Below are 72089 nucleotides of genomic sequence, written 5' to 3'. Positions count from 1 at the left end.
ATCACAATGGCAATTTGCCCTGTGGGTTTATAGGACTGGGTAGAAACAATCACAGCACTTCGTACACCGATTCAGACTCATTCACACACAGATATACAAATGTTGCCGGTGAAATTGATCAGTGTAATCTAGTTTTGTTGCTCCCAGAAATTTATGCAAATAAGATGCACATTTTGAGCGAGAAAAACAATAGGCGCGGACAAGTTGTTTATGACCTTGCGCACTGGGAGGGGCTTTTTGGCGCAACACAGTGTATGAGGAAATGTATATTGGCTAGTATCAATAGTAATTACTGGGTGTAATTTTTCCTATGTGGTTTAATTTAAAAAAATAATTACAGCATAGACATAGAGCAGTGGTTAGGGAGTGTGAGGGAGCACGATGTGACGTCAGCGCGTCACACCGTGGCCAGGACCACAGCACAGGGCGGCCAGGAGCACAGCGCAGGGCGGACAGGAGGGAGCTCGGCGTGACGTCAGCACGTCACAGCGCGAGCCAGCCGGTGCTGTACAGGGCTGTGTCTCGGCAGCGCGACCATCCATTACCCCCAGGAATTAAATTTTTATCCCATTTGGGGTAATTTACCCACTGACATTACTGAGCTGAGGATGTGACCATCTGTCTCCTAAAAGTCATGTCCCCCCCTTGCCCCCTCATCCATATTTCTTACATTCATTATGGGGTTTTGGGGAGAAAGTGTTAATTAACCCATTCATTGCCAAATTGGCGAAAATAATTAAAAAAAAAAAAAATATATATATATATATATATATATATATATATATATATATATATATATATATATATATATATATACCAGATATTTATCCAGATCCAAACAGAAATCCAGAATAGAGGGCACTCAAGACAGCCCAAGAGACATCTGCTCAGCATGCCAGGAATAAGCATACTGACACCCTCTCACAGGCCCCCTTATATAGTGCACATACTTAATTAATTACCTTAATTACCGGAAATGTGTCACCTATCATTATATTAACACAACAATAAATTTTTCACTTAAAATATGCACTTAAAATATACACTGTGTGACACAACTACACGGTATATTGGCCCTTTATATATATACTACATGTAATCATCCATACATATTAACTATTTAGGTAATTACCGGAGTATCATACTGACAGCGTTCCCGGAAGCGTCTCCCTTGCGCTCCACCGGCCTCAGTATGCGTCTCACCACTCTCAGTGGCGGCTTTGCCGGAAGCGCGTCATATCACGCCCATCCGGTCACCGGACGTGTGTCATATGCGTCTCATAGCGGGATTGTTTGCGTTCCACCTCTACTATAACCCGGAAAAGTATATATTTAAGAAATACCTCTAAATAGAATGCCCTTTATAAGTAACATACGGACCATACCCGGAATTGTCATCACGGTGTATATCAAAACTACACAAAGGAGCCCATAAGCCATCACCACACCACAATAAAATACTTAACAAACAACTATAATGAAATGCTAACCATGCCAGATCCGGCACCCAAGTAAAAATCACCTGCTGGCCAAAAGTGCATGTCAGCAAATCCATATAGTAAGATATTAAAAACTAATAAATAGTCAAAAAATCACTATTAAATGATATAGAATAATATACTATTACATTGTACTTCTCGCTAAAGATCAGTCATTGGAGTCACACTCAAAATTAAAGTGGAAAAACACACTACAGGCTGATCCAACTTTGATGTAATGTCCTTAAAACATGTCAAAATGAGGCTCAGTAGTGTGTGTGGCCTCCACGTGCCTGTATGACCTCTCTACAATGTCTGGGCATGCTCCTGATGAGGTGGTGGATGGTCTCCTGAGGGATCTCCTCCCAGACCTGGACTAAAGCATCCGACAACTCCTGGACAGTCTGTGGTGCAACGTGGCGTTGGTGGAATGAGCGAGACATGATGTCCCAGATGTGCTCAATTGGATTCAAGTCTGGGGAACGGGCGTGCCAGTCCATAGCATCAATGCCTTCGTCTTGCAGGAACTGCTGACACACTTCAGCCACATGAGGTCTAACATTGTCTTGTATTAGGAGGAACCCAGGGCCAACCGCACCAGCATATGGTCTCACAAGAGGTCTGAGGATCTCATCTCGGTACCTAATGGCAGTCAGGCTACCTCTGGCATGCACATGGAGGGCTGTGCGGCCGCCCAAAGAAATGCCACCCCACACCATACTGACCCACTGCCAAACCGGTCATGCTGGAGAATGTTGCAGGCAGCAGAACGTTCTCCTTGGCGTCTCCAGACTCTGTCACGTCTGTCACATGTGCTCAGTGAGAACCTGCTTTCATCTGTGAAGAGCACAGGGCGCCAGTGGCGAATTTGCCAATCTTGGTGTTCTCTGGCAAATGCCAAACGTCCTGCACGGTGTTGGGCTGTAAGCACAACCCCCACCTGTGGACGTCGGGCCCTCATACCACCCTCATGGAGTCTGTTTCTGATCGTTTGAGTAGACACATGCACATTTCTGGCTTGCTGGAGGTAATTTTGCAGGGCTCTGGCAGTGCTCCTCCTTGCACAAAGGCGGAGGTAGCAGTCTTGCTGCTGGGTTGTTGCCCTCCTACGGCCTCCTCCACGTCTCCTGATGTACTGGCCTGTCTCCTGGTAGCGCCTCCATGCTCTGGACACTACGCCGACAGACACAGCAAGCCTTCTCGCCACAGCTCGCGTTGATGTGCCATCCTGGATGAGCTGCACTACCTGAGCCACTTGTGTGGGTTGTAGACTCCGTCTCATGCTACCACTAGAGTGAAAGCACCGCCAGCTTTCAAAAGTGACCAAAACATCAGCCAGAAAGCATAGGAGCTGAGAAGTGGTCTGTGGTCACCACCTTCAGAACAACTCCTTTATTGGGGGTGTCTTGCTAATTGTCTATAATTCCCACCTGTTGTCTACTTGCACAACAGCATGTGAAATTGATTGTCAATCAGTGTTGCTTCCTAAGTGGACAGTTTGATTTCACAGAAGTGTGATTGACTTGGAGTTATATTGTGTTGTTTAAGTGTTCCCTTTATTTTTTGAGCAGTGTGTATATATATATATATATATATATATATATATATATATATATATATATATATATATATATACACACACACACATAGTATCTCAGAAAAGCCATAGAAACAGTGATAACCAGTATATGTGCAAAATAATATATGATTTCCTTCCTGTCAAATCAAGGGGGTAATGTCGGCGTATCTAAATATATTTTGGGGTAAAAGGTAAAAAAGTTCCCTGACATAGGGTAACATTGCTACGGCTGGTTTCTACTCTTACCCCTCCTGTAGTGTGTAACGTCTACTGAAAGGTCCATACTTCATTTACCGTACACTAGTAAGCAATGTGCCCTTAGCTGCCATAATACTTGCAATCCCTTATGACGGGTAGCAGTTGATTTACCGACGAATACAATACCGACAGTCATAATCCCGACAGCTATTGACCGACAGTCAAAATACTGACACGGTCAAAATACAGACATTCATTATGCTGACATGTACAAAATGCTGACATAGTCAGAATACCGACATTTGAAATTCTGACATGTCGAAATGTCGACATGCATTTTGAAGGAATCTTTGCACAAAAACCGACTTGTTCATACTTTACCATCCCAGTGGACTGGAGGGGGAATATAATAGTGTGCCGAGCCACCGTACCCGAAGTGCGCTCGCCATGCGAGAGGAAGCGGTTCACTTAGATGGTGACCATGTCAACCTATGTCGAGAGTGACACACAAAAAAGAAAAGAAAAACTCATGTCGGTATTTTGACATTGTCGACATTTCAAATGTTGGTATTCTGACTATGTCGGCATTTTGAACATGTCGGTACAATGAATGTTGATATTTTCACTGTAGGTCAATGGCCGTGGGCATCGGTTTTGTGTCCGTCGTTAAATCATACTGAACCCACTTATGTCACTTACGCTCTCAGAATGATACTTAAGACAGTTTTGAGTTGATAACCAGGCCACCCAGAGAATTCGGAATAGGATCACTGACCATAACTATTTTGTATGCACTAAGAGTACCTATACTAGCACTCTCCCACTCATTACACATTTTATGTTAGTAGTGCATACACCAGAGGAAAGAGGTTTGGTGTTTGGGAGGTTATACAGAATGAGCAATGAGCCAATCAATACAGCAAGCTTTGAAATTGTAGATTTCTCCATGACTAACAGTAAGAAACGTGAAACATTTTACAAATGCAAAGGCCAAAACGGGGCATGGACCTCAGCCTCTACAATTCCACCTTCATTTAGGTGCTATTAAGCATTTTAGTGTGCATCATCAGTGATCAGAGCAAGCCTAGAGCATAGGTCGTATAGGCAAATGCCTGGGGCACCATTGCTTGAGGGGAGGAGGGGGAGGAGATGCAGCAGGCATGGATGCCAGCCCCCACATCTCCCACCACACAATGATCTGCAGCATTACACACAAGTGCTTTTTTAGACATTGTCACAACACTGTATAAAGCATACTTGCCTACCTGACCCTCTCCATGAGGGAGAAAATGCTCTGTTCCTGGACTTTCCTGGTAATGTATGATTGCCATCACCTGTGGTGAGCTAGGTAATTGATAAGAAAGGTGTTTCACCACAGGTGATGGCAATAATACATTACCATGAAAGTCCAGGAACAGAGCATTTTCTCCCTCATGGAGAGGGTCGGGTAGGCAAGTATGGTATAAAGCTCTGAAGGTAGTGCTGCTGCTGGGAGAGGCTAGGTCTGATGGTGACTCCTCCGCATCAGCAACAGATGGGGGGGTTTATCAATTTGTGGCATATTCCTGTGAACTGGGGGCATCAATTTGTGGGAAAATTATATGAACTGAATTGTTCATCAATTTGTGGCATAATCATGTGATCTGAGGGCATCAGTGCTTGGCATAATCATGTGATCTGAGGGCATCAGTGCTTGGCATAATCATGTGATCTGAGGGCATCAGTGCTTGGCATAATCATGTGATCTGAGGGCATCAGTGCTTAACAGAATCACGTGAACCAAAACAACTGATATGTGGCATAATCTGCAATTTAAGGGGCACCAGGTAAATTCTTGCCTAGGGCACCAGCTGAACTGGTGATAGGTAAGGACTGTGCCAGTGACTCTGCCAGTGATAGGGAAGGACTGTGCTACTGTTCTTCTGGATAAAAGAAAACATAACAAAGCTTTGGTAAAACTAAAAGACCTGATGCAATGTTGGCTGAAAATTGTGTGTGTGCTACTGCAGGGCGTGCACAGAATAATTTGCGCATTCACCTGCATCTAGGGGGTAATTCAGACTTGATAGCAGATGTGCTAAATTTAGCACATCTATGATCACAGACATGCGGGGGACGCCCAGCACAGGGCTAGTCTGCCCAGCATGTCTGGCTCTGCCTCCCTCCCCCCACGACCCCCTTCTCCTGCACAGGTACAAAGGCATTGTACGGCAGCGATGCTTTTGTGCGTGAAGAGTAGCTCCCTACCAGCGCAGCTCCTGCACGCTCCGGGTCGCATCAGCTGCGTGTGACGTCACGCAGCTGCCGCGGCCTGCCCCCACACGGTCCAAGCTTGCCGGACCGCGCCCACAAAACGTCCGCCCAATGCCACTGGCCCGCCCCCTCCCGCCCAGCAATCGATTCTGCCTGTCAATCAGGTGAAAACACACAGCAGCGATCAGGTCTGAATTAGCCCCATCGCGCCAGGGTGCGGTCTGTTTTGTTCATTCATAATGAACAAAACATGACATGAGAATGTCAAAATGGTTGTACTATCGACATGCAGCATGTTGAGATTATGTTGACGCTGGTAAAATGGCGACATGATTAGTACAGTGCATCTGGAAAGTAATCACAGTGCTTAACTTTTTCCACATTTTGTTATGTTACAGCCTTATTCCAAACTGGAATAAATTAATTTTTTCTCTAAAAATTCTACACACAATACCCCTCTAGCTCCATCCATGTCCTCCACGGCCGGCGGTGTTGTCCTGATGACTTCCAGTGGATCAGCAGCGACTTCCAGTGGTGAGTATTACTAATCCCAACCCAGTCCAAGTGGAATGCTGACATTTCACATGTCGACATCCAGCAGGTGCCGACATGTTCAACGTCATCATTTCAATAATATCAACATCATGGCTGCCGACATTGTGGTATCGACATTATGACTACATCTCTACCTGATTGCACTGTGTCTGCTCCTTATGATGCCCACGCCTGGTATGTACCTAGTCATCATCAATGTGCACTTGCACCTACCCTATACTAGGACATAGGTTCTCAAACTCGGTCCTGAGAACCCCACACAGTGCATGTTTTGCTGGTCTCCTCACAGAATCGCAAGTGAAATAATTAGCTTCTCCTGTAGACCTTTTAAAATGTGTCAGTGAGTAATTAATACACCTGTGCACCTGCTGGGTTATCTGCAAAACATGCACTGTGTGGGGTCCTGAGGACTGAGTTTGAGAACCTGTGTACTAGGACAAACAGGAGTATTTCCACTTATGTCCTGATATACAGCAATTCTGTTAACAGTCAAAATGTCAACAGGATTATGTTGACAGGAGAATGTCGACACCGTTGAATGCTATTCAAAGCATCCTAACCATGTCAGCATTATAACTTTACACATGATGCTTTACTTTAAAGTTATAATGCTGGCATGGTTAAAATACTTTAAACAACATTACAACCGCGTTGGGTCGATATAACGTGATCGTATATATCACAAACACACACACAAATAAATATATATATATATATATATATATATATATATATACACACAGAGTAAAAACCACAGCACTCACCGCACCAGAAGCGGGGCACAGCTATGCACTTACCACTCACAGGGTGGGGTGCATGTAACACTGCACTCTCTACCACAGAAGCGGGGTACACAGCTGTACTTACCACTCACAGGGCGGGGTGCATGTAGCCCATGACCACATCGCTCTAATAAATACAAACAGAGAACCCAGCACTCACCAAAGTAAACTCACTTATCCTCAACAATTCAATAAATAAATGATGGGGGTTTAGTTGGTGGATTGGCCAATGCACGGAAGCCTGTATACCGATTCAAGGTACCCCACCTTCATACAGGTCCTACACTATCACAGAGTCTTAAAACCTGACTACCACACTGCTGCATCATCTGCCTGCTAGATGTAATGTGTACCTGCCACAGACTATATGGCTTTTAAAGGCACACTAGTCACCTATTGCACTGGCTCAAAGATGATTGCTAAAAAACAGCTGAGACAGGTTCAGGATAATGAAGTCCACACAGGGGTGCATGAGAAAGCTAGTGGCCACGGTTAATAAGAGCTAACCATAGATTAACCCCTTCATATACACACAGAGTAAAAACCACAGCACTCACCGCACCAGAAGCGGGGCACAGCTATGCACTTACCACTCACAGGGTGGGGTGCATGTAACACTGCACTCTCTACCACAGAAGCGGGGTACACAGCTGTACTTACCACTCACAGGGCGGGGTGCATGTAGCCCATGACCACATCGCTCTAATAAATACAAACAGAGAACCCAGCACTCACCAAAGTAAACTCACTTATCCTCAACAATTCAATAAATAAATGATGGGGGTTTAGTTGGTGGATTGGCCAATGCACGGAAGCCTGTATACCGATTCAAGGTACCCCACCTTCATACAGGTCCTACACTATCACAGAGTCTTAAAACCTGACTACCACACTGCTGCATCATCTGCCTGCTAGATGTAATGTGTACCTGCCACAGACTATATGGCTTTTAAAGGCACACTAGTCACCTATTGCACTGGCTCAAAGATGATTGCTAAAAAACAGCTGAGACAGGTTCAGGATAATGAAGTCCACACAGGGGTGCATGAGAAAGCTAGTGGCCACGGTTAATAAGAGCTAACCATAGATTAACCCCTTCATATACACACAGAGTAAAAACCACAGCACTCACCGCACCAGAAGCGGGGCACAGCTATGCACTTACCACTCACAGGGTGGGGTGCATGTAACACTGCACTCTCTACCACAGAAGCGGGGTACACAGCTGTACTTACCACTCACAGGGCGGGGTGCATGTAGCCCATGACCACATCGCTCTAATAAATACAAACAGAGAACCCAGCACTCACCAAAGTAAACTCACTTATCCTCAACAATTCAATAAATAAATGATGGGGGTTTAGTTGGTGGATTGGCCAATGCACGGAAGCCTGTATACCGATTCAAGGTACCCCACCTTCATACAGGTCCTACACTATCACAGAGTCTTAAAACCTGACTACCACACTGCTGCATCATCTGCCTGCTAGATGTAATGTGTACCTGCCACAGACTATATGGCTTTTAAAGGCACACTAGTCACCTATTGCACTGGCTCAAAGATGATTGCTAAAAAACAGCTGAGACAGGTTCAGGATAATGAAGTCCACACAGGGGTGCATGAGAAAGCTAGTGGCCACGGTTAATAAGAGCTAACCATAGATTAACCCCTTCATATACACACAGAGTAAAAACCACAGCACTCACCGCACCAGAAGCGGGGCACAGCTATGCACTTACCACTCACAGGGTGGGGTGCATGTAACACTGCACTCTCTACCACAGAAGCGGGGTACACAGCTGTACTTACCACTCACAGGGCGGGGTGCATGTAGCCCATGACCACATCGCTCTAATAAATACAAACAGAGAACCCAGCACTCACCAAAGTAAACTCACTTATCCTCAACAATTCAATAAATAAATGATGGGGGTTTAGTTGGTGGATTGGCCAATGCACGGAAGCCTGTATACCGATTCAAGGTACCCCACCTTCATACAGGTCCTACACTATCACAGAGTCTTAAAACCTGACTACCACACTGCTGCATCATCTGCCTGCTAGATGTAATGTGTACCTGCCACAGACTATATGGCTTTTAAAGGCACACTAGTCACCTATTGCACTGGCTCAAAGATGATTGCTAAAAAACAGCTGAGACAGGTTCAGGATAATGAAGTCCACACAGGGGTGCATGAGAAAGCTAGTGGCCACGGTTAATAAGAGCTAACCATAGATTAACCCCTTCATATACACACAGAGTAAAAACCACAGCACTCACCGCACCAGAAGCGGGGCACAGCTATGCACTTACCACTCACAGGGTGGGGTGCATGTAACACTGCACTCTCTACCACAGAAGCGGGGTACACAGCTGTACTTACCACTCACAGGGCGGGGTGCATGTAGCCCATGACCACATCGCTCTAATAAATACAAACAGAGAACCCAGCACTCACCAAAGTAAACTCACTTATCCTCAACAATTCAATAAATAAATGATGGGGGTTTAGTTGGTGGATTGGCCAATGCACGGAAGCCTGTATACCGATTCAAGGTACCCCACCTTCATACAGGTCCTACACTATCACAGAGTCTTAAAACCTGACTACCACACTGCTGCATCATCTGCCTGCTAGATGTAATGTGTACCTGCCACAGACTATATGGCTTTTAAAGGCACACTAGTCACCTATTGCACTGGCTCAAAGATGATTGCTAAAAAACAGCTGAGACAGGTTCAGGATAATGAAGTCCACACAGGACTATATATACTGTACTCAAAACATTAATTTCTCTGTACACACTTATAAAGGCATATAGATTTAAGGATCAATGACCATGTATTGTGCAAATGCTAATCCTTATTATACAGAGAGAAATGTGTTAGTTTTGGCTGCACTACTACAGTACAATTTATTTGGGGTAATTCAGTGTGTTCGCTGTTGGATTCAATTCTAATATTTTCTGTAGACAGAAAGTGGTAACATTTCCTCTGTGCACATCAAGCCTTTATATCGGAAAGGTTTAATAAAGAGTGTTTGGGCTCACTGAGTATGGCAATAATAACAATGTACTTCTGCAACAAATTGCCCATTTCCTTCTCTCTGTGAGTGCGTTGTGAGAAGTGAGCGTTTTATTTTCCCCTGCATCACAGTACACATCAGGGGGTTGGTCTATGACCTGTCTAATGCTACAGTATGATTGTCTATACATCACATACATCAGTGCCCAGCGCTGAATGCTACCACTGCAGGCTCTGTACCTATTCTGGGTAGTGGCTCATTACTTTCAACCTTTGATGGAGTCACCAGAATTAAATCCTCGCCGGCATCAGATACAGAGGGCAGCACTAAAACTGCCCAGCCTCAGTCAGTGCCAGTGTGGGTACTTGCGCGCCCCCCCCCCCCCACCACCAACACCACCACCAGGAATTGTCACTAGCTTAAGTTATTGAAGGAGATTTAGGGCGGTATTCAAATGATATATCACACCCAATCTCCTTTCTAAAGTGATCCCCGTTATCGCGCATATTGAGCCCATAATAATCAGGTCGATCTGCGTAAAGGGTTAGGGCACCCTTGTTACCCCAGGGGTAGCGAGCTGAAATGATAATACCACGCCCATCAGCAGAAAAAGAACGGGTGTGAAAGAGGGTGAAAAGAATTGAATACCGCCCTTAGTATTAAATGAGAAAGATGCCTGTTTGTGTATGTAACTATGCATCGTCACACATTTGTTACCTGTGTGCTTTCTGTATTTCAGGTGCAGTTATTTATTTGCAGCCTTATATTTAGCATATAGATGCGACAATCATCGTAATCAACAACTGTAAAACTGCACCCGTCTTTGTGGCCGCGGAATTTACACTTTCTAAAGAACACGTCAAAGACGCATGTAACACAAAGTAAGACACACCTTAAAGGGGCATACAGTACAGTACTTACAGTAGCTTGCCCTGCAGATCTTTACTATACTTCACACTAGCAGTGTACATCCTGTATCGGGAGTTTTCCTTTTATACTGAAAATCCATAGATGGAGCTATTTTCTCTTTTGTTACGTGCTGCATGACTAATTTTGTGTTATAATGGGGAAGACTTATCAAAGTTTGGAGAGAGATGAAGTAAATACAGATAAAGTGCCATCCAGTGGCAGCTTTTACCCATGGGCTGCAGGGCTGCAGCCCCCAGTAAAAACGGTATCCGGTCTACAGGTCGAGAGTGAATATCTCGACACCATATGAAATATGGTCGACACAAGTTATTTGGATTTTTTTATTTCTTAAACTTTTTTGTGCCATCCACGTGGACTATGATTGGGAACTGTAACTTTGCATGTTGAGCGAAGAGAATCATGCGAGGGGACACGGTGCACTAATTAGTGCTTTTTGTGCTGAAACCTACAAATTGACACCCAAAAAAACATCAAAAATTTGTGTTGACCTTTTCTTGTGACGACCATATCCACGTTGACCTTTTTTCATGTCAACCTTGTGCATGTCAACCATTTGGTGTCGACCCAGACACTGACAACCTTTTCACTGTTGACCTATTATACCATAACCGTAAAATGATCCACCTTAGTGAGCCAGTTGCAGTCCGTGACTGCACTGGCTTCCCTGTGACTGGCAGTGACTTCCCATTGTAAGTGCTGCCTCCCAGTCACAGACACCTCAGGCAGTCCCATTGGGAGATGTTTTCTATCTCTGGGACTGCCAGTACGGGCTGTGATTAGCAGAGAGCGTCCTTCCTCTGATAAGCCACTCCCTGACTTTCAGGAATCCCTACCCGGCTTCTATGTGCTGCAGCCAATGCATTTCATAGAAGTAAATGTTTTGCGCATGCGCAGTCCCCACTGCCAGTTTAGCAATTGCACCTGCCAGATCCATTGCACAGGTGCCAGGAACCAGGCTGGCCAGGGCTCTACTCTCCTCTCCTGCCGCTAGTACCAACCAATCAGCTTCTGACTTTATCTTTTCAAACACAGTGTCACGAACCGGTCTCTCACCTCTGCGGGTTCTGGGGTTCGTCCATTGCCAGTGCGGTTGCTCGCGGTGCTGTGCGCCCGTGTGGGGACGCGGCGTGATCAGTGGCACAGGTAATGCAGATTCTGGGAACTGAGAGTGCGGGGACCAAATGGCCTAAGGCATGGGTCTTCATCCTGTGGCCCTCCAGCTGCTGTGAAACTACACATCCCAGCATGCCCTGCCACAGTTTTGCTATTAAGGTATGCTAAAACTGAGGCAGGGCATGCTGGGATGTGTAGTTCCACAGCAGCTGGAGGGTCGCAGGTTGAAGACCCATGGCCTAAGGCACTGCGGTGTGTCTGCTGTATAGGAGGTGGCCATGTTGGAGACCAAATAGGTAATACAGAGCACTTGTGAAAACACCTGTGGGCAGGTGTAAGCCAATCCCGTGCTTGTGCTGCCTTTAAGTAGGCTGGGATTATGTTACTCTGGGCCAGTGCTTTGTTGTATCAACGCTGTGCTCTAGCTCTGAGCTCTCTCCGTGCATTCCTGTGTGATTCCCGTGGTCCAGATATCGCCTCCGTTCCCAGAGGTCCGTCTGCAGCCTTCACTGCTAAAGATCCACCGGCTCTCCGCTGTGCTGTCAGTTAATTGCACACCTACTGGAAATAGTTGGATTCCCAGAGTCCTGCATGAGGTTACCTTGTCTGCCTGCCTTCAACCATACAAAGTTTGGAGGATTCCACTACCCTCAGCTGTTCATTTGTTCTACTCTGCATTTAACCCGTTCATCACCTTGTCATCTGCTACAGTTTTCACAGTGATCTCCGGAACCCGCAAGTAACCCAATTCAGTACTTTTATTTTCTATGTTACCATAACAAGGATAATTCTTCACAGCCTCTCAGTTAACTCTCAAAACTTCATTGCAAATCCTTTCAGTTATTTCTTCATGTCTGCATTACCCAGTTAAACACATTCTGCAGTTCAGCATCAAAGCCTGTTTATATTTGGACAATTCAACATTTATTCATCCGCTTGTTTTATATACAGTTCCATGAACATTTCTTTTATTTGTCTTTGAGATTTATCCTGCATATTATTTCTGCCATTCCTGCAATACTTCAGTATAATATGATTAACAACCTGTCATTTAACTCTTTACTGAATTGTTATCTTTAATAAATATATGAAACGGAACTTTCTTCGTCCTCCCTGCTTTCTTCATACCCCAGCACCTACACCTGTGGTTGGTCCCGGGTTAACGGATTCACAAAAACACCCGGACCTGACACAGTCTGTAAAACGACAGATGCTGATTGGCTAGTGCTTTATCTCTCTCCATTTTATCTCTCTACAAGGTTAGTACTGGCTGTGGGGTAAAGGTTACCCTGCAGGAATGGGGGAGGTTAGGGTTAGGCTGTGGGAGGGGATGATTAGATTTAGGCTGTGTGAGAGGTGAGTTAGGGGTAGAATTTGGGGTAGGGTAATAATACTTACCGCAATCCAACATGATTCTGACCGTCGGGATCCAGCTGTCGGTATTCTGACTGTTGGGATCTCGACTGACGGGATTTTGTATCCAACCGTCTTTATCCATCTCTGGAATCACAAGGGAGTGCATGTCCTACACATACAGCTTAAAGCATGGGCTTAACTATAGTGGGTGCAAGACATGCTAATGCTTTGGAGCCCAGAGGCTTAGAGGAGGCCTGGACCCAGGTTATAAAGTTGCTTATCTATCTCCCAGATTTGCCTGCTAAGTAATTGGGTCTGATCCATTGCTCTGCATGAATTGTGTGACATTACATTCTCAGTGAGAAGTGTGAAGTGATTGTTATAATGGTAAGGGGGCACTGTAATGTGGCATAATCTGATCTGCTAATTGTAATGTGGTGGGAATTATATAATGTTACATAATAAGAACTGGGGCACTTTAATGTAGCACAATATGAAATGGAGTCACTATAGTGTGGCATAATATGAACTGGGGCACTGTAACGTGGCATAACTGGAACTGGATGGCACTCTAATGTGACACAGTATGAACAAGGGGCACTGTAATGTGGCATAATATGAACTGGTGACACTGTGTGTCATAATGTGAATTGGGTATACCGTGTGGCATAATGTGTACTGGCAGCCCTACAATGTGACATCATATAAACTAGAGAACTACAATGGTTAATAAAATAAACTAGTGTATACTATGTGACATAATATTAACTAGGGGACTTATATGGTTCAGAAAATGAACTAGGGCACTTTTATGTGGCATAAACTTAATAACTGCTGCAGAGAGAAGCATTGGGATAGGGGCCCCTTCAGTGTGCCTCTGTTGGGCCCTGGTTACGCTCCTGGCATAAAGTACGAACAATTTCTGTATATGTGCACACAGAATTACTCTGCGTAAATGCACTCACTTGTAACTGTAAATCACCCCCAATATGAGGGACTATGGAAGAGCTGGAAATGCATTGTACAATGGGTGCTTTGTGGTGACCAGCAAACCTGCTCTGTGACCCGACCTAGCCTTGCAAATTCAGTATTCAGCATCTTGTGCACAGTATCATGTACAGGGGCCAGTGCATAGGTGTGGCAGAGACATAGGTCAAGCTTCATATATTCAGAATAGAAAGGAACTGTGGTTATGAAAACTAAGGAGAGATATTGGGCCTAATTCAGACCTGTTCATGGTATTTTGGGTGGTATTCAGTATGCCGGCTGTTGGGATCCTGGCGCTCAGTATACCGGTGCCGGAATCCCAACACCCGGCATACTGACAACTATTCTCCCTCTTGGGGGTCCATGACCCCTCTTGAGGCAGAATAAATAGTGTGGCGTGCGTAGCGAGCCCGCAAGGGGCTCATTTGCACTCGCCCAGCTGTCGGTATGCCAGCGGTCGGGATCCCGGCCGCCGGCATACCATACTACACCCCAAACAATCACATCATTTACCTCTGTGTAATTTCCTGGAAGTCTACTCACAGCCAAATGTTATCTGTCGCTTCTCACACTGCATTTTTCAAACCAGAAAATTATTTTCTCACTGTTTTTCTGCTGAGCAAAACCTAATTTAAAAGCATTAACATTTAGACACAAATAAGGATGTTTTAATGAGTGAATGGGCTTAAGGAAAACAACAAGGTCGTGCTTACACACAACTCTGTACAGGTGCATGGAAGCTCAGTTGTCCATCATAAGTATTAAAATTGCATGTTCTTCACAAAATCATGCAAATGTTCAACTTTTACATATTTAGGGGTCTATTCTTGAAGCAGTGAAAAGTGTGGAGAGGTGAGCCTGTGGAGGAGTTGCCTATGGCAACCAATCAACATTGAAGTAACATTTATAATTTGCATTCTATACAATTTTACAGAGCAGTTGTTTCTCATATCACTGTTTCTTGAATAGACCCCTTAGGAAGACATCGGACTTATAGTGTGGGGCGTGTACACGCCCACATGGCAATGCCTGGCTACACCCACACAGCACTGGTCACAGCTCATCCACTTGTCACAAGAGACCCTTCACTGTCTTCAACCACAGGCCCACGTTGTCCTTAATCCGGCCCTATCAGAAGCATACTGAGGTATCCACAGTTTTGTGCATAGGCATTATGATACCAATGCAAATCTAATTCTAAAGGCCTAGCACGGCAATAACCCATTGCCATTACAGGGGCCTGTAAGCATCTGGCTTTTATAGCTTCTGAAATAGCTGTGGCATTAACCCTGCATTCAGGGCCGGTTCAGGGGCTTTTTGCGCCCTGGGCGGCAATAGGGGGCGTGACTTCATACAGGTGGGGTGGTCAGTTACGCCCCCTGTACAGTAGTAGCGCCGCTTTACTGTAATGATGTGCGGTGTGCGTTGACGTCATCGCGCATCGCACCGCAAAGGTCCTTTCCACGAAGGAAAACTAGACGCTGGAGAGGACCTTTGCTGTGCGGTGCGCGATGACGTCAACGCGCACCGCACATCATTACAGTAAAGGTCCTCTCCACGAAGGGAAACTAGATGCGTAGCGTCTAGTTTCCCTTCACAGTGAGCAGCGGGTGGCACAGCAGCAGCGGATCTTGCCATGGTGCGTAGCCCTCCGGATGGCGCCGGAGCCCTCTGGAAGGCGGCGCCCTGGGCAAAAGTCCTGCTTGCCCGTGGCAAGAGCCGCTACTGCCTGCATTAATGCCCACTGCTTATGACTTGTTGCTTTTTGTCCCACCTGTTTGTAACGTGTTGTTTTCTACCCACTTTGTCTGAACGCTGCCTTCCTCTGAGTATTCGCATATTACTGTCTGCTGGTTCTGAGTGCTTAGGCCTTGTTACTTGCTGTTTTCCATGGATTGTGTTGTGTTGGCTATTCGCTTATTATCGCCTGCTGGTCTTAAATATGTCTAGCTGACCTCTTCTGTGACAGCTTCTCTTCCTTACCATTCACATTAACTTATTTAAACTTAATCTCACGCTGCCTATCTGCTTAGAACTTGTGGCTTAACCAAAGCTAAGGAGTCTGTGATTGGCTAATGACTTTGGAATATCTCCCCAATATAGTGCACAATTCTGGAAGCCATGCTTTTGGTATAATACATGTCCATCAATTCAATGGGGTTTATGTAGCCACTGTCGTATGGACATGTTTAGCCTTTCTAAATCAGCAGAAGGTGTTTTCAGGTTTTTAATAGGAAAGTGATAGTAAGACAAAAAAAAAATAGTTTCTAGAATTACTTTACTACCATTAAGTCACTGGTATATCACAGTGGAAGATTTTGTCTTCCTTTGACTTCCTTTTGACCTTCAGCCTTGGGACAGAGTTAGAGCTTTTGAATTTCATTTTGACATGACCTTGAAGGTAAAAATAAAATATGAATGAATCATTCCTTACTAGAGATGAGCGGGTTCGGTTCCTCGGAATCCGAACCCGCCCGAACTTCAGGTTTTTTTACACGGGTCCGAGCGACTCGGATCTTCCCGCCTTGCTCGGTTAACCCGAGCGCGCCCGAACGTCATCATCCCGCTGTCGGATTCTCGCGAGACTCGGATTCTATATAAGGAGCCGCGCGTCACCGCCATTTTCACACGTGCATTGAGATTGATAGGGAGAGGACGTGGCTGGCGTCCTCTCCGTTTATAGAGAAGAGAGTGAGACTAGAGTAGAGAGAGACACAGTATATTTACTTTAGTAATTTTGGGGAGCATTAGGAGGAGTACTACTACTTGCTGAAGTGATAGTGTGACTGTATATCTGACTTGTGGGGGAGACAGTGGGGAGCAGTTAGAGTCAGAGAGCAGGAGTACATATTTTAACGTACAGTGCACACTTTTGCTGCCAGAGTGCCACACTGCCATTGTGACCACACTGACCACCAGTATATATTGTGATTGTCTGCTTAGGAGTACTACTTGCAAGTTGCTGATAGTGTGACCAGTGACCTGACCACCAGTTTAATTAATCACCACCAGTTTAATATATATATATATATATATATATATATATATAATTGTATATATATAATTGTATATAATATGTATATAATTGTATACCACCTACCCGTGTTTTTTTTTTTTTTCTTTCTTCTTGATACATACTACTATAGTAGCTTACTGTAGCAGTCTGCGGTGCTGCTGAGCTGACAGTGTCCAGCAGGTCCGTCATCAGTCATTACATAATAAATATATATACCTGTCCGGCTGCAGTACTAGTGATATTATATATATATATATATATATTAATTTCATCTCATTATCATCCAGTCTATATTAGCAGCAGACACAGTACGGTAGTCCACGGCTGTAGCTACCTCTGTGTCGGCAGTCGCTCGTCCATCCATAAGTATACTAGTATCCATCCATCTCCATTGTTTACCTGAGGTGCCTTTTAGTTGTGCCTATTAAAATATGGAGAACAAAAATGTTGAGGTTCCAAAATTAGGGAAAGATCAAGATCCACTTCCACCTCGTGCTGAAGCTGCTGCCACTAGTCAAGGCCGAGACGATGAAATGCCAGCAACGTCGTCTGCCAAGGCCGATGCCCAATGTCATAGTACAGAGCATGTAAAATCCAAAACACCAAATATCAGTAAAAAAAGGACTCCAAAATCTAAAATAAAATTGTCGGAGGAGAAGCGTAAACTTGCCAATATGCCATTTACCACACGGAGTGGCAAGGAACGGCTGAGGCCCTGGCCTATGTTCATGGCTAGTGGTTCAGCTTCACATGAGGATGGAAGCACTCAGCTTCTCGCTAGAAAAATGAAAAGACTCAAGCTGGCAAAAGCACCGCAAAGAACTGTGCGTTCTTCGAAATCCCAAATCCACAAGGAGAGTCCAATTGTGTCGGTTGCGATGCCTGACCTTCCCAATACTGGACGTGAAGAGCATGCGCCTTCCACCATTTGCACGCCCCCTGCAAGTGCTGGAAGGAGCACCCGCGGTCCAGTTCCTGATAGTCAGATTGAAGATGTCAGTGTTGAAGTACACCAGGATGAGGAGGATATGGGTGTTGCTGGCGCTGGGGAGGAAATTGACAAGGAGGATTCTGATGGTGAGGTGGTTTGTTTAAGTCAGGCACCCGGGGAGACACCTGTTGTCCGTGGGAGGAATATGGCCGTTGACATGCCTGGTGAAAATACCCAAAAAATCAGCTCTTCGGTGTGGAAGTATTTCAACAGAAATGCGGACAACATTTGTCAAGCCGTGTGTTGCCTTTGTCAAGCTGTAATAAGTAGGGGTAAGGACGTTAATCACCTCGGAACATCCTCCCTTATACGTCACCTGCAGCGCATTCATAATAAGTCAGTGACAAGTTCAAAAACTTTGGGCGACAGCGGAAGCAGTCCACTGACCAGGAAATCCCTTCCTCTTGTAACCAAGCTCACGCAAACCACCCCACCAACTCCCTCAGTGTCAATTTCCTCCTTCCCCAGGAATGCCAATAGTCCTGCAGGCCATGTCACTGGCAATTCTGACGAGTCCTCTCCTGCCTGGGATTCCTCCGATGCATCCTTGTGTGTAACGCCTACTGCTGCTGTTGTTGCTGCTGGGAGTCGATGGTCATCCCAGAGGGGAAGTCGTAAGCCCACTTTTACTACTTCCACCAAGCAATTGACTGTCCAACAGTCCTTTGCGAGGAAGATGAAATATCACAGCAGTCATCCTGTTGCAAAGCGGATAACTGAGGCCTTGACAACTATGTTGGTGTTAGACGTGCGTCCGGTATCCGCCGTTAGTTCACAGGGAACTAGACAATTTCTTGAGGTAGTGTGCCCCCGTTACCAAATACCATCTAGGTTCCACTTCTCTAGGCAGGCGATACCGAGAATGTACACGGACGTCAGAAAAAGACTCACCAGTGTCCTAAAAAATGCAGTTGTACCCAATGTCCACTTAACCACGGACATGTGGACAAGTGGAGCAGGGCAGGGTCAGGACTATATGACTGTGACAGCCCACTGGGTAGATGTATGGACTCCCGCCGCAAGAACAGCAGCGGCGGCACCAGTAGCAGCATCTCGCAAACGCCAACTCTTTCCTAGGCAGGCTACTCTTTGTATCACCGGTTTCCAGAATACGCACACAGCTGAAAACCTCTTACGGCAACTGAGGAAGATCATCGCGGAATGGCTTACCCCAATTGGACTCTCCTGTGGATTTGTGGCATCGGACAACGCCAGCAATATTGTGTGTGCATTAAATATGGGCAAATTCCAGCACGTCCCATGTTTTGCACATACCTTGAATTTGGTGGTGCAGAATTTTTTTAAAAACGACAGGGGCGTGCAAGAGATGCTCTCGGTGGCCAGAAGAATTGTGGGACACTTTCGGCGTACAGGCACCACGTACAGAAGACTGGAGCACCACCAAAAACGCCTGAACCTGCCCTGCCATCATCTGAAGCAAGAAGTGGTAACGAGGTGGAATTCAACCCTATATATGCTTCAGAGGTTGGAGGAGCAGCAAAAGGCCATTCAAGCCTATACAATTGAGCACGATATAGGAGGTGGAATGTACCTGTCTCAAGCGCAGTGGAGAATGATTTCAACGTTGTGCAAGGTTCTGCAACCTTTTGAACTTGCCACACGTGAAGTCAGTTCAGACACTGCCAGCCTGAGTCAGGTCATTCCCCTCATCAGGCTTTTGCAGAAGAAGCTGGAGGCATTGAAGGAGGAGCTAAAAGGGAGCGATTCCGCTAGGCATGTGGGACTTGTGGATGGAGCCCTTAATTCGCTTAACAAGGATTCACGGGTGGTCAATCTGTTGAAATCAGAGCACTACATTTTGGCCACCGTGCTCGATCCTAGATTTAAAACCTACCTTGGATCTCTCTTTCCGGCAGACACAAGTCTGCTGGGGTTCAAAGACCTGCTGGTGACAAAATTGTCAAGTCAAGCGGAACGCGACCTGTCAACATCTCCTTCACATTCTCCCGCAACTGGGGGTGCGAGGAAAAGGCTCAGAATTCCGAGCCCACCCGCTGGCGGTGATGCAGGGCAGTCTGGAGCGACTGCTGATGCTGACATCTGGTCCGGACTGAAGGACCTGACAACGATTACGGACATGTCGTCTACTGTCACTGCATATGATTCTCTCCCCATTGAAAGAATGGTGGAGGATTATATGAGTGACCGCATCCAAGTAGGCACGTCAGACAGTCCGTACTTATACTGGCAGGAAAAAGAGGCAATTTGGAGGCCCTTGCACAAACTGGCTTTATTCTACCTAAGTTGCCCTCCCACAAGTGTGTACTCCGAAAGAGTGTTTAGTGCCGCCGCTCACCTTGTCAGCAATCGGCGTACGAGGTTACTTCCAGAAAATGTGGAGAAGATGATGTTCATTAAAATGAATTATAATCAATTCCTCCGTGGAGACATTGACCAGCAGCAATTGCCTCCACAAAGTACACAGGGAGCTGAGATGGTGGATTCCAGTGGGGACGAATTGATAATCTGTGAGGAGCGGGATGTACACGTGATATATCGGAGGATGATGATGAGGTGGACATCTTGCCTCTGTAGAGCCAGTTTGTGCAAGGAGAGATTAATTGCTTCTTTTTCGGTGGGGGTCCAAACCAACCCGTCATTTCAGTCACAGTCGTGTGGCAGACCCTGTCACTGAAATGATGGGTTGGTTAAAGTGTGCATGTCCTGTTTATACAACATAAGGGTGGGTGGGAGGGCCCAAGGACAATTCCATCTTGCACCTCTTTTTTCTTTCATTTTTATTTGCGTCATGTGCTGTTTGGGGAGTGTTTTTTGGAAGGGCCATCCTGCGTGACACTGCAGTGCCACTCCTAGATGGGCCAGGTGTTTGTGTCGGCCACTAGGGTCGCTTAGCTTACTCACACAGCTACCTCATTGCGCCTCTTTTTTTCTTCTTTGCGTCATGTGCTGTTTGGGGAGTGTTTTTTGGAAGGGCCATCCTGCGTGACACTGCAGTGCCACTCCTAGATGGGCCAGGTGTTTGTGTCGGCCACTAGGGTCGCTTAGCTTACTCACACAGCTACCTCATTGCGCCTCTTTTTTTCTTCTTTGCGTCATGTGCTGTTTGGGGAGTGTTTTTTGGAAGGGCCATCCTGCGTGACACTGCAGTGCCACTCCTAGATGGGCCAGGTGTTTGTGTCGGCCACTAGGGTCGCTTAGCTTAGTCATCCAGCGACCTCGGTGCAAATTTTAGGACTAAAAATAATATTGTGAGGTGTGAGGTATTCAGAATAGACTGAAAATGAGTGGAAATTATGGTTTTTGAGGTTAATAATACTTTGGGGTCAAAATGACCCCCAAATTCTATGATTTAAGCTGTTTTTTAGTGTTTTTTGAAAAAAACACCCGAATCCAAAACACACCCGAATCCGACAAAAAAAATTCGGTGAGGTTTTGCCAAAACGCGGTCGAACCCAAAACACGGCCGCGGAACCGAACCCAAAACCAAAACACAAAACCCGAAAAATTTCAAGTGCACATCTCTATTCCTTACTTCTCATCCTATGTCCATATCAATGACTGTGCCTGGACGTCTGCACATGTGCTGCGGTCGCACAGCGTGTGTGCGGACTTTCACAGTGTGAACGCATCTTGGAAGCATGCAATTGCACTTTGATTAACACCTGCAGCGATGGGGGGAGGGTCCAGACAACACAGTCATGTCCTGACCGTTTTAAGGGCGGCCACATGACGTCACACACAGCCGATGCAGGAAAAATCATGGCCGCACTGTGCCTGCATACGGGTTTATTCCGCGATCGCATCGCTGACGGCAATTAGCATGTTGGGCGGCCTTGCCCTGTGCTGGGCCGCCCCCAGCATGCGATTGCATTTTAGCAAAACTGCAACTGAAGCTAAATTAGGCCCCTATTGTAAGGCATATCAGCTTCACGGTGCAGACACGTAATTTCATCAGCCTAAAGAAATCAATTCTGTATATTCACATATACACGTGTATATATGTTTGGAAGTAAATTAAGTTTTGATTGGCTCTCATCTGTGTTGTTGGGATTGTTCAAATGCCAGTTACTCAGGCTATGGAAGAACCACTGGAATTTTAAGGAAGTGATTTCCTCATTTTAATGCGTTGCAGCTTTCTTACAAACACTTATTTGCAGTTTGTTCCCACTCAGCTGCATGCATGTGTCAGGTTATTGCGTAATACTGAGTCACACAAAATCCCTAACAATATTTGCCTGTCATTGGGGATTATAGGATGGCAATTAATGGCTAGAAGTGAGCACATGTCTTACTTGAAGTAAATACATCCGGGAAGTACGGTAACCAGAGGCACAAGTTCATACTAGGGACCTGGAGGTCAGATTTTTGGAGGTGACTCCCCCCCAAAGTTCACATTCACTACCAACACCCTGTCACGGCATTAAACAGACGCACACTCTCTCCTCCAGGGGGAGTGAAGAATGGGGGAGGGGGTGTTAGAGGGGCCTAGCTGGGTCATCTGCTAAGGTCAGTGGCGCACCCAGGGGGGGTTTCCGAGCACCCAGAAACCCCCCTCCACTAAACAAAAAAAATAATTTTTTTTTTTTTTAGCTGCATGAGTATTATTAATGGCTGTCTAGCGTCCTCTGCAGCCTGCTGTCTTCCTGGTGGCACTTGTAAGTGCAATAAAAGTTTACTTTATTTTAATTATAGTACATATATATCCATGTGCATACATATATACACATGTGTATATATATACATACATACATATAAACACACACACACACATGATATATATACATGTGTATATATATGTGTACTGTATGTGTGTGTACATATATATAAATATATATGTATGCATGTTTAATATGCTATGTATATATGTATGTGTGTGTGTATGTATATATATATATATATGTATATATATATGTGTGTAGATATATGTGTATATATATATATATATATATATATATATATATATATATATATATATATATATATATATATATATATATACACAGACACACTAGTTTTACGGACCCAGCATATACTGGGTCACCTCAGTCCGCACCCCCGTGATTGGCTCCGCCCAGTTCTGGAAACCCCCCCCCATGCAAATCCTGCGTTAGCCACTGAAGGTGGACATGGTTCCCCTGTGCAGCTGCCTGTGCCCCTGTACAGCTGCGAGGAGGAGGGGATGTAAGGGTGAGGGGAGTGTGCAATCAAGAGGAAATCTCTCCCCATAGGTGCCAGTTGCTGTGGGAGGGGTCCTGCCTCCTGCACATCATATTCGCCCCACATTCACTTCCACCACCCCAGCAGCAACCAGACAGGGAGAGGGAAGACCATGGCCCATGCTGCCTGGGCTCCCTGTTTATTTCTGCTTTGCGGCGCATAAAGCAGGATCTGGAGCAGGGGCGTTTCTAGGGGCGTTTCTACAGAGGAGGGGGCTCGTGTGCACCTCCGAGTGGGCCCCCTCCTCTGAACGGCGCTGTAGACTCCGGCTTTGTGCTGGAGTCTACTGCGCATGCGCAGGTCTCCGGAAACATGGCGCCCGCCATGATCCGGAGACCAATTTGGCTACAGCGCATGCGCTGCGGCCATTTTGCCAGCGATTTCCACCACGAACGCTGCGCCCGACTCATGGACTCCGGTAAGTATTTAAATAAAGCAATGTGTGCGGAGTGGGCCCCCCTTGGACCCAGGGGCCCGTGTGCACCGCACACATTGCACCCATTATAGAAACGCCAATGATCTGGAGCAATGGAGGAGGTCAATGTGCCCACTTCAGGGCTAGCACTTGAAGGCAAATCATTTGAGGTTAAAAAAAGATAATTTGAACTATCCAGGTTACGCCCGGGTCTAACTGTCCAAGCCACTGTTTTATTGTGACCTTCCCCTCAACAGCATGAACCATAACAGTACTTTTATTTTTATTATACTGAAAATCTATAGATGGAGCATTTTTCTCACTTGTTACTTGCTGCATGACTGACTTTGTGTTATAATGAGGAAGACTTATCCAAATTTGGAAAGAGATAAAGGGAATACAGATAACGAAGCAACCAATCGGCTCCTGACTTTTTAAACACAGCTTGTAAGATGACAGTTAGAAGCTGATTGGTTAGTACTTTATCTCTCTCCACTTTATCCCTCTGCAAGCTTTGATAAATCTCCCCTAATGGGTGTAACAAGTGTTGTTCATACAAAATTCAGTGCAAATTTCATCACCAAGCCCACATCACTCGGGAACTGGGTGGGAGCAACACTTGTCCAAACCTGATGGTAATCTCCCTGATGTTCTGGGAGATCTGGGTATCTGGGTAAATATAAATACACACATTTAGTTCCATTGCGGCAGCAATTGTGGATGACTTTCCTTTAATTATGCATGAGCCCCAGAGTCTACTGTATAAAGGTATAATCTCAAAGTAAAATCCTTAATAGCTTCAGTTCTGATAGATTTCAAAAACTTCTTTATTTCTGATTGGTTTTAGTAGTTATTTTATTATAAGGCAAATTTTATATGTTGCAGAAAGACTGTATTAATCATAACGTTGTTTTGACTACTCACACCCACTCCTCCTGTGGGCAAGCAAGGAACAAAGTCATTTAGAAGTACTGTAGATATGTGGTTGCATTTGGCACCACACAACATTTTTTTGAGATGTACCACCTGGTGTTAAACTACAACTCCCAGCATGCTCTACTAGCCAACAGTTGCTTTATAGACATGCTTATGTATCGTATTTAGAAGGCGTTTCTAGTTGTTCATCCATCTTAGTTGTCTTTCTAGAGTCGTGCAACCCTTCCTTCTTCTCCTCTCCCATTCTGCAGCTTCTCTCTCCAAACCAGCCCTTAGGCTGTGTTTGTTTTCGGCTCGCCAGGCCCACACCATCATGTTTCCAAGCATGATAAGATACTGTATGATCTAGGAGAAAAAGATGAAAATAATCATTGAGGCGAGACAGAAATCCACAGCGAGTTGGAAATGTAAATTCCTCCCACACAGGAAGCAAATCTAATCTGTGTCTCCCCTAGAAATTGAAGCGATAGAGGGACACAGAAAAATACAGGAGGAAAGAAAATGAGAAGAGGGGAATGGACGGGATGGGTTCATAGAGAAGGAAAAGACTTACCGAGAACGGAAAGATGCAGGAGAAAGTAAATAAGAGGAGATCAATATTGCTGAAGCACAAGTTCTTCCTAGAGGCTGTTTAAGCTACTAAATTCACTTGATTAATTATTTTCAAAGGCCTGTAATGGCTGTTTGCTTTAAAGAGCAGGATTGGAAATTAATGTTTGTTGATGCCTTTGTGCAGGAAATGGCCATAGACATCAAGGAGACAATGGCCCTCATTCCGAGTCGTTCGCTCGGTAATTTTCATCGCATCGCAGTGAATTCCGCTTAGTACGCATGCGCAATATTTGCACTGCGACTGCGCCAAGTAATTTTACAATGAAGATAGTATTTTTACTCACGGCTTTTTCTTCGCTCCGGCGAACGTAGTGTGATTGACAGGAAATGGGTGTTACTGGGCGGAAACACGGCGTTTTCGGGGCGTGTGGATAAAAACGCTACCGTTTCCGGAAAAAACGCAGGAGTGGCCGGAGAAACGGGGGAGTGTCTGGGCGAACGCTGGGTGTGTTTATGACGTCAAACCAGGAACGACAAGCACTGAACTGATCGCAGATGCCGAGTAAGTCTGAAGCTACTCTGAAACTGCTAAGTAGTTTGTAATCGCAATATTGCGAATACATCGGTCGCAATTTTAAGAAGCTAAGATACACTCCCAGTAGGCGTAGGCTTAGCGTGAGCAACTCTGCTAAATTCGCCTTGCGAGCGATCAACTCGGAATGAGGGCCAATGCTCAAAATACTTAAGGTTAATATGAGTTACTAAGTAATGCACTACAAAATACTGAGACAACACCAGGTTATGGGGTCTATTTATCAAAGACAAAAAGACCCAAATGTGAGATATTGTTGGTGAATATAGGGTGTTGAACTACTTATCATTGCCCCCCCCTACTGGTGAAGAATATTGGTGGCTATTGTAACCATTTGCCCTCATTGGGGTGGGAGAGGGGGGGGCTTTCTACAATGCTTCCCCATGCAAAGCACATGAAAAGCCTATTCATCATGGACTGGGGCAACCGCTGTTCTATGAACGCTAACGCCATTTCTGGATGATGTTAGCTGGCGCTGCCTTCAGGGGAAAGAAAAACTTTATTATTTATTTAATTATTTATTTATATCATTTATGTTATTATAATTGTAATAATTGGCTATTGTTTATTCTTGCCTATTTTTTACTTTTTTAACTAACATTAGCTTTACATTTTATTATTTTGTAGAATCTGTAACCAAGAATCCAGATCACACATTGGTCTGTCCTCCTTGACACCTATATGTTCTCACTATGGCTCAGATGCCCATGTGACTTTTTGGTAAGTCAGCTTGAGAAATGTTTTCTATTGCGGAAAATCTCTATCTGGGGGATTTGATAATTAGGTCCCTAAGCAATAATAGCGCAACAAAAGGAACCAGAATCCTGGGACAACCCACACTGTACAATGTATGAATGATGTACATGTAGCAATATAGTACTATATAATAAATACAACAGACAGTTGTGCGCCAGGTGCAGCACACCTTATGTTTGCAGAACGGTATAATAGAGGCCCCTGAGGCTTGCTGTAAGAAATGTTAAAAAATGTTGCCTTTTGCCTACAGTACAATTCTTTCTTTTCTTTTTGGTTAATTCCCAAGCTTGTTTTCTATTGCTTCCCACAGTTATCTCCTTCCGACGCACAGCCAGTGGGCTTTGCGTAGGCGTCACAGTAGTTGCAATCTTGATAGTTGTTGTACATCTCTGATGGTGTGAGCTCTGTGCATGTGCAGATGACTCACAGCGCATGTGTAGATCTCGTTCTGTTAGATCGCACAGTGCCCCCTAAGCTACATGTTAGCCTCATTTTCGAGGTGTACCAAGGCCAGTGCCTGTGTCTTCTGACACATTTTCCCTTCCCCCGGCATCATGAAAACATAGTACATCCAGAGTAAACCGAGGTTATCTCAGTTGACTGATGTTCTAAATCTAAAACTCTCTGCACATGTTACATCTGCCCCACTTGCAGTGCAGCATGGTTTTGCCTAATTGCTAAATTTTTTGGTTTGCTAACAACTCTGAATAACTCCCTGTGTCTCTGACCCCAGACAGTCAGGATGTATGTGCAGACTTACAACATCAGCCAACTGTGTGCAGCATCAATACTGCGTCCTAATCAGGCCCATAGTGTTATATATGCAAGTGTACACTTGAGTATATATATATATATATTTATATTAGTGATGTGCACCGGACATTTTTCGGGTTTTGTGTTTTGGTTTTGGATTCGGTTCCGCGGCCGTGTTTTGGATTCGGACGCGTTTTGGCAAAACCTCCCTGAAAATTTTTTGTTGGATTCGGGTGTGTTTGGATTCGTTTTTTTTTTTACAAAAAACCCTCAAAAACAGCTTAAATCATAGAATTTGGGGGTCATTTTGATCCCATAGTATTATTAACCTCAATAACCATAATTTCCACTCATTTTCAGTCTATTCTGAACACCTCACAATATTATTTTTAGTCCTAAAATTTGCACCGAGGTCGCTGGATGGCTAAGCTAAGCGACCCAAGTGGCCGACACAAACACCTGGCCCATCTAGGAGTGGCACTGCAGTGTCAGGCAGGATGGCACTTCAAAAGAATTGTCCCCAAACAGCACATGATGCAAAGAAAATGAAAGAGGCGCACCAAGGTCGCTGTGTGACTAAGCTAAGCGACACAAGTGGCCGACACAAACACCTGGCCCATCTAGGAGTGGCACTGCAGTGTCAGGCAGGATGGCACTTCAAAAAAATTGTCCCCAAACAGCACATGATGCAAAGAAAAATGAAAGAAAAAAGAGGTGCAAGATGGAATTGTCCTTGGGCCCTCCCACCCACCCTAATGTTGTATAAACAGGACATGCACACTTTAACGAACCCATCATTTCAGCGACAGGGTCTGCCACACGACTGTGACTGAAATGACTGGTTGGTTTGGGCCCCCACCAAAAACAGAAGCTATCAATCTCTCCTTGCACAAACTGGCTCTACATAGGCAAGATGTCCACCTCATCATCATCCTCCGATTCCTCACCCCTTTCACTGTGTACATCCCCCTCCTCACAGATTATTAATTCGTCCCCACTGGAATCCACCATCTCAGGTCCCTGTGTACTTTCTGGAGGCAATTGCTGCTGGTGAATGTCTCCACGGAGGAATTGATTATAATTCATTTTGATGAACATCATCTTCTCCACATTTTCTGGAAGTAACCTCGTACGCCCGATTGCTGACAAGGTGAGCGGCTGCACTAAACACTCTTTCGGAGTACATACTGGAGGAAGGGCAACTTAGGTAGAATAAAGCCAGTTTGTGCAAGGGCCTCCAAATTGCCTCTTTTTCCTGCCAGTATACGTACGGACTGTCTGACGTGCCTACTTGGATGCGGTCACTCATATAATCCTCCACCATTCTTTCAATGGTGAGAGAATCATATGCAGTGACAGTAGACGACATGTCAGTAATCGTTGGCAGGTCCTTCAGTCCGGACCAGATGTCAGCACTCGCTCCAGACTGCCCTGCATCACCGCCAGCGGGTGAGCTCAGAATTCTTAGCCTTTTCCTCGCACCCCCAGTTGCGGGAGAATGTGAAGGAGGAGATGTTGACGGGTCACGTTCCGCTTGACTTGACAATTTTCTCACCAGCAGGTCTTTGAACCACTGCAGACTTGTGTCTGCCGGAAAGAGAGATACAACGTAGGTTTTAAATCTAGGATCGAGCACGGTGGCCAAAATGTAGTGCTCTGATTTCAACAGATTGACCACCCGTGAATCCTGGTTAAGCGAATTAAGGGCTCCATCCACAAGTCCCACATGCCTAGCGGAATCGCTCTGTTTTAGCTCCTCCTTCAATGTCTCCAGCTTCTTCTGCAAAAGCCTGATGAGGGGAATGACCTGACTCAGGCTGGCAGTGTCTGAACTGACTTCACGTGTGGCAAGTTCAAAGGGTTGCAGAACCTTGCACAACGTTGAAATCATTCTCCACTGCGCTTGAGTCAGGTGCATTCCCCCTCCTTTGCCTATATCATGGGCAGATGTATAGGCTTGAATGGCCTTTTGCTGCTCCTCCATCCTCTGAAGCATATAGAGGGTTGAATTCCACCTCGTTACCACCTCTTGCTTCAGATGATGGCAGGGCAGGTTCAGGAATGTTTGGTGGTGCTCCAGTCTTCGGTACGCGGTGGCTGAATGCCGAAAGTGGCCCGCAATTCTTCGGGCCACCGACAGCATCTCTTGCACGCCCCTGTCGTTTTTTAAATAATTCTGCACCACCAAATTCAATGTATGTGCAAAACATGGGACGTGCTGGAAATTGCCCAGATGTAATGCACGCACAATATTGCTGGCGTTGTCCGATGTCACAAATCCCCAGGAGAGTCCAATTGGGGTAAGCCATTCTGCGATGATGTTCCTCAGTTTCCTTAAGAGGTTGTCAGCTGTGTGCCTCTTCTGGAAAGCGGTGATACAAAGCGTAGCCTGCCTAGGAACGAGTTGGCGTTTGCGAGATGCTGCTACTGGTGCCGCCGCTGCTGTTCTTGCTGCGGGAGGCAATACATCTACCCAGTGGGCTGTCACAGTCATATAGTCCTGAGTCTGCCCTGCTCCACTTGTCCACATGTCCGTGGTTAAGTGGACATTGGGTACAACTGCATTTTTTTGGACACTGGTGACTCTTTTTCTGAGGTCTGTGTACATTTTTGGTATGCCTGCCTAGAGAAATGGAACCTAGATGGTATTTGGTACCGGGGACACAGTACCTCAATCAAGTCTCTAGTTGCCTCTGAATTAACGGTGGATACCGGAACCACGTTTCTCACCGCCCAGGCTGCCAAGGCCTCAGTTATCCGCTTTGCAGCAGGATGACTGCTGTGATATTTCATCTTCCTCGCAAAGGACTGATGGACAGTCAATTGCTTACTGGAAGTAGTACAAGTGGTCTTCCGACTTCCCCTCTGGGATGACGATCGACTCCCAGCAGCAACAACAGCAGCGCCAGCAGCAGTAGGCGTTACACTCAAGGATGCATCGGAGGAATCCCAGGCAGGAGAGGACTCATCATACTTTCCAGTGACATGGCCTGCAGGGCTATTGGCTTTCCTGTGTAAGGTGGAAATTGACACTGAGGGAGTTGGTGGTGTGCTTTGCAGGAGCTTGGTTACAAGAGGAAGGGATTTAGTGGTCAGTGGACTGCTTCCGCTGTCATCCAAAGTTTTTGAACTTGTCACTGACTTCTGATGAATGCGGTCCAGGTGACGTATAAGGGAGGATGTTCCTAGGTGGTTAACGTCCTTACCCCTACTTATTACAGCTTGACAAAGGCAACACACGGCTTGACACCTGTTGTCCGCATTTGTGTTGAAATAATTCCACACCGAAGAGCTGATTTTTTTTGTATTTTGACCAGGCATGTCAATGGCCATATTCGTCCCACGGACAACAGGTGTCTCCCCGGGTGCCTGACTTAAATAAACCACCTCACCATCAGAATCCTCCTTGTCAATTTCCTCCCCAGCGCCAGCAACACCCATATCCTCATCCTGGTGTACTTCAACAGTGACATCTTCAATTTGACTATCAGGAACTGGACTGCGGGTGCTCCTTCCAGCACTTGCAGGGGGCGTGCAAATGGTGGAAGGCGCAAGCTCTTCCCGTCCAGTGTTGGGAAGGTCAGGCATCGCAACCGACACAATTGGACTCTCCTTGGGGATTTGTGATTTAGAAGAACGAACAGTTCTTTGCTGTGCTTTTGCCAGCTTAAGTCTTTTCATTTTTCAAGCGAGAGGATGAGTGCTTCCATCCTCATGTGAATCTGAACCACTAGCCATGAACATAGGCCAGGGCCTCAGCCGTTCCTTGCCACTCCGTGTCGTAAATGGCATATTGGCAAGTTTACGCTTTTCATCAGACGCTTTCAATTTTGATTTTTGGGTCATTTTACTGAACTTTTGTTTTTTGGATTTTACATGCTCTCTACTATGACATTGGGCATCGGCCTTGGCAGACGACGTTGATGGCATTTCATCGTCTCGGCCATGACTAGTGGCAGCAGCTTCAGCACGAGGTGGAAGTGGATCTTGATCTTTCCCTATTTTAACCTCCACATTTTTGTTCTCCATTTTTTAATGTGTGGAATTGTATGCCAGTATCAATAGCAATGGCTGCGCACAACTGCGCACAACTGAAATGCACCACAGGTATGGATGGATAGTATACTTGACGACACAGAGGTAGGTAGAGCAGTGGCCTACTGTACCGTAATGCTATATATTATATACTGGTGGTCAGCAAACTGTGCAAAACTGATATGCACCACAGGTATGGATGGATAGTATACTTGACGACACAAAGGTAGGTACAGCAGTGGCCTACTGTACCGTACTGCTATATATATTATATACTGGTGGTCAGCAAACTGTGCAAAACTGAAATGCACCACAGGTATGGATGGATAGTATACTTGACGACACAGAGGTAGGTACAGCAGTGGCCTACTGTACCGTACTGCTATATATATTATATACTGGTGGTCAGCAAACTGTGCAAAACTGAAATGCACCACAGGTATGGATGGATAGTATACTTGACGACACAGAGGTAGGTACAGCAGTGGCCTACTGTACCGTACTGCTATATATATTATATACTGGTGGTAAGCAAACTGTGCAAAACTGAAATGCACCACAGGTATGGATGGATAGTATACTTGACGACACAGAGGTAGGTACAGCAGTGGCCTACTGTACCGTACTGCTATATATATATTATATACTGGTGGTCAGCAAACTGTGCAAAACTGAAATGCACCACAGGTATGGATGGAAAGTATACTTGATGACACAGAGGTAGGTACAGCAGTGGCCTACTGTACCGTACTGCTATATATATTATATGCTGGTGGTCAGCAAACTGTGCAAAACTGAAATGCACCACAGGTATGGATGGATAGTATACTTGACGACACAGAGGTAGGTACAGCAGTGGCCTACTGTACCGTACTGCTATATATATTATATACTGGTGGTCAGCAAACTGCAAAACTGAAACGCACCACAGGTATGGATGGATAGTATACTTGACGACACAGAGGTAGGTACAGCAGTGGCCTACTGTACCGTACTGCTATATATATTATATACTGGTGGTCAGCAAACTGTGCAAAACTGAAATGCACCACAGGTATGGATGGATAGTATACTTGACGACACAGAGGTAGGTACAGCAGTGGCCTACTGTACCGTACTGCTATATATATTATATACTGGTGGTAAGCAAACTGTGCAAAACTGAAATGCACCACAGGTATGGATGGATAGTATATTTGATGACACAGAGGTAGGTACAGCAGTGGCCTACTGTACCGTACTGCTATATATATTATATACTGGTGGTCAGCAAACTGTGCAAAACTGAAATGCACCACAGGTATGGATGGATAGTATACTTGACGACACAGAGGTAGGTACAGCAGTGGCCTACTGTACCGTACTGCTATATATATTATATACTGGTGGTCAGCAAACTGTGCAAAACTGAAATACACCACAGGTATGGATGGATAGTATACTTGACGACACAGAGGTAGATACAGCAGTGGCCTACTGTACCGTACTGCTATATATATTATATACTGGTGGTCAGCAAACTGTGCAAAACTGAAATGCACCACAGGTATGGATGGATAGTATACTTGACGACACAGAGGTAGGTACAGCAGTGGCCTACTGTACCGTACTGCTATATATAGTATATACTGGTGGTCAGCAAACTGTGCAAAACTGAAATGCACCACAGGTATGGATGGATAGTATACTTGACGACACAGAGGTAGGTACAGCAGTGGCCTACTGTACCGTACTGCTATATATATTATATACTGGTGGTCAGCAAACTGTGCAAAACTGAAATGCACCACAGGTATGGATGGATAGTATACTTGACGACACAGAGGTAGGTACAGCAGTGGCCTACTGTACCGTACTGCTATATATATTATATACTGGTGGTCAGCAAACTGTGCAAAACTGAAATGCACCACAGGTATGGATGGATAGTATACTTGACGACACAGAGGTAGGTACAGCAGTGGCCTACTGTACCGTACTGCTATATATATTATATATTGGTGGTCAGCAAACTGTGCAAAACTGAAATGCACCACAGGTATGGATGGATAGTATACTTGACGACACAGAGGTAGGTACAGCAGTGGCCTACTGTACCGTACTGCTATATATATTATATACTGGTGGTAAGCAAACTGTGCAAAACTGAAATGCACCACAGGTATGGATGGATAGTATACTTGACGACACAGAGGTAGGTACAGCAGTGGCATACTGTACCGTACTGCTATATATATTATATACTGGTGGTCAGAAAACTGTGCAAAACTGAAATGCACCACAGGTATGGATGGATAGTATACTTGACGACACAGAGGTAGGTACAGCAGTGGCCTACTGTACCGTACTGCTATATATATTATATACTGGTGGTCAGCAAACTGTGCAAAACTGAAATGCACCACAGGTATGGATGGATAGTATACTTGACGACACAGAGGTAGGTACAGCAGTGGCCTACTGTACCGTACTGCTATATATATTATATACTGGTGGTCAGAAAACTGTGCAAAACTGAAATGCACCACAGGTATGGATGGATAGTATACTTGACGACACAGAGGTAGGTACAGCAGTGGCCTACTGTACCGTACTGCTATATATATTATATACTGGTGGTCAGCAAACTGTGCAAAACTGATATGCACCACAGGTATGGATGGATAGTATACTTGACGACACAGAGGTAGGTACAGCAGTGGCCTACTGTACCGTACTGCTATATATATTATATACTGGTGGTCAGCAAACTGTGCAAAACTGAAATGCACCACAGGTATGGATGGATAGTATACTTGACGACACAGAGGTAGGTACAGCAGTGGCCTACTGTACCGTACTGCTATATATATTATATACTGGTGGTCAGAAAACTGTGCAAAACTGAAATGCACCACAGGTATGGATGGATAGTATACTTGACGACACAGAGGTAGGTACAGCAGTGGCCTACTGTACCGTACTGCTATATATATTATATACTGGTGGTCAGCAAACTGTGCAAAACTGATATGCACCACAGGTATGGATGGATAGTATACTTGACGACACAGAGGTAGGTACAGCAGTGGCCTACTGTACCGTACTGCTATATATATTATATACTGGTGGTCAGCAAACTGTGCAAAACTGAAATGCACCACAGGTATGGATGGATAGTATACTTGACGACACAGAGGTAGGTACAGCAGTGGCCTACTGTACCGTACTGCTATATATATTATATACTGGTGGTCAGCAAACTGCAAAACTGAAACGCACCACAGGTATGGATGGATAGTATACTTGACGACACAGAGGTAGGTACAGCAGTGGCCTACTGTACCGTACTGCTATATATATTATATACTGGTGGTCAGCAAACTGTGCAAAACTGAAATGCACCACAGGTATGGATAGATAGTATACTTGACGACACAGAGGTTGGTACAGCAGTGGCCTACTGTACCGTACTGCTATATATATATTATATACTGGTGGTCAGAAAACTGTGCAAAACTGAAATGCACCACAGGTATGTATGGATAGTATACTTGACGACACAGAGGTAGGTACAGCAGTGGCCTACTGTACCGTACTGCTATATATATTATATACTGGTGGTCAGCAAACTGCAAAACTGAAACGCACCACAGGTATGGATGGATAGTATACTTGACGACACAGAGGTAGGTACAGCAGTGGCCTACTGTACCGTACTGCTATATATATTATATACTGGTGGTCAGCAAACTGTGCAAAACTGAAATGCACCACAGGTATGGATGGATAGTATACTTGACGACACAGAGGTAGGTACAGCAGTGGCCTACTGTACCGTACTGCTATATATATTATATACTGGTGGTCAGCAAACTGTGCAAAACTGAAATGCACCACAGGTATGGATGGATAGTATACTTGACGACACAGAGGTAGGTACAGCAGTGGCCTTCTGTACCGTACTCCTATATATTATATACTGGTGGTCAGCAAAATTATGCACTGTACTCCTACTATATACTACAATGCAGCACAGATATGGAGTGTTTTTCAGGCAGACAACGTATACTGGTGGTCACTGGTCAGCAAAACTCTGCACTGTACTCCTCCTATATAATATACTGGTGGTCCCCAGTGCCCACAATAAAGCAGTGTGAGCACAGATATATGCAGCACACTGAGCACAGATATGGAGTGTTTTTCAGGCAGACAACGTATACTGGTGGTCACTGTCAGCAAAACTCTGCACTGTACTCCTCCTATATAATACAGCTGCTCCCCAGTCCCCACAATTAAGCAGTGTGAGCACAGATATATGCAGCACACTGAGCACAGATAAGGAGCGTTTTTTTCAGGCAGACAACGTATACTGGTGGTCACTGTCAGCAAAACTCTGCACTGTACTCCTGCTATATAATACAGCTGCTCCCCAGTCCCCACAATTAAGCAGTGTGAGCACAGATATATGCAGCACACTGAGTACAGATAAGGAGCGTTTTTTTCAGGCAAAGAACGGATAAAACTGGTGGTCACTGATCAGCAAAACTCTGCACTGTACTCCTCCTATATTATACAGCTGCTCCCCAGTCCTCCCCACAATTAAGCAATAAAGCACAATCAAGTTCAACAATAAACGGAGAGGACGCCAGCCACGTCCTCTCCCTAACATTTCCAATGCACGAGTGAAAATGGCGGCGACGCGCGGCTGCTTATATAGAATCCGAATCTCGCGAGAATCCGACAGCGGGATGATGACGTTCGGGCGCGCTCGGGTTAACCGAGCCATACGGGAGAATCCGAGTATGCCTCGGACCCGTGTAAAATGGGTGAAGTTCGGGGGGGTTCGGTTTCCGAGGAATCGAACCCGCTCATCACTAATAAATATATATATATATATATATATATATATATATATATATATATAATGAACGGAGATGAGGCGGCACTCAGGAGACTTGCATCGTATGAAAAACCATGTGCTTCATTCGACATATTTTTCGGGCCTTAGCCCGATGTCAGGAGTAAGTGTACTATGATAAAATACAGGTTAAATACCATCACCACCCTAATTGGCTAAGCGTACTCACCTGTGCTGAACCGGCCACGTGTCCTCGCCATGCGTCTCACGGAGATCCCTCCCGCGCTGGCTAATGCCATCATCAGACCGGCGCAACCACGGGCAAGCAGCGCCGCGCCATCACCATAGTAACCTGTAAACAAACATACAGATTTATCATCTGTTAGCATACAATGTGAATTAAAATTAAAAGATATACAATAACAGGTACTTTAAAAACAATGTATCCAAGGCGGATACGACATAACCAGCTCTGACCTTTCTCTATTTAAACAACACTTTTATCAAGGTGAACTAATATCATTATTATAACTTGAAGAGTCACACTGGGGGTAAATGCTAATTACAGAAATGCACTGAATCCGGCATGTTCATTCAATCCCCTAGGGGACAATGAATCTGATAGAAAAATTCATTTACATTCTAAGCGAAGTAGTTTCTGCCCTCTGTTTCCCCCTCTACGTTGAGGAGGGACATGGTCAATGATCTTGGAACGAATACTGGCCACACGCAATGGTGTGCCAGGGGCTGGTCACTGGTCCCTGTCTCCACGGCCATTCTGATGACCAGTCTATGATTCTCCATTCGCGATTCGCCTGAACTGGCATTCTGTCTTCCCCACATAGTACAGACCACATGGGCAAGACAGAATATAAACAAAAAAACGCGAAGTGCAAGTTAATGGAAATTTTATAAAATATTTTTTGCCAGTGTAGAGATGAAGGACGAAATTGCCGGTTAACGTTGATCTGCAGGTGGTGCATCCGATGCACCGATAGCACCCTGCCTTTTTTGTTAAAAAATGTTTAACGTCTGCAGGTTTGTTAAGGTCTGTTATATCACGTTTGACTAACTGGTCTCCTAAATTTCTACTTCTTGTATAGGCCGGCATGATGCGAGCACCCAATAAATTGGGGAGTTCTGAATCAGTATTTATTATGGGCCAAATTTGTTGTATCTTTTGTTTTGAGGTAACACTTGAATTAGTATAATGCGTACCCTACGGTATCCTTTTAGTTGCCGATTCAATTGACGCTTTTGGCAACAGGAGCTGGTCACGTGGGATCCTTAAGACCCTTTGTTGGGTCTTAATTAAGTTACGCTTATTATACCCACGTTGTATAAACTTGAGGACTACCTTATCCAATGCCTGTTCTATTTGGTCAGGGTCACTGGTTATGCGCCTGACTCGTAGCCTTTGAGAATAAGGTGGACCTTAGAGATGAGCGGGTTCGGTTTCTCTGAATCCGAACCCGCCCGAACTTCATGGTTTTTTTCACGGGTCCGAGCAGACTCGGATCCTCCCGCCTTGCTCGGTTAACCCAAATGCGCCCGAACGTCATCATGACGCTGTCGGATTCTCGCGAGACTCGGATTCTATATAAGGAGCCGCGCGTCGCCGCCATTTTCACACGTGCATTGAGATTGATAGGGAGAGGACGTGGCTGGCGTCCTCTCCATTTAGATTAGAAGAGAGAGAGAGAGAGAGAGAGAGAGATTGACCTGATTTACTGGAGCTTAGGAGTACTGTAGAAGTGTAGAGAGTGCAGAGTTTACTAGTGACTGACCACAGTGACCACCAGACAGTGCAGTTTTATTTAATATATCCGTTCTCTGCCTGAAAAAAACGATACACACAGTGACTCAGTCACATACCATATCTGTGTGCACTGCTCAGCCCAGTGTGCTGCATCATCTATGTATATATATCTGACTGTGCTCAGCTCACACATCTTATAATTGTGGGGGAGACTGGGGAGCACTGCAGTGCCAGTTATAGGTTATAGCAGGAGCCAGGAGTACATATTATATTAAAATTAAACAGTGCACACTTTTGCTGCAGGAGTGCCACTGCCAGTGTGACTGACCAGTGACCTGACCACACTGACCACCAGTATAGTTAGTAGTATACTATATTGTGATTGCCTGAAAAAGTTAAACACTCGTCGTGTGACTTCACTTGTGTGGTGTTTTTTTTTTTATTCTATAAAAAACTCATTCTGCTGACAGACAGTGTCCAGCAGGTCCGTCATTATATAATATATACCTGTCCGGCTGCAGTAGTGATATATATATATTTTTTATATCATTATTTATCATCCAGTCGCAGCAGACACAGTACGGTAGTTCACGGCTGTAGCTACCTCTGTGTCGGCACTCGGCAGTCCATCCATAATTGTATACCACCTACCCGTGGTTTTTTTTTCTTTCTTCTTTATACATACATACTACTACATCTCTTTATCAACCAGTCTATATTAGCAGCAGACACAGTACAGTACGGTAGTCCACGGCTGTAGCTACCTCTGTGTCGGCACTCGGCAGTCCGTCCATAATTGTATACCACCTACCCGTGGTTTTTTTTTCTTTCTTCTTTATACATACATACTACTACATCTCTTTATCAACCAGTCTATATTAGCAGCAGACACAGTACAGTACGGTAGTTCACGGCTGTAGCTACCTCTGTGTCGGCACTCGGCAGTCCGTCCATAATTGTATACCACCTACCCGAGGTTTTTTTTTCTTTCTTCTTTATACATACATACTACTACATCTCTTTATCAACCAGTCTATATTAGCAGCAGACACAGTACAGTACGGTAGTTCACGGCTGTAGCTACCTCTGTGTCGGCACTCGGCAGTCCGTCCATAATTGTATACCACCTACCCGTGGTTTTTTTTTTCTTTCTTCTTTATACTTATACATACTACTACATCTCTTTATCAACCAGTCTATATTAGCAGCAGACACAGTACAGTACGGTAGTCCATGGCTGTAGCTACCTCTGTGTCGGCACTCGGCAGTCCGTCCATAATTGTATACCACCTACCCGTGGTTTTTTTTTTTCTACTTTATACTTATACATACTACTACATCTCTTTATCAACCAGTCTATATTAGCAGCAGACACAGTACAGTACGGTAGTCCACGGCTGTAGCTACCTCTGTGTCGGCACTCGGCAGTCCGTCCATAATTGTATACCACCTACCCGTGTTTTTTTTTTTTCTTTCTTCTTTATACTTATACATACTACTACATCTCTTTATCAACCAGTCTATATTAGCAGCAGACACAGTACAGTACGGTAGTCCACGGCTGTAGCTACCTCTGTGTCGGCACTCGGCAGTCCATCCATAATTGTATACCACCTACCCGTGGTTTTTTTTTCTTTCTTCTTTATACTTATACATACTACTACATCTCTTTATCAACCAGTCTATATTAGGAGCAGACACAGTACAGTACGGTAGTCCACGGCTGTAGCTACCTCTGTGTCGGCACTCGGCAGTCCGTCCATAATTGTATACCACCTACCCGTGGTTTTTTTTTCTTTCTTCTTTATACTTATATATACTACTACATCTCTTTATCAACCAGTCTATATTAGCAGCAGACACAGTACAGTACGGTAGTCCACGGCTGTAGCTACCTCTGTGTCGGCACTCCATCCATAATTGTATACCACCTACCCGTGGTTTTTTTTTCTTTCTTCTTTATACTTATACATACTACTACATCTCTTTATCAACCAGTCTATATTAGCAGCAGACACAGTACAGTACGGTAGTCCATGGCTGTAGCTACCTCTGTGTCGGCACTCGGCAGTCCATCCATAATTGTATACCACCTACCCGTGGTTTTTTTTTCTTTCTTCTTTATACTTATACATACTACTACATCTCTTTATCAACCAGTCTATATTAGCAGCAGACACAGTACAGTACGGTAGTTCACGGCTGTAGCTACCTCTGTGTCGGCACTCGGCAGTCCGTCCATAATTGTATACTAGTATCCATCCATCTCCATTGTTTACCTGAGTGCCTTTTAGTTGTGCCTATTAAAATATGGAGAACAAAAATGTTGAGGTTCCAAAATTAGGGAAAGATCAAGATCCACTTCCACCTCGTGCTGAAGCTGCTGCCACTAGTCATGGCCGAGACGATGAAATGCCAGCAACGTCGTCTGCCAAGGCCGATGCCCAATGTCATAGTACAGAGCATGTCAAATCCAAAACACCAAATATCAGTAAAAAAAGGACTCCAAAACCTAAAATAAAATTGTCGGAGGAGAAGCGTAAACTTGCCAATATGCCATTTACCACACGGAGTGGCAAGGAACGCTGAGGCCCTGGCCTATGTTCATGGCTAGTGGTTCAGCTTCACATGAGGATGGAGGCACTCAGCCTCTCGCTAGAAAAATGAAGACTCAAGCTGGCAAAAGCAGTAGCACCGCAAAGAACTGTGCGTTCTTCGAAATCCCAAATCCACAAGGAGAGTCCAATTGTGTCGGTTGCGATGCCTGACCTTCCCAACACTGGACGTGAAGAGCATGCGCCTTCCACCATTTGCACGCCCCCTGCAAGTGCTGGAAGGAGCACCCGCAGTCAGTTCCTGATAGTCAGATTGAAGATGTCAGTGTTGAAGTACACCAGGATGAGGAGGGATATGGGTGTTGCTGGCGCTGGGGAGGAAATTGACCAGGAGGATTCTGATGGTGAGGTGGTTTGTTTAAGTCAGGCACCCGGGGAGACACCTGTTGTCCGTGGGAGGAATATGGCCGTTGACATGCCTGGTGAAAATACCAAAAAAATCAGCTCTTCGGTGTGGAGGTATTTCAACAGAAATGCGGACAACAGGTGTCAAGCCATGTGTTCCCCTTTGTCAAGCTGTAATAAGTAGGGGTAAGGACGTTAACCACCTCGGAACATCCTCCCTTATACGTTAACCTGCAGCGCATTCATAATAAGTCAGTGACAAGTTCAAAAACTTTGGGTGACAGCGGAAGCAGTCACTGACCAGTAAATCCCTTCCTCTTGTAACCAAGCTCACGCAAACCACCCCACCAACTCCCTCAGTGTCAATTTCCTCCTTCCCCAGGAATGCCAATAGTCCTGCAGGCCATGTCACTGGCAATTCTGACGAGTCCCTCTCCTGCCTGGGATTCCTCCGATGCATCCTTGCGTGTAACGCCTACTGCTGCTGGCGCTGCTGTTGTTGCTGCTGGGAGTCGATGGTCATCCCAGAGGGGAAGTCGTAAGACCACTTTTACTACTTCCACCAAGCAATTGACTGTCCAACAGTCCTTTGCGAGGAAGATGAAATATCACAGCAGTCATCCTACTGCAAAGCGGATAACTGAGGCCTTGGCATCCTGGGTGGTGAGAAACGTGGTTCCGGTATCCATCATTACTGCAGAGCCAACTAGAGACTTGTTGGAGGTACTGTGTCCCCGGTACCAAATACCATCTAGGTTCCATTTCTCTAGGCAGGCGATACCGAAAATTTACACAGACCTCAGAAAAAGAGTCACCAGTGTCCTAAAAAATGCAGCTGTACCCAATGTCCACTTAACCACGGACATGTGGACAAGTGGAGCAGGGCAGGGTCAGGACTATATGACTGTGACAGCCCACTGGGTAGATGTATGGACTCCCGCCGCAAGAACAGCAGCGGCGGCACCAGTAGCAGCATCTTGCAAACGCCAACTCTTTCCTAGGCAGGCTACGCTTTGTATCACCGCCTTCCAGAATACGCACACAGCTGAAAACCTCTTACGGCAACTGAGGAAGATCATCGCGGAATGGCTTACCCCAATTGGACTCTCCTGTGGATTTGTGGCATCGGACAACGCCAGCAATATTGTGTGTGCATTAAATATGGGCAAATTCCAGCACGTCCCATGTTTTGCACATACCTTGAATTTGGTGGTGCAGAATTATTTAAAAAACGACAGGGGCGTGCAAGAGATGCTGTCGGTGGCCAGAAGAATTGCGGGACACTTTCGGCGTACAGGCACCACGTACAGAAGACTGGAGCACCACCAAAAACTACTGAACCTGCCCTGCCATCATCTGAAGCAAGAAGTGGTAACGAGGTGGAATTCAACCCTCTATATGCTTCAGAGGTTGGAGGAGCAGCAAAAGGCCATTCAAGCCTATACAATTGAGCACGATATAGGAGGTGGAATGCACCTGTCTCAAGCGCAGTGGAGAATGATTTCAACGTTGTGCAAGGTTCTGATGCCCTTTGAACTTGCCACACGTGAAGTCAGTTCAGACACTGCCAGCCTGAGTCAGGTCATTCCCCTCATCAGGCTTTTGCAGAAGAAGCTGGAGACATTGAAGGAGGAGCTAACACGGAGCGATTCCGCTAGGCATGTGGGACTTGTGGATGGAGCCCTTAATTCGCTTAACAAGGATTCACGGGTGGTCAATCTGTTGAAATCAGAGCACTACATTTTGGCCACCATGCTCGATCCTAGATTTAAAGCCTACCTTGGATCTCTCTTTCCGGCAGACACAAGTCTGCTGGGGTTGAAAGACCTGCTGGTGAGAAAATTGTCAAGTCAAGCGGGACGCGACCTGTCAACATCTCCTCCTTCACATTCTCCCGCAACTGGGGGTGCGAGGAAAAGGCTCAGAATTCCGAGCCCACCCGCTGGCGGTGATGCAGGGCAGTCTGGAGCGACTGCTGATGCTGACATCTGGTCCGGACTGAAGGACCTGACAACGATTACGGACATGTCGTCTACTGTCACTGCATATGATTCTCTCACCATTGAAAGAATGGTGGAGGATTATATGAGTGACCGCATCCAAGTAGGCACGTCACACAGTCCATACTTATACTGGCAGGAAAAAGAGGCAATTTGGAGGCCATTGCACAAACTGGCTTTATTCTACCTAAGTTGCCCTCCCACAAGTGTGTACTCCGAAAGAGTGTTTAGTGCCGCCGCTCACCTTGTCAGCAATCGGCGTACGAGGTTACATCCAGAAAATGTGGAGAAGATGATGTTCATTAAAATGAATTATAATCAATTCCTCCGCGGAGACATTGACCAGCAGCAATTGCCTCCACAAAGTACACAGGGAGCTGAGATGGTGGATTCCAGTGGGGACGAATTGATAATCTGTGAGGAGGGGGATGTACACGGTGATATATCGGAGGATGATGATGAGGTGGACATCTTGCCTCTGTAGAGCCAGTTTGTGCAAGGAGAGATTAATTGCTTCTTTTTTGGGGGGGGGTCCAAACCAACCCGTCATATCAGTCACAGTCGTGTGGCAGACCCTGTCACTGAAATGATGGGTTGGTTAAAGTGTGCATGTCCTGTTTTGTTTATACAACATAAGGGTGGGTGGGAGGGCCCAAGGACAATTCCATCTTGCACCTCTTTTTTCTTTTATTTTTCTTTGCGTCATGTGCTGTTTGGGGAGGGTTTTTTGGAAGGGACATCCTGCGTGACACTGCAGTGCCACTCCTAAATGGGCCCGGTGTTTGTGTCGGCCACTACGGTCGCTAATCTTACTCACACAGCTACCTCATTGCGCCTCTTTTTTTCTTTGCGTCATGTGCTGTTTGGGGAGGGTTTTTTGGAAGGGACATCCTGCGTGACACTGCAGTGCCACTCCTAAATGGGCCCGGTGTTTGTGTCGGCCACTACGGTCGCTAATCTTACTCACACAGCTACCTCATTGCGCCTCTTTTTTTCTTTGCGTCATGTGCTGTTTGGGGAGGGTTTTTTGGAAGGGACATCCTGCGTGACACTGCAGTGCCACTCCTAAATGGGCCCGGTGTTTGTGTCGGCCACTAGGGTCGCTTATCTTACTCACACAGTCAGCTACCTCATTGCGCCTCTTTTTTTCTTTGCGTCATGTGCTGTTTGGGGAGGGTTTTTTGGAAGGGCCATCCTGCGTGACACTGCAGTGCCACTCCTAGATGGGCCCGGTGTTTGTGTCGGCCACTAGGGTCGCTAATCTTACTCACACAGCTACCTCATTGCGCCTCTTTTTTTCTTTGCGTCATGTGCTGTTTGGGGAGTGTTTTTTGGAAGGGACATCCTGCGTGACACTGCAGTGCCACTCCTAAATGGGCCCGGTGTTTGTGTCGGCCACTACGGTCGCTAATCTTACTCACACAGCTACCTCATTGCGCCTCTTTTTTTCTTTGCGTCATGTGCTGTTTGGGGAGGGTTTTTTGGAAGGGACATCCTGCGTGACACTGCAGTGCCACTCCTAAATGGGCCCGGTGTTTGTGTCGGCCACTAGGGTCGCTTATCTTACTCACACAGTCAGCTACCTCATTGCGCCTCTTTTTTTCTTTGCGTCATGTGCTGTTTGGGGAGTGTTTTTTGGAAGGGCCATCCTGCGTGACACTGCAGTGCCACTCCTAAATGGGCCCGGTGTTTGTGTCGGCCACTAGGGTCGCTAATCTTACTCACACAGCTACCTCATTGCGCCTCTTTTTTTCTTTGCGTCATGTGCTGTTTGGGGAGGGTTTTTTGGAAGGGACATCCTGCGTGACACTGCAGTGCCACTCCTAAATGGGCCCGGTGTTTGTGTCGGCCACTACGGTCGCTAATCTTACTCACACAGCTACCTCATTGCGCCTCTTTTTTTCTTTGCGTCATGTGCTGTTTGGGGAGGGTTTTTTGGAAGGGACATCCTGCGTGACACTGCAGTGCCACTCCTAAATGGGCCCGGTGTTTGTGTCGGCCACTACGGTCGCTAATCTTACTCACACAGCTACCTCATTGCGCCTCTTTTTTTCTTTGCGTCATGTGCTGTTTGGGGAGGGTTTTTTGGAAGGGACATCCTGCGTGACACTGCAGTGCCACTCCTAAATGGGCCCGGTGTTTGTGTCGGCCACTAGGGTCGCTTATCTTACTCACACAGTCAGCTACCTCATTGCGCCTCTTTTTTTCTTTGCGTCATGTGCTGTTTGGGGAGTGTTTTTTGGAAGGGCCATCCTGCGTGACACTGCAGTGCCACTCCTAAATGGGCCCGGTGTTTGTGTCGGCCACTAGGGTCGCTAATCTTACTCACACAGCTACCTCATTGCGCCTCTTTTTTTCTTTGCGTCATGTGCTGTTTGGGGAGGGTTTTTTGGAAGGGACATCCTGCGTGACACTGCAGTGCCACTCCTAGATGGGCCAGGTGTTTGTGTCGGCCACTAGGGTCGCTTAGCTTAGTCATCCAGCGACCTCGGTGCAAATTTTAGGACTAAAAATAATATTGTGAGGTGTGAGGTATTCAGAATAGACTGAAAATGAGTGGAAATTATGGTTTTTGAGGTTAATAATAATATGGGATCAAAATGACCCCCAAATTCTATGATTTAAGCTGTTTTTTAGGGTTTTTTGAAAAAAACACCCGAATCCAAAACACACCCGAATCCGACAAAAAAAATTCGGTGAGGTTTTGCCAAAACGCGGTCGTACCCAAAACACGGCCGCGGAACCGAACCCAAAACCAAAACACAAAACCCGAAAAATTTCAGGCGCTCAGACCTTCCCTTATTGGCAACGGATGGAAACTATCATGTTTTAATGTGCTACGATCTATGGCTTTAGTATACAAAGACGTGGTAATGCTATTATCACGAATCTGTATAGAGACATCCAAGAAGTGTATCTCAGTCTGACTGATATTATATGTTAATTTGACTGCATTTCCTGTGTCATTATGTGCATCTAAAGCCGTCCTTAAGTCTTCAGTTGTACCAGTGTGAATCAGCAGCAAATCATCAATGAAGTGTAAATATAGTTGGATATTTGAACCTAAGGGACTATCATAAATTAACCCTTGTTCAATCTGGCACATAAAGGCATTGGAGTACGATGGGGCCACATTGGACCCCATCGCACAGCCAAGCCGCTGAAGGGAAAAACAGACCATCAAAAATAAAGAAATTTCTCGTGAGAACCAGAGTTAATAGCTGTATATAAAATTCAACCGGTGGACCATCATACCAAGGATTATTGGTAATAATATTTCTCACTGCCTGAATTCCCTCCTCATGTGGAATACATGTATACAGTGAATTCACATCTGCACTACACAGTATTGTGTTTGCAGGCAAATTTGTAAGAGTTTACAATTGTTCCAGTAATTGTGTGGTATCCTTAAGGTATGATGATGTGTGTTGAATGCAAGGATTCAAAAGGGCGTCTAGGTAAATAGCTATAGGCTGATAAGGAGAGACCCTGGCAGATATTATCAGCCTACCAGGGGGAGCTTTAGCATCTTTGTGAATTATAGGCACCGTATAGAAAATAGGTGTCACTGGAAAGTCAACTGGCAACACTCTTTTTAAATCATGGGTAATCCATTGTTGATTAACCGCCTTCAACAACAGATCACCAATTTCTCTCTTAAATGTGGCTGTCGGATCTGAAGACAATTTTTCATATACCAATGGATCCTGCAATTCTCTCTGACATTCTGCTACATAATCAGTCAAATTCTGGACCACTACGGCACCTCCCTTGTCCGCCGTTCTTATTACTAAATCATTTCTAGATTGTAAGTCCTGTATAGCTGATTTTTCTGCCAGAGATAAGTTACCCTTTCGTTGAGATCGTGATGAACTTATCTCTGGCAGAAAAATCAGGTATACGGGATCCACTAGTATATGAAAAATTGCCTTCAGATCCGACAGCAACATTTAAGAGAGAAATTGAGGATCTGTTGTTGGAGGCGGTTAATCAACAATGGATTACCCATGATTTAAAAAGAGCGTTGTCAGTTGACTTTCCAGTGACACCTATTTTCTATACGGTGCCTAAAATTCACAAAGATGCTAAAGCTCGCCCTGGTAGGCCGATAATATCCGCCAGGGTCTCTCTTTATCAGCCTATAGCTATTTACCTAGATGCCCTTTTGAATCCTTGCATTCAACACACATCATCATACCTTAAGGATACCACACAATTATTGGTACAATTGTAAACTCTTACAAATTTGCCTGCAAACACAATAATGTGTAGTGCAGATGTGAATTCACTGTATACATGTATTCCACATGAGGAGGGAATTCAGGCAGTGAGAAATATTATTACCAATAATCCTTGGTATGATGGTCCACCAGTTGAATTTTACATACAGCTATTAACTCTGGTTCTCACGAGAAATTTCTTTACTTTTGATGGTCTTTTTTACCTTCAGCGGCTTGGCTGTGCGATGGGGTCCAATGTGGCCCCATCGTATGCCAATGCCTTTATGTGCCAGATTGAACAAGGGTTAGTTTATGATAGTCCCTTAGGTTCAAATATCCAACTATATTTACGCTACATTGATGATTTGTTGCTGATTTACACTGGTACAATTGAAGACTTAAGGACGGCTTTAGATGCACATAACGACACAGGAAGTGCAGTCAAATTAACATATAATATCAGTCAGACTGAGATGCACTTCTTGAATGTCTCTATACAGATTCGTGATAAAAGCATTACCACGTCTTTGTATACTAAAGCCACAGATCGTAACACATTATTAAAACATGATAGCTTCCATCCGTTGCCATTAAGGGAAGGTCCACCTTATTCTCAAATGCTACGAGTGAGGCGCATAACCAGTGACCCTGACCAAATAGAACAGGCATTGGATAAGGTAGTCCTCAAGTTTATACAACGTGGGTATAATAAGCGTAACTTAATTAAGACCCAACAAAGGGTCTTAAGGATCCCACGTGACCAGCTCCTGTTGCCAAAAGCATCAATTGAATCGGCAACTAAAAGGATACCGTGGGTTACGCATTATACTAATTCAAGTGTTACCTCAAAACAAAAGATACGACAAATTTGGCCTATAATAAATACTGATTTAGAACTCCCCAATTTATTGGGTGCTCGCATCATGCCGGCCTATACAAGAAGTAGAAATTTAGGAGACCAGTTAGTCAAACGTGATATAACAGACCTTAACAAACCTGCAGACGTTAAACATTTTTTAACAAAAAAAGCAGGGTGCTATCGGTGCATCGGATGCACCACCTGCAGATCAATGTTAACCGGCAATTTCGTCCTTCATCCCTACACTGGCAAAAAATATTTTATACCAGTATCCTGAAGACAATCTAAATAGATTGAAACGTTGATACGAATTTTGTCTACGACTTATTCTTTTCCTGAGTGCCGCATTTTATATCTTGTCTACATCTACCTTTATGAGGGCATCGGGAGCAGCCATTTATCAGAACAGGAGTGCCGGTCTTTCGATTGTATGTATGTATGTATATATATATATATATATATACTGTAGTCATTTGAAGAATATATATGTAGAAAGCTCCTTCAGTGTTGACAATTCCACATATATGAAAAATATACCGTACCGAAATATTTATATACTATAGGCTTATCTGCATCAACTTTTGGCATCGTCCTCCTTTGTTCCAGTGTTGGAAGGTATCACCAAAAGAAAAAAAAGTGCTTACTACTGTATAACAATTCAATAAAGTCCAATAGTGCCACAAGTGGCCAAAACTCACTTCCAAATCAAATACATGCTATAACAAAAATACAACGTGGTTTATCGAATAACCCGTTTATTCACTAGAGCATAGACTACTTGGCCAGACATCCAGCCTTCAGTTGATGTAATGGAAAGTACTATGGGGCCGGTGCTGAGTTCGCAGAGCATATCTGCCATGTTTTGAACAGGCGATTTAGCGTTCTAGACATTAAAGTTGGTTGGAAACTATACGATATATGGTATGTTGGCGCAATATATCATTACATAGTACATAGTACATTCAAAATACATTGTGTCATCTTTGGGACGTTCCATCTGACGCGCATAAGATAGGATGATCCAATAAATGATGGGCGGGAACGTCAGGTCGAGGGCACACACTATACAATTTCGGCATCTGGATGATATATCATATGAAATATTGCATAGTGTGTACCCAGCTTTAGGGGTCTATTTACTAAGCCTTGGAGGGAGATAAAGTGGATGGCGGTAAAGTCCCAGCCAATCAGCTTCTATCTGCCATGTTACAGGCTGGGTTTGGAAAATGGCATTTAGCAGCCAATTGGCTGGTACTTTATCTCCAGTCACTTTATCTCTGTCCAAGGCTTGGTAAATAGGCCCCTTAGACTGATTCCACACTTTCAGCTGAAGAAGCGTAACTGGACTGTAACAGACAAAGGGGATATTCAATTTGTCCCGAAGAGACATCGGGAGTAAAAACCCCCAATCTTTCTTTTGGTGCTGCGGTCAGGCTATTTGATAATCTCGGCCAGTAACAAGTGCATTTACACCCGTAAACACACAGGTTCAGAGAAACCTACCTATGTGTTTTCGGGTGAAATAGCTGTTATCTGGGATTTTGCTTTGCATGCCAGAGGCAGGTGAAACAAAATCCCTGATAAGCCGTGGCACACACCGGCTTATCGGGGCTAATTAGATAGCCCCCGATGGAGATACATAACACCCGACTTGCTGTCGGGGTAATTGAATATTGGAGAAAGATTAGTGTGGATGTGTGGACAGTAATGCAGGTTACAGAGTTGGATCTGAGCATAAATTTAACTATTTCTTTTGTGCCTATTGTAGAGCTGGTGTAAGTGTGCCCTGTTGATGATGATTGGTGGGAAAATAAGCATTCGGGCTGCATGTGGGCGCACCATAGCATGCCTACAGCTCAGATTACGGGCATCGGGGCGAATATATATTTATTTTCTCGCAAGAACACACGTCATAAATATGTAAAGAGAGGAGAAATAAATGACAAAGTGAGAGAGATAATAGGAGTGATGACACACAGGCAAGGTGTGAAAGCCACGTAATAAAAGCGTAGAAAGGTCATTAGCAGAAAGACATATGGGAGAATAGTGCCGCCTTTGGAGAAAACCAACAAAAGCAAAAGTGTGATTCTTAGAAAAAATAAAAGGAAAGTTTATTTGTAGAAAAAAGCATTATCGGAGTTAAAAAAAAAGAAAAAGAAATTTGTGTTGTGTTTTAACTCCAGGAAGAACATAATGAAAAGAATTCGACTTTTGATGAATTTCTCATGTTTTTCACCACATTGAGATGCACATGTCGTTTGTGTCCTGGGATATCCGCAGGAAATAAGCCTTTCAACAAAGAGAATCCGCAATTCCAGTTGCCACAGTCATGTTCAAAGTTAGACTGCCAGCAGGTTCTGAGGGTGAGGGGAGACTCAGGAGATGGAGCGAGAGGTAGATGGAATAGATTGAAATGAAGAGAAAGTGCTTCAAGAGAGGAGGGAGGAGCAGCGCACCTGCAGAGTGAGTTATACTAGTACCTGCAAGAATGCTGAGCAAGGACATGTTACCAGAACTTTCTGTGAGGAAAATCTTCTGTTTGGCACTACGAAAACATATTAAATAACCTCCAAAGAGTTACTAATGATTGGCGTATGCAGCAGGATCACCGCTCCTGTAAACAATATCTTCTCGGCACACACCTACTAAACAAATAAATCAGTCTGGCTGCCTGAGGTGTAAAGTCAGAGGTTCACAGCAGAAAACAAACAGCATAAAAATTATTATTGACTCCTTTGTACTACTGTAAGAATCTAATTCATTTTGCCAATGAATAATATGGCCTCATTTATTCAGCTACTGTATGTGTTATGCTTATCTGAAACTAAATAGCACTGACCATGGGAAAGTAAAGTGAAGGCTTGGAATAAGCAAACAGCCGGGCTGCCATCAGAAATTATGATGCCCAGTACTAATAGAACAGACAGGGCCCACCTCATCCCTCCCCCCCAGCCTCTGACCCTTTGGATGCAGAGGTCCAACGAGCCCTGGCTCCCAGAACAGGCACATGCTATGATGTCCCTTCCCGCATGATGTGCAAAACTGCGCTAAAGCCATTGTAACTAATGACAATGTAGTTTAAGCAGATGATGCAGAGAAAACGCTTGTCCCCACACTGTGCTTGTTCCGGAACCAAGCATATGCAAATACGGTTGCATCCACACACATGACCCGACTGTAACAGGGTGTTCTCATATAGGCAGAGTTCAGAGAGGGCGTGTCAAGGCATCTGTGGGCTATGCAGAGTTGGATAAAAGCGGAAATGTGCATGTGCCCAGGTGTATTTTTTGCATATAGTTTAGGGCTAGTGCCAAGTGCGCACCGATGATGATGATGACTGATAGGAACATAGCGTACCGTTATGGTGCAGCGCAAGATGCGTACAACTCTCTGCATGGATAAATATAACACACTCGATTTACGTAAACTCTCCATCAGACTGTACCTGCGGTATGTACAGATGTGTCCTCATACATCTTTGCTCCATCGCATTACACATAACGAGTGAGTGCCGTGTGACTCGGTAGCGCAGGGCGTCTTTTTCATTTATTCCGTGTAAATGCGTTTTAGATGCACAGTACTGTAATAGGACGCACAAGCAGCTTCTGCTGATTAAAATAATATGCAGCATGCCTATATTCTGTGTGACTGCGACTGTATTTGCATACACAATGCTGTGCTACACTGTTTTCCTGGAAAGCACTGTAACGTGGCATTTCAGATGCAGAGAGTGCCGCTATTACACACAGAATATAAGCATGCCTCATATTTTTATCAGCAGAAGCTGCTTGTGCATCCTATTACATTACTGTGCGTCTAAGATGCATTTTACGCAAAAAAAAGACACTCTGCGCTACAGAGTCCCGCCACGGCATGGCGTGACTTCAATGGCTGTTTAGCATGACTGCAGCAAGGGTGTAAGAGGACACATCTGCATTGGAGTCCATGATCGCCAGTTGTGTGGGATGCCGTAAGATCTGTGACTTTTTTAAAAGGGGCAATCACTTACAAGTCATGATTTTGCCTTGTAAATGATTGTCCCTTAAAAAAATGTCCGAGATTGGCCGGCATCCTGCACCTCCGGCGATCTCGAACTCTGTTACATCCCGCCATAAGAGTCTAAACTGCTCTTGGCAGAGAAACCTAACTGGATATTGAGTTTTTTTACCGTTGAGCAGTGTCAGCAATAAACCTCATTGAACAACTAATAATATGCTTCTCCTTCCCAAGACTTTTACTCTGCCCAGTACAAGCTAGAGCAGGTTTTCATAACCTGCTCTAGTCATGTGGTGCCCCCTTTTTTTGCCTGTGGAGAAACCTTTACTGGATGTCTTCAGAAAGAGGGCGCCAGCACAGGAAATAGCCCAAACTTTGACATTGTGCCAGAGACTTTGCTTTCTTCTTCACATGCGTCACCTTTACAAAGGCTTCACTGGTAATATGGCACTCCTCGCAATAATTATGGGGGTGGGCCCATTGTACACCATTGGGTTATTCCAAGTATGGACCTAAACCCATATTAATTTATTCCAAGCACTCCCTGGTATACATGGGCGTAGCTATAGTGGGTCTAGGGGATGTCCAGGATTGGCGTTTCTATAATGGGTGTAATTTGTTTTGTATATGTGTTATTAATATTATATTTATTATATTAAGCTGATACTTTGAGATTAAGGTAACAGGCAAAGCACATGTAGAGTACCACCGTGTTTCAGAGTTCTACTCATTTGCATCTGTAATATGCCTTTTCACTGTGCGTATTTGATTTGGATCTCAAAACACACGTCATGTGAGCTTGGATCAACAATTAAAACATTGACACTTCCTTATTATTTTTGATAGGGGCAGACAATGGAGGGAGGTAGGAGAGAAGAGTTGCATAGGTATTGCTGTTCAGTTGTTGTTAATTAGCAGTTTTTGAGAGATGTCTTGTGCTTTTTTCTTTTTTTGCCTTGTTTATATGTTATTCTGACAGTTTGTGAGGATACAATGCGAATGTATAACTCTTTTGTTGATCATCTTAAATGGACCACCTATAAGCAGCCTTTTGTGCTAACCGAGTAGCCCTTGACCTCTATGGTTTCAGAATCACTTAGGCAAGCAGCTGGAAGGTACAATTTTACTTCACTATACTGTATTGTCAGTTTACGGAATATCTGCCTGATGCTTTACCCGACAATGGGCCTAATTCAGACCTGATCGCTAGGCTGCGTTTTCGTACAGCTGGCGATCAGGTCAAAACTGCGCATGCGTATGTGCCGCAATGCACAGGCACGTCGCACGGGTACAAAGCGGATAGCCCGCTCAGCAATGGGTTTGTGCAAAGAATCTGCACGGGCATTCGCAAGGAGATTGACAGGAAGAAGCCGTTTGTGGGTGTCTACTGACCGTTTTCTGGGAGTGGTTGGAAAAACACAGTCATGACAAAGCGTGTGCAGGGAGGGTTCCTGACGTCAATTCCGGTCCCGGACAGACTGAAGTGATCGCAGCGGCTGGGCTACTCAGAGCCTGCACAAAATCTGTTTGTGCAGCTCTGCTACACAGGCGTTCGCACACTTGCAAAGCAAACATACACTCCCCTATGGGTGGCGACTATGTGAACGCAGGACTGCAAAAAAGCCCTAGCGAGCGAACAGGTCTGAATTAGGTCCAATTACTCTACTAAACAACTCTAGCGAACAGGGCTATATTCACACAGGTCCCTTACAGCGATGATCTGGCTGCTGAGTCCCTCCTGCTGCCACATCCGCTGTCTTCTCACTTTCGCAGGTGTACAGGGTGACAAAATCCACAGAGGCATAGAAGATCTGATCTGATCACTTGTGCAATCCTAGACCAGCTGACAGGAGCAGTGTCCCATAGTCATGGTCTCTTTTAGGAAACATGTTGCGTAATCTAGCAGTGCCTACCAAACCCACTTGGTGACATTTAAAGAACTTTATATCACAGCATCCGAACACATTTAGCCTATACATAGTAATACTACATACTGTATACTGGTGAGTGGGGTTGTCAAGCGGACTTCACCTTAATTTTTCAATGTGTACAGCACTTTTCTCTCACCATTTTCCTCCCCCTTCTTAAATCCAGCCATAGTCTGGTTGCCCTACCACTGCACAGATGGTGATGGCCCATTCAAACTAGCCTTGACAGGCAACGTGCATTACCATGGTCCCAGCCCTTTTGACACAACAAAGGTATATACTTCTGTTCCAAGCTCAATCTTAGAAACTGTAAATTTTATCCTGAGTTTCTATACAGACATTTTAGGGGATTATGGTCAGTTACATCCAACATTTCCTGTATGGATTTCATATATTATGACAAGTCTGTCTTTCTCAATGGTTGTACAGTGCATCCAGAAAGTATTCACAGCGCTTCCCTTTTTGAGATTTTTGCAAATTTATTAAAAATAAAAAACTAAGAAATCACATTTACATAAGTATTCACAGCTTTTGCCATAAAGCTCAAAATTGAGCTCAGGTGCATCCTGTTTCCACTGATCATCCTGGAGATGTTCCTACAGCTTAATTGTAGTCCACCTGTGGTAAATTCAGTTGATTGGCCATGATCTGGAAAGGCACACACCTGTCTATATAAGGTCCCACACTTGACAGTGCATGTCTGAGCACAAAGCAAGCATGAAGTCAAAGGAAATATCTGTAGACCTCCGAGACAGGAGTGTCTCGAGGCACAAATCTGGGTAAGGGTAGAGAAAAAGTTCTGCTGCTTTGAAGGTCCCAATGAGCACACTGACCTCCATCAGCCGTAAATGGAAAAAAATTGGAACCACCTCTTCCTAGAGCTGGCCGGCCGTCTAAACTGAGCGATCGGGGGAGAATGGCCCTAGTCAGGGAGGTGATCAAGAACCTGATGGTCACTCTGTCAGAGCTACAGCATACCTCTGTGGGAAGAGAAGAACCTTCTAGAAGGACAATCATCTCTGCAGCAATCCACCAATCAGGCCTGTATGGTAGAGTGGCCAGACGGAAGCCACTCCTTAGTAAAAAGCACATGGCAGCCCTCCTGGAGTTTGCCAAAATGCACCTGAAGGACTCTCAGACCATGAGAAACAAAATTCTCTGGTCTGATGAGACAAATGTCGGTAGTCATGTTTGGAGGAAACCAGGCACCGCTCATCACCAGGCCAATACCATCCCTACAGTGAAACATGATGGTGGCAGCATCATGCTGTGGGGATGTTTTTCAGTGGCAGGAATTGGGAGACTAGTCAAGATAGAGGGAAAGATGAATGCAGCAATGTACAGAGACATCCTGGATGAAAACCTGCTTCAGAGCGCTCTTGACCTCAGACTGGGGCGACGGTTCATCTTTCAGCAGGACAACGACTCGAAGCACAAAGCCAAGATATCAAAGGAGTGGCGTCAGGACAACCCTGTGAATGTCCTTGAGTGGCCCAGCCAGAGCTCAGACTTGAATCCGATTGAACATCTGTGGAGAGATCTGAAAATGGCTGTGCTCCGATGCTTCCCATCCAACCTGATGGAGTTTGAGAGGTGCTGCAAAGAGTAATGGGCGAAACTGGCCAAGGATAGGAGTGCCAAACTTGTGGCATCATATTCAAAAAGACTTGAGGCTGTAATTGCTGCCAAAGGTGCATCAACAAAGTATTGAGCAAAGGCTGTGAATACTTATGTACATGTGATTTCTTAGTTTTTTATTTTTAATAAATTTGCAAAAATCTCAAAAAAAACTTTTTTTCACGTTGTCATTATGGGGTATTGTGTGTAGAATTTTGAAAGGAAAAAATTTATTTATTCAATTTTGGAATAAAGCTGTAACATAACAAAATTTGGAAAAAGTGAAGCACTGTGATTACTTTCTGGATGCACTGTATGTCTATGGGTCTATTAATCAACACATTTCTGGGAGAGATAGACCACTTGGTGTTCCTGACCATTTTCCTCCACATGGTTCAGCACATCTCCAAGTCCGCAACCCAATTGATAAGTCTGCACTATGATCTGTCTTTCAAAGTCAAGGGCTGCTATCACAGGGGCCTGGGAAATGATGCCTTGAACTGGTTCAATGCTTGCTCACAGGCCCATGACAAAGTCATCTGTTGGGTGTATTTCTTAAAGGTCATGTCAGTCAGAAGTTTGGTAATTAAACTTCCTGTGTTATTTGTGAGTGAGTTTGGTGTGACTGGTACTGTAATGAGTTTTGTAGGGGTTTTCATGGGCTGTAATTTTTGTTTGGAAATGGCTATGGAGACAGTAAGTAGAGTGTGTGCTGGTAGTGAGAGTGTAGAGAATAAAGGGAAGTAAGTCAGGAAGTGGCAGAGGACGTTCAGGGGGTGGAGAGGAGTCAGGCAGCGGTGATTACATTACCAGGTGGCCAAAACAAAGTATCAAGCATTGGGTAGATCTATCTCAGGACCCTTGGGCTTAACTGAAGCAAAGGCGAAATTAGGTGTTTTTATGTAGCTCTTGCTCATGGAGTAGATAACGGCAGTCAGGAAACACTAGCAGGATTGGAAGGAGGCAGCTGAACTGGAGTTGTGTTTGGATACGGAAGTGGAACCCAAGGACATGACAACATGGCATTGTTCGCGGCAAACTCAACCCAGAAACCTGAATCCAGGCAAGCAGAGTTGGAACCCACTACTGGGACTCAGGAGGCCTACCAAGGGAACTCTGAAAAATATACTGTAGTACCTGATGTGGAGTCGGATCTCAGAGCTTAGGATAGATACCAGAGACAATGAACTCAGAGCTGACAACTGCAATTACCTGGACCCTTACTCTAATCCAAGCCTGGACTGGAACTCAGAAACTGAAAACCTGGAATGGGGAAGTCAGGATTGCCAACCACCCTGTTGCACAGCTCTGGAACCCACACCCTGATCAGTCTGGAACCAGAAACTATGACACTCAGAACCAGTCCTAGATGCAAACAGTCAGGGAGATCAAGGAGACCTGTCACTAACCAGCCAAATGGTGTGTAATCAATGGCCTGTACGGACACCTGATGGTATGGGCTGCGTAGACAGCAGTCCAGAGCACCTAATTGGTAAACCTGGGATCTTCTGGATAACGCTGACACACTGGAGACTAGAGGGAATTTCTGATTTCTGCCAAAAATGTCCAAGTGCTGGGCTGGCTGAATACTCCCGGCTAGCTTTCAGTGACTAGATAGGTGCCAGTTGCCTGCACCTGTCTGTGTGCAGTGCCTACAGTGTGAAGGGCAGCACAGACAATGTAATGGTTAGCATTACTGCCTCACAGCACTCAGGTCATGGGTTCAATTCTCATCATGGCCCTAACTGTGTGGAGTTTGTATATAATAATAATAATAATAATAATAATAATAATAATCATTTTATTTATATAGCGCTCTTTCTCCAACAGGACTCAAGGCGCTTTACAGATATCAAAAACAGTGCACATGATACAGAGGATTTGAGTAATACAACAATAGACAAGCAACACAGACATAAAAGAAAACCTTAAGCACACAGAAAGCATAATGCAGGATTGGTGTAGGCATTTTGGGTAATAACTTCCAAGGGTTGTGTATTCCACCCTCACAAGGTACCAGGTGCAGCAGCCATCTTGGGCGCTCAGCGTAGGATTACCCAGGGTGGAATAGTCCACCCCTAGAAGAGATGACACAAAATGGGGGTGATTTCAGAGTCCTACAGTTCAGAGTAGGGTTCCATCAAAACCATCAGGCCTATGTATTTTTCATCCCATCCACAAGTGTACCATATGGGGCAGCCATGTTGGGCGCACTTTGAAGGTTACACTGTGGGAGGTGAGCCATAAAAGGGCCAAGTTCATATATGGGAAGACTGATGCTTATGTAGTAGTATGATGATGTACCCTGCATGTAAGGCACAATTGAAAGGTGTGCAATCAGTGGAGGTAAACATTACAGGAAAAACACATGGTGGGGTGGAAGCGAGCAATGAAGAGAAGAAAAAAAAAAGACACAATAGCAGGTAACTAGTGGCAGAAGTAGGATTGGGATAACATTTTGATCAGCTCTTAGTACGGGTGGGTAGGAGATTGTGGGGGGCATACTCAGAAGCAATGGAGATGTCCCTGCTGAGCCTGGTTCTGGTGCTGTGCCCTCACAGTTCCCTGTTCATCTTGATGGTTAGGCCCAGGGGCAGACGATGTTCTCAGCCAGAGAGGTGGTAAGCCTGGTCTTGGTGTTCTCATGTTTGAGGCGAGGAGAGGCCACATAAAGTTCCAGTGTTTTTTGGTTGTAATGCAGTCCTTCTGTTAATTTGTAAGTTTGTTTACCTTCTGTTTTCCTTCGGTTTAACACAGGTATAACACTGCTGTTGTTTTGAGCTGCCACTTGATAACTAGCCACTTCATATACTAGTCACTGCAGCGTCCTAATAGGCCTGGCGTCCTATGCTATACTGAGTAAATGAGTCTACAAACACATGTCCTTTCTGATTACAACCCCCTCCCCCACACAGCAACCCTCCCACCAAAAGGTGTTAATCAACTACCAATTGTGAGGTTTGTAAACCCCAGTCAATCACTATAAGTTTTTGCACACTACAGATATTAATCCACTTATAACAATTTTCTAAACATGCAATGTTATGTGCAATGGTCTGCAATAATTACCAAGTAGATCTTTACTAAAAAAAGGAGCAATGGTCTGCAATAATTACCAAGTAGATCTTTACTAAAAAAGGAGCAATGGTCTGCAATAATTACCAAGTAGATCTTTACTAAAAAAGGAGCAATGGTCTGCAATAATTACCAAGTAGATCTTTACTAAAAAAGAAGCAATGGTCTGCAATAATTACCAAGTAGATCTTTACTAAAAAAGGAGTAATGGTCTGCAATAATTACCAAGTAGATCTTTACTAAAAAAGGAGCAATGGTCTGCAATAATTACCAAGTAGATCTTTACTAAAAAAGGAGCAATGGTCTGCAATAATTACCAAGTAGATCTTTACTAAAAAAGGAGCAATGGTCTGCAATAATTACCTGTTGATGAGAAGGAGAGACAGGAGTCAATTTTGAATATCAGTTGAAGATGTAGCTAATGACACACAGGTATAACACTGCTGTTGTTTTGAGCTGCCACTTGATAACTAGCCACTTCATATTCTCCCCGTACTTGCGTGGGTGTCCTCTGGGTACTCCGGTTTCCTCCCACAATCCAAAAAATAAGAATTTACTTACCGATAATTCTATTTCTCGTAGTCCGTAGTGGATGCTGGGGACTCCGTAAGGACCATGGGGAATAGCGGCTCCGCAGGAGACAGGGCACAAAAGTAAAAGCTTTAGGATCAGGTGGTGTGCACTGGATCCTCCCCCTATGACCCTCCTCCAAGCCTCAGTTAGGATACTGTGCCCGGACGAGCGTACACAATAAGGAAGGATTTTGAATCCCGGGTAAGACTCATACCAGCCACACCAATCACACTGTACAACCTGTGATCTGAACCCAGTTAACAGCATGATAACAGCGGAGCCTCTGAAAAGATGGCTCACAACAATAATAACCTGATTTTTGTAACAATAACTATGGACAAGTATTGCAGACAATCCGCACTTGGGATGGGCGCCCAGCATCCACTACGGACTACGAGAAATAGAATTATCGGTAAGTAAATTCTTATTTTCTCTGACGTCCTAAGTGGATGCTGGGGACTCCGTAAGGACCATGGGGATTATACCAAAGCTCCCAAACGGGCGGGAGAGTGCGGATGACTCTGCAGCACCGAATGAGAGAACTCCAGGTCCTCCTCAGCCAGGGTATCAAATTTGTTGAATTTTTCAAACGTGTTTGCCCCTGACCAAGTAGCAGCTCGGCAAAGTTGTAAAGCCGAGACCCCTCGGGCAGCCGCCCAAGATGAGCCCACCTTCCTTGTGGAATGGGCATTTACATATTTTGGCTGTGGCAGGCCTGCCACAGAATGTGCAAGCTGAATTGTACTACACATCCAACTAGCAATCGTCTGCTTAGAAGCAAGAGCACCCAGTTTGTTGGGTGCATACAGGATAACAGCAAGTCAGTTTTCCTGACTCCAGCCGTCCTGGAAACCTATATTTTCAGGGCCCTGACAACATCTAGCAACTTGGAGTCCTCCAAGTCCCTAGTAGCCGCAGGTACCACAATAAGCTGGTTCAGGTGAAACGCTGACACCACCTTAGGGAGAAACTGGGGACGAGTCCGCAGCTCTGCCCTGTCCGAATGGACAATCAGATATGGGCTTTTGTGAGACAAAGCCGCCAATTCTGACACTCGCCTGGCCGAGGCCAGGGCCAACAGCATGGTCACTTTCCATGTGAGATATTTCAAATCCACAGATTTGAGCGGTTTAAAGTGATTTGAGGAATCCCAGAACTACGTTGAGATCCCACAGTGACACTGGAGGCACAAAAGGGGGTTGTATATGCAGTACTCCCTTGACAAACTTCTGGACTTCAGGAACTGAAGCCAATTCTTTCTGGAAGAAAATCGACAGGGCCGAAATTTGAACCTTAATGGACCCCAATTTGAGGCCCATAGACACTCCTGTTTGTAGGAAATGCAGGAACCGACCGAGTAGAAATTCCTCCGTGGGGGCCTTCCTGGCCTCACACCATGCAACATATTTTCGCCAAATGCGGTGATAATGTTGTGCGGTCACCTCCTTCCTGGCTCTGACCAGGGTAGGGATGACCTCTTCCGGAATGCCTTTTTCCCTTAGGATCCGGCGTTCAACCGCCATGCCGTCAAACGCAGCCGCGGTAAGTCTTGGAACAGACATGATCCTTGCTGAAGCAAGTCCCTTCTTAGTATCTCTTGAAGTTCCGGGTACCAAGTCCTTCTTGGCCAATCCGGAGCCACGAATATAGTTCTTACTTCTCTCCGTCTTATAATTCTCAGTACCTTGGGTATGAGAGGCAGATGAGGGAACACATACACCGACTGGTACACCCACGGTGTTACCAGAGCGTCCCAGCTATTGCCTGAGGGTCTCTTGACCTGGCGCAATACCTGTCCAGTTTTTTGTTCAGACGGGACGCCATCATGTCCACCTTTGGTCTTTCCCAACGGTTCACAATCATGTGGAAGACTTCCAGATGAAGTCCCCACTCTCCCGGGTGGAGGTCGTTCCTGCTGAGGAAGTCTGCTTCCCAGTTGTCCACTCCCGGAATGAACACCGCTGACAGTGTTATCACATGATTTTTCGCCCAGCGAAGAATCCTTGCTGCCATTGCCCTCCTGCTTCTTGTGCCGCCCTGTCTGTTTACGTGGGCGACTGCCGTGATGTTGTCCGACTGGATCAGCACCGGTTGACTTTGAAGCAGAGGTCTTCCTAGGCTCAGAGCATTGTAAATTGCCCTTAGCTCCAGTATATTTTTGTGGAGAGAAGTCTCCAGACTTGACCACACTCCTTGGAAATTTCTTCCCTGTGTGACTGCTCCCCAGCCTCTCAGGCTGGCATCCGTGGTCACCAGAACCCAGTCCTGAATGCCGAATGTGCTGCCCTCTAGTAGATGAGCACTCTGCAGCCACCACAGAAGAGACACCCTTGTCCTTGGAGACAGGATTATCCGCTGATGCATCTGAAGATGCGATCCGGACCATTCGTCCAGCAGATCCCACTGAAAAATTCTTGCGTGAAATCTCCCGAATGGAATCGCTTCGTAAGAAGCCACCATTTTTCCCAGGACTCTTGTGCATTGATGCACTGACACTTGGCCTGGTTTTAGGAGGTTTCTGACTAGCTCGGATAACTCCCTGGCTTTCTCCTCCGGGAGAAACACCTTTTTCTGGACTGTGTCCAGAATCATCCCTAGGAACAGCAGACGTGTCGTCGGAATCAGCTGCGATTTTGGAATATTTAGAATCCACCCGTGCTGTCGTAGAACTACTTGAGATAGTGCTACTCCGACCTCCAACTGTTCTCTGGACCTTGCCCTTATCAGGAGATCGTCCAAGTAAGGGATAATTAAGACACCTTTTCTTTGAAGAAGAATCATCATTTCGGCCATTACCTTGGTAAAGACCCGGGGTGCCGTGGACAATCCAAACGGCAGCGTCTGAAACTGATAGTGACAGTTCTGTACCACGAACCTGAGGTACCCTTGGTGAGAAGGGCAAATTGGGACATGGAGGTAAGCATCCTTGATGTCCAGGGACACCATATAGTCCCCTTCTTCCTGGTTCGCTATCACTGCTCTGAGTGACTCCATCTTGATTTGAACCTTTGTATGTAAGTGTTCAAAGATTTCAGATTTAGAATAGGTCTCACCGAGCCGTCTGGCTTCAGTACCACAAATAGTGTGGAATAATACCCCTTTCCTTGTTGTAGGAGGGGTACTTTGATTATCACCTGCTGGGAATACAGCTTGTGAATTGTTTCCAATACTGTCTCCCTGTCGGAGGGAGACGTTGGTAAAGCAGACTTCAGGAACCTGCGAGGGGGAGACGTCTCGAATTTCCAATCTGTACCCCTGGGATACTACTTGTAGGATCCAGGGGTCCACTTGCTAGTGAGCCCACTGCGCGCTGAAACTCTTGAGACGACCCCCCACCGCACCTGAGTCCGCTTGTACGGCCCCAGCGTCCTGCTGAGGACTTGACAGAAGCGGTGGAGGGCTTCTGTTCCTGGGAAGGGGCTGCCTGCTGCAGTCTTCTTCCCTTTCCTCTACCCCTGGGCAGATATGACTGGCCTTTTGCCCGCTTGCCCTTATGGGGACGAAAGGACTGAGGCTGAAAAGACGGTGTCTTTTTCTGCTGAAATGTGACTTGGGGTAAAAAAGGTGGATTTTCCAGCTGTTGCCGTGGCCACCAGGTCCGATGGACCAACCCCAAATAACTCCTCCCCTTTATACGGCAATACTTCCATGTGCCGTTTGGAATCTGCATCACCTGACCACTGTCGTGTCCATAAACATCTTCTGGCAGATATGGACATCGCACTTACTCTTGATGCCAGAGTGCAAATATCCCTCTGTGCATCACGCATATATAGAAATGCATCCTTTAAATGCTCTATAGTCAATAAAATACTGTCCCTGTCAAGGGTATCAATATTTTCAGTCAGGGAATCCGACCAAGCCACCCCAGCGCTGCACATCCAGGCTGAAGCGATCGCTGGTCGCAGTATAACACCAGTATGTGTGTATATACTTTTTAGGATATTTTCCAGCCTCCTATCAGCTGGCTCCTTGAGGGCGGCCGTATCTGGAGACGGTAACGCCACTTGTTTTGATAAGCGTGTGAGCGCCTTATCCACCCTAAGGGGTGTTTCCCAACGCGCCCTAACTTCTGGCGGGAAAGGGTATAACGCCAATAATTTTCTATCGGGGGAAACCCACGCATCATCACACACTTCATTTAATTTATCTGATTCAGGAAAAACTACAGGTAGTTTTTTCACACCCCACATAAAGATAATACCCTTTTTTGTGGTACTTGTAGTATCAGAAATATGTAACACCTCCTTCATTGCCCTTAACATGTAACGTGTGGCCCTAACGGAAAATACGTTTGTTTCTTCACCGTCGACACTGGAGTCAGTGTCCGTGTCTGTGTCTGTGTCGACCGACTGAGGTAAATGGGCGTTTTAAAGCCCCTGACGGTGTTTGAGACGCCTGGACAGGTACTAATTGGTTTGCCGGCCGTCTCATGTCGTCAACCGACCTTGCAGCGTGTTGACATTATCACGTAATTCCCTAAATAAGCCATCCATTCCGGTGTCGACTCCCTAGAGAGTGACATCACCATTACAGGCAATTGCTCCGCCTCCTCACCAACATCGTCCTCATACATGTCGACACACACGTACCGACACACAGCACACACACAGGGAATGCTCTGATAGAGGACAGGACCCCACTAGCCCTTTGGGGAGACAGAGGGAGAGTTTGCCAGCACACACCAAAACGCTATAATTATACAGGGACAACCTTATATAAGTGTTTTCCCTTATAGCATCTTAATATATAATAATATCGCCAAATAAGTGCCCCCCCTCTCTGTTTTAACCCTGTTTCTGTAGTGCAGTGCAGGGGAGAGCCTGGGAGCCTTCCTAGCAGCGGAGCTGTGTAGGAAAATGGCGCTGTGTGCTGAGGAGAATAGGCCCCGCCCCCTTTCCGGCGGGCTTCTTCTCCCGTTTTTCTGACAACCTGGCAGGGGTTAAATACATCCATATAGCCCCAGAGGCTATATGTGATGTATTTTTAGCCAGCATAGGTACTTTCATTGCTGCCCAGGGCGCCCCCCCCAGCGCCCTGCACCCTCAGTGACCGTTGGTGTGAAGTGTGCTGAGAGCAATGGCGCACAGCTGCCGTGCTGTGCGCTACCTTAAGAAGACTGGGAAGTCTTCAGCCGCCGATTTCTGGACATCTTCTCTCTTCAGCATCTGCAAGGGGGTCGGCGGCGCGGCTCCGGTGACCCATCCAGGCTGTACCTGTGATCGTCCCTCTGGAGCTAGTGTCCAGTAGCCTAAGAAGCCAATCCATCCTGCACGCAGGTGAGTTCACTTCTTCTCCCCTAAGTCCCTCATTGCAGTGAGCCTGTTGCCAGCAGGACTCACTGAAAATAAAAAACCTAACAAAACTTTTACTCTAAGCAGCTCTTTAGGAGAGCCACCTAGATTGCACCCTTCTCGGCCGGGCACAAAAACCTAACTGAGGCTTGGAGGAGGGTCATAGGGGGAGGAGCCAGTGCACACCACCTGATCCTAAAGCTTTTACTTTTGAGCCCTGTCTCCTGCGGAGCCGCTATTCCCCATGGTCCTTACGGAGTCCCCAGCATCCACTTAGGACGTCAGAGAAATATACTGCATCGTTACTGCAATGCATTCAGGATGCAAAAGGACGCACCATCACATCACTTTGTGCATGACATCGGTCATCTGCGTAACCATCAGATTACGGTTGGTTCTAAATCCGAGTGGAGTAAGGGACCTTTGACGTCACCAGTGGTGGAGCCACGTCACGAGGGAGAGGAGCTATGGCTGAACAGGGTACCCAAAAAGTATGCTCGCCACGCTTCGGGCTCAGTGGCTCGCTCCGCTCCACTTCGCTCACCACCGGGTCACTAAAGGTAGTAGTTGTGGCGTGGATAGTAGAAGACCTATCCCGCTGGCCTAGCTCCTCCCCCTGGTGATGTGGCTCATCCCCCTGATGTCATAGGTCCCTTAGGCCAATTGGATCTAGCATCTACCATCAGATTACTCAGCATAATGTAACTTCTGCCAGACACACACACACACACACACACACACACACACACACACACACACACACACACACACACAGTATGCACCTCCGCTGGCATTTGAAGTAATGTTCAAAAATACACTAGAAATGCTCTGAAGAGAATGGATACATATTTATTTCAAATAACTGGGGCATTAAAGGGATTAACAGGATCTGTAAGAGAATTTAACAATGCATTGCCGCTATTCCCAGTTACTCAATTTTGTTATCACAGCTGCCTCTTGTGCCTACGGCCACTAGGAGTACTTCTGCTGCACAACATCAATATCTGTGTTAGCTAGTCCTTCAAGAGGAAGTGTCCACACCAGCACCACTCGCGGCACACACTCAAATTTGTAAGCAACAGGGACTTCGGGCGGCAGTAGGGAACAATCAGAGAGCTAGGAGCTGCGCTGTGCGCAGCCTTCCTGACTCTCTGTGTGACTGGACCGGACCACCAGTCCATCGGCCCTTCTGATATTTGCCAGAAGTGCCAGATGGGCAGTGCAGCCCTGCAGTAACAGCTATGTAAAGGAGCTAAGGTACAAAAAGGGAGATTGCAGGGGGCTAGATGATGCAAATCATTTAGACCCATCCTCTACCAGCAGACGCAATAAATCGTGGGCATTTTCCTGTGTTGGGGGTGGAGTCTATTGTCGAAGTCAAAAATATTACATAGAGAGAACATACAGACTCCACACATATGAGTTGCTAATCTTGCAAATACGCGCAGCGAGCACCACAATATATGGTAACATATGCATTTACAGACATGCCACAGAGATAGATTCAACACATATTTCATACAGCACATAATTATAACATATCAAGCGCCAGACATCATAATGTTTTAAATATATTTCATGGAGTAACGTCATGTATGTGTATTATTGGAACGAAGCAAGATGAACATGTCGTATTTGGTATTAAAGCAACCAGATTAATGTGTATATCAATTTGATGCCTGTTATTAAGTTGTAGCTCATTGCAACAAGTGGATATGATTAAATGTATGAAAGCTAAAGTCACTCTTATTAGAACAATGGATTTCCTGGAAGAGAACATGCCTGACCAGTGGCTATCTCCTGTAATTTGTCCATCAAGGCTGAACCTTGTTTGCATATTAATTGACCAGTGACTCATCATGAATGAGAAAGTTCCCTCCACTAGACTAGTCTGTGCACTCCCCAAAACTACACAGTATATAGCTGATTGCAGACACAAGAGAGCTCTGTTCTTTTTTTCCTGGGTCCTGAGCGAGATGGAGTGTTGGTAATATTTTGCTTCTGTTAGCTGGAGTTGAGACACAGCTAAAGATGGAGGAACTGGAGCGTAGAAAGCATTGAGCAAAATATGGTAATTGTATTGCTGGCCATGTATGTATTTGATTTAGTTTGTATTAACTGCTTACTGTATAAATTGTAACCATGTAACTATATATATATACTCTGTACATTGTGATATATTGAATACATATCCTTTTAATAACAAATATATACATCGATGGGCTTTGGAACTCAGACAATGTGTGCGTGTATTGTTTTCTCTTAAGGGATGTAGTGTTTTGCGACGTACGGCGCACTTTTATCGTATATGGTAATAAAATGCGCCTGGCGTCCGCAGTATATATTAGAGCTGGCATTTTAAATATTTGTTAGAAAACAATTTGGTATTTACACTATTGACATGACAGTCTGGCCCCATCCCCCAAAGTAGCCTGCAGCATCTTTTTACCAGACTTCTGCCAGAGAGGAGACAAAAAACTTAGGTAAGTATGTGCCAGGGGTGTGGCCAAAATCATAGTAGGGTTACAACCATTTTATTTGTTATATTTCAGGCAATTAGCTAAACACCCTAATAAAGAGCCCCTTATGTCCCTTTATATGCCTCAAAGCCCCTACAAGGCCATTACTAAACCTTGGCACCCCATTATACCTGTTTATATGCCTCAGAGCCCCATCTTTCTCTTAAATGCTAGTCCAGAACCACTTCATACCCCTTTATTTGCCTGATTTCAGTTTTCCTACCTTTCAATGATCTATACTGGCTGCTTCTTCTAATCTTCTCACTTCTGCCTCTAGCTGATGGTTTTTCCAGGTCATCTGCCACCCTCCAGTCATGCTCATGGCTTTGAATACTTAGAGAAGGTGGGCTACAGGTTAGACTAGAGGTGGAGTTGGAGAGACCAGCTCCGCATCTGTCACAAAATGGAGGTATTCAGTGCTCCCCAGCTGCGCTCTCTCTTACCTGCACCGCACTCCGAGGCACAGTCCGTCATCTACTTGTCCATCTGGCATCCTGCGCTGTCTGAAGAGCTGCTCAGTTCATCATTGCAGCAAATCCAGATTAACTGGTATAGTCAATCCCTGTGATCCTGAAGGGATACTCAGTTCATAATTGCAGCATATCCAGATTCACCGGTACAGCCAATCCCAGTGATGCTGACGGGCTGCTCAGTTCATCAGATTCATCCAGATTCACTGATACAGCCAATGCCAGTGCTTTGAAGGGCTGCTCGGTTCATCATCGCAGCATATCTAGATTCACCCGTACAGCTAATCCAACTGATCCTGAAGGGCTGCTCAATTCATCATCACAGCATATCCAGATTCACCCGTACAGCTAATCCCAGTGATTCTGAAGGACTGCTCAGTTCATCAATGCAGCATTTCCAATTCCCTGGTACAGCCTATCCCAGCATTCCTGAAGAACTGTCCTGCAACTCCATTGCAGCATTTCCAATTCGCTGGTACAGCCTATCCCAGCGTTCCTGAAGAGCTGCTCCTGCAATCCATTGCAGCATTACCTAATTCGGAAGGTACAGTTTATCCCAGTGTTCCTGTAAAGCTGCACCGTCAATCAATTGCAGCATTACCCAATTCGCTGGTACAGCCCATCCCAGCATTCCTGTAAAGCTGCTCCTGCAAATCTGTTGCGGCGTTTCGAGATTCACTGGTTAATCTCGTCCCAGCGATTGTGAACCCTCAGTGTTATGAACTTCCCAGCTATTCTAATGCACTGGTAACTCATCACCCCAGTGTTCCAGTTTCCCATATATCTGGTACCACATCACCAACTCAATTCACCTGATACAGTATCCAGTCAAGTGTTGCAACTTTGCCAAACTGCCACGTCTATGAATGAGTAGATTCTACATTAAGCCAGCCCAATACCATGCTAACGTCCCAAGCCAAAACGCTCAATCTATTCCGGATTCACAAACAACCCTAGCCATGATAGCATCATCTCTCTCGATGACCTGCACTGCCGTCACTGCTGCAGGATTTCACACCATCTAATACAGCATGTGCAGTGGCACTCATTCAGTGTGGGATGCATCAAGCATCGCGATCCCGACACTCACCACATATATATCAGAATTTCTTAACACCATATGCTTGAAGATTTTAGCAAAGGACAGCTCTCCCGGTTGTTCTTTGTGAGGTCGGAATTTCCGAGTTTAGGACCCGGAAGTCTGTCTGCGCATGCATCGTATGAAGCATATGTCATGGAGGTTGCTTGGAGGAATCCAATTGGATCCCTGTCAAAGCAGAATGCAAATTTAAACCCATAGGCTTCTATTGGGTAATGTCACCTAAAGATGGTGTTATCCATCGGGTTCAAGTTCCGGAATGCATTGCATTCTGGAGCTTAGTGCATATACAGTAAGAGGCCAAACCTCAGAAAACAGCATTTTCTGAGCTTTGGCCGCATATTTCTGTTGGCAGTGTACTGGGCTATCTGGTGCAGTGACGTCAGTCCACACACTTGAAGACTTAAACAGTAACGTAGGTTTATTTAGTGCACACAGGTGACTCAGATGTAACACTGATAGCGGTAATCAGGAGCCCATATATCACACAAGGTAACAGCATTAGGTAGTGGTACTTATCAGGAGATGTCTGTGGTGGTGAAGCATGGAGGACTGCACAGCCGTGCAGTCTGACTCCCACTGTAGAGAAGATGATACATGCACTGGAGCACTGTGAGTCTCTGTAGCTGAGATCTGCTCCCAGTCTCAGCTCTGCATACTTGTACACCAAGACTCTGTCCCTCAGTCTCTGTGTGTCACACTCTCCTCACTCTCCCTGAGATGGAGGAACAGGAAATAACATCATATAACTCCACCTCCAAGTGACTCCTGGCACTAGAGGTCTGACACTAGGGGATGCAGCACCCATAGACTGGTACACAGGTACAGAGCGCACCATATCCTAACAATTTCATGTTGGTGCATCCCTCCCTCAGGGACTTACTTGTTGATGTTGTACTGTTGTCAGGACCTCGAACCCGGACTCTGTAAGGAATGGATGGCAAAATGAAATCTCTCCAGTGACAATCCTGACTCCCGAATCCTTCCTGAGGCTGTCATTTTGTTTTTTAGATTCTGCGTCTCTCAGCACGAAAGTGGGATGTCTGCTGCTCCAGCCCAAAAGTTCTGTGTCCAGTCTCCGTGTCCACACTGACTCGTCACTCACAAGAGTTGGAAGAAGTAGGGTTAGTAGTTGGTTGGCTTATGGCTAGTCCAGGGACCAACAGTCAGCATGCCAAGGCGGGCAAGTGGTGTCCAGCAGGACGGTGCCACAGGTGATCAGAGTCAGACAGAAGCAGTGCTGAACGGCAGCCGGAGAATTCCTGAATTCCCGAGCTTGCTATTTCCAGACTGTCATTGTCCTGATAACATCTGGCATAGCTAGGAGTTGCTACAGAGGTGCATGATTGTGAATACACTCAACAATATAACAGAAGTATCTAAAATAAAATGTAAATTAGTGTGATGTATGATGGCCATTATCCAGCCAATTCCGATCTTCAACCAGGATGAGTGTATACCAGTGGTTCCCAAACTTTTTTGAATCACAGCGCCCCAGAGTATCAGAATTATTTTCATGGCACCCCAGGGCCAAAAGTTTCTTATTGAGACATTAGAAATAAATATTAAATTTAAATAAAATAAGAATTTACTCACCGGTAATTCTATTTCTCGTAGTCCGTAGTGGATGCTAGGAACTCCGTAAGGACCATGGGGAATAGACGGGCTCCGCAGGAGACTGGGCACTCTAAAAGAAAGATTAGGTACTATCTGGTGTGCACTGGCTCCTCCCTCTATGCCCCTCCTCCAGACCTCAGTTAAGGAAACTGTGCCCGGAAGAGCTGACACAACAAGGAAAGGATTTGGAATCCAGGGTAAGACTCATACCAGCCACACCAATCACACCGTACAACTCGTGATAACCATACCCAGTTAACAGCATGAACAACAACTGAGCCTCAGTAACAGATGGCTCATAACAATAACCCTTTAGTTAAGCAATAACTATATACATGTATTGCAGAGAGTCCGCACTTGGGACGGGCGCCCAGCATCCACTACGGACTACGAGAAATAGAATTACCGGTGAGTAAATTCTTATTTTCTCTGACGTCCTAGTGGATGCTGGGAACTCCGTAAGGACCATGGGGATTATACCAAAGCTCCCAAACGGGCGGGAGAGTGCGGATGACTCTGCAGCACCGAATGAGCAAAGGCAAGGTCCTCCTCAGCCAGGGTATTAAACTTGTAGAACTTAGCAAATGTGTTTGACCCCGACCAAGTAGCAGCTCGGCAAAGCTGTAAAGCCGAGACCCCTCGGGCAGCCGCCCAAGAAGAGCCCACCTTCCTTGTGGAATGGGCTTTTACTGATTTTGGATGCGGCAATCCTGCCGCAGAATGAGCTTGCTGAATCGTGTTACAGATCCAGCGCGCAATAGTTTGCTTTGAAGCAGGAGCACCCAGCTTGGTGGGTGCATGCAGGATAAACAACGAGTCAGTTTTCCCGACTCCAGCCGTCCTGGCAACATAGATTTTCAAAGCCCTAACTACATCTAGTAACTTGGAGTCCTCCAAGTCCCTAGTAGCCGCAGGCACCACAATAGGTTGGTTCAAATGAAACGCTGATACCACCTTAGGGAGAAATTGGGGACGGGTCCTCAATTCTGCCCTGTCCATATGGAAGATCGGATAAAGGCTTTTACAAGACAAAGCCGCCAATTCTGACACACGCCTAGCCGAAGCTAAGGCCAATAGCATGATCACTTTCCACGTGAGATATTTTAGCTCCACGGTCTTAAGTGGCTCAAACCAGTGGGATTTCAGGAAACCTAACACAACGTTAAGATCCCAAGGTGCCACTGGAGGCACAAAAGGGGGCTGAATATGCAGCACTCCCTTAACAAACGTCTGAACTTCAGGCAATGAAGCCAGTTCTTTTTGAAAGAAAATAGATAGGGCCGAAATCTAGACCTTTATGGATCCTAATTTTAGGCCCATAGTCACTCCTGACTGTAGGAAGTGCAGGAATCGACCCAGCTGGAATTCCTCTGTAGGGGCCTTCCTGGCCTCACACCAAGCAACATATTTTCGCCATATACGGTGATAATGTTGTGCTGTCACGTCTTTCCTAGCCTTTATCAGCGTAGGAATCTTTTCATCTGGAATGCCCTTTTCCGTTAGGATCCGGCGTTCAAGCGCCATGCCGTCAAACGCAGCCGCGGTAAGTCTTGGAACAGACAGGGCCCCTGCTGTAACAGGTCCTGTCTGAGAGGCAGAGGCCATGGTTCCTCTGAGATCATTTCTTGTAGTTCTGGGTACCAAGTTCTTCTTGGCCAATCCGGAACGATGAGTATAGTTCTTACTCCTCTCTTTCTTACTGTCCTCAGTACCTTGGGTATGAGAGGAAGAGGAGGGAACACATAAACCGACTGGTACAC

General features: G+C 45.4%; 1 long non-coding RNA gene across 1 annotated transcript; it reads left to right on the top strand.

Moving 5' to 3' along the window:
* Nucleotides 1-24586: 24586 nt before the first annotated feature.
* Nucleotides 24587-51659, top strand: LOC134968987 (uncharacterized). The gene is made up of 3 exons (XR_010189361.1): nt 24587-24647; nt 26587-26679; nt 50325-51659. It is a non-coding gene; the product is annotated as an uncharacterized LOC134968987 (long non-coding RNA).
* Nucleotides 51660-72089: the final 20430 nt, after the last annotated feature.

This window comes from Pseudophryne corroboree, chromosome 11 (assembly GCF_028390025.1).
Source record: "Pseudophryne corroboree isolate aPseCor3 chromosome 11, aPseCor3.hap2, whole genome shotgun sequence".
In the NCBI taxonomy this organism is placed as follows: domain Eukaryota; kingdom Metazoa; phylum Chordata; class Amphibia; order Anura; family Myobatrachidae; genus Pseudophryne; species Pseudophryne corroboree.
The sequence above is the reverse complement of the archived record's forward strand: the minus strand, read 5'-3'. Positions and strand labels throughout refer to the sequence as shown.